Source organism: Hemibagrus wyckioides, linkage group LG08, assembly GCF_019097595.1.
Source record: "Hemibagrus wyckioides isolate EC202008001 linkage group LG08, SWU_Hwy_1.0, whole genome shotgun sequence".
NCBI classification, from domain to species: domain Eukaryota; kingdom Metazoa; phylum Chordata; class Actinopteri; order Siluriformes; family Bagridae; genus Hemibagrus; species Hemibagrus wyckioides.
The window spans coordinates 12,134,560-12,206,648 of record NC_080717.1 but is presented as its reverse complement, the minus strand read 5'-3'; the positions used below and the strand labels follow the sequence as shown (position 1 = coordinate 12,206,648).

Genomic DNA, 72,089 nt, shown 5'->3' with positions numbered 1-72,089 from the left:
ACATCCGTGGCCTAAACCAATTCCTCGAATTGCGGGTAAGTCATAACATAAAATGTGAATATTCTAAAAATGTAACCAATCCATTCAAAGATTGTAAAAGCTCACCCTTATACATTTTATTATTTGTTGATGAAGAACAAGAGGACATAGGCCGTGTTTTCGAAGGAGAAAACAACTCGGATCAAGTGCTTAATCATCTAGATCAACCAACTTACACTGATGGTAAGTCATGACATAAAATATGAATACTGAATATTCTAAAAATGTAACCAACCCATTCAAGGTTGTAAAAGCTCACCCTTATACATTTTATTAATATTATCCTTTCTAATCCAGAAGTGAGTGATACTGATGAAGAACAAGAAGAAGACATAGGCCACGTTTTCGACGGAGGAGAAAATTCGATCAAGCTGCTGCATATCCTGAGGAGTGTTTCATCACATTGAATGGATTCTTTCGACTAAGAGACGAAATATTTGGAAGCTTTGAATGTCTGTTTAATACACTTGACAACACTTCAGGTATTGAATATCTACAATCTTTATATGATACTCTTGAATGTCTGAATAGCTGTGTTACTGTGAATATAGAGTTGTTAAAAAGATTTCACAACAGACATGGTGCAGAAGCGGGTGAATCTCACACAGTCTTCAGGGGCTAAGAATATACGGGGTGAAACTAATCTACCATCTTATGATTTCGGTTTTGATGAAACTTTTCCTAGTAGTTTGTTACAGCACAACTCATGCACAACTCTGAACCCTTATTTAACAGATGCTATCAACCAGTTAAACGAGAGTTTAGGACCATCACAGCAGCTTGTTAGTCAGACCCCTATTATAGATTATAGTGACATCATTACACCTGAGACACAACATGACATAATCAGTGAACTTAACCAGAGTCTGTTAGCATTACAGAATAGTCTAAATGAACAAGGTTACTCTACCCCCAGTTGAATCCCTCATTAATAGATGCAGTTAACCAGTTGAATGTTAGTCTAAGAAATCCTGATCCGGTTAATACCCAATTTGAGCATTCCAATCATAATTCAGATCATAATGTATCAAATACACCACATACTCAACACGACATATTCAGTGAACTTAACCAGAGTCTGCTAGCATTACAGAATAGTCTAAATGAACAAGGTTACTCTACCCCCTTGAATCCAGCGTTATTAGATGCGGTTAATCAATTAAATGATAGTTTGGCTTTAGCCACAGATCAAAACATCAACGAGGTCTCGACTTCAGAAATCGAGTATAATCATACACTGTTATCTCCACATGATTTGTTTCATGATCTTAACCAAAGCCTCGTTATGTAAAATGCGGGTTTTGTAAACTTTTTCGATACCGTTGCTTCACAAAACACTCAAACTGTAAATGAACACAGGACTGAAACAGTAAATGTTCAGTCTCCTAATGTAGAAGACGTACAAACAGCTAATACTGAGAACATAAACCCCCAAAGCTGTGATGACATGCAAATATTTGATGATGTTAACATACAACCCCCTAGTGTTGAAAGCATGCAATTAGATAATGATGAGATCATACCCTCACCCAGTAATGAAAACGTGCAAGTTGGTAACGGAATTGATCCTAATATTAGAATAATTAATCGCGACCGATTCAATAATAATGAAATTAGGAGAAGAGTAAATTTTTCATCGATCGCAGCTGTAGGCAGCTTTACGGATTTTTATAATTATGTTTTAAAAATCTTAAACAGTTTGATAGAAGTGGTTAATGAAATGATTTCACCAAAGGACATAGTAACGGTTGAAATTAGAGGCGATACGATCAACGTATCTTCACGCATTCAGCTAGTTAACGGGTCCGTTGATTTACAGTCTTTTCTGACCATGCTTGAAAATTCTATTCGAAGTAAACGTGAAATTTTTACAGATAACACACTCGAAATAGTAATCCAAATAGTTCGACCACCTCGCAGTGGTTCAAATAAAAGGAAGGTTAGTACATTATTCACTTCGGAAGCTATACAGAAGAAGATGAGACATCTGTATATATTTCATAATGAAGACAACATGTGTTTTACACTATGTTACACAACTTTTGAACCCTCAAAATAATGACTTTCAAACTGAAAAAATCACTAGACAAATCCACCGTAATGTAGGATTAACTGAAAACACAGCTGTCACATTTGCTGATGTATCTAAATTTGAGAAGCATTTGAAGTGTAAAATCATAATCATACACCGTTCTGACAACAAAGCCAGCTACTCTTTCTTTCAAACCAGCAAAACCCCCCATGAAAAAACAATTTACTTGTTCTTGCATGACAATCATTATTACGGAGTTAAAAGCATTACAGGACTTTTGGGGTGTAGTTATGTCTGTCGTTTCTGTCATTCGGGGTATGAGAAAGCCAGAGGTCACAAGTGTGAGTTTAGCTGTAACATTTGTCGTGATGTAGATTGCTACAAACATAGACAGAGTATAATTAAATGTCCTGATTGTTCGAGGTTGTGTAAGTCAAAACGTTGTTTTGACATACATAAAGTAAAACATCGGTCTGAAAGAGGTGAATACTCTCTGTGTGAAACGGGGTTCTATTGTAATATCTGTAATGTCATAGAATATCGGAACCCCTTTAACCGGAAAGATCATGTGTGCTTAGAGAGACATTGTGAACTCTGTGGTGAAAAAGTGGATTCAGAAACAGTGCATAACTGTTTTATACAGCGGTTAAGGAAAGAAAAGCCAAATATGAAATACATCTTTTATGATTTCGAGACTAGACAGGAAACAGGAACTCATACTACTAATTTATTATGTTGTATGAATTGTTGTGGTATGTCGTGGGTGTTTGAAGGGGAGGAGTGTGTTGCAGCATTTTTTAGGACTTTCCCTCATAAAAAGTACAGAGGGTACACATTTACAGCGCAAAACGCTAGAGGGTTCGATTCATACCTTTTGCTAAATCATTTAGTGAAAGAAGGAATCGCACCTGAAATCATTACACAAGGTGGAAAAATTCTGTGTTTTTCTGATACAGATTTTCGACAGAAATACATTGATAGTCTGTCTTTCTTACCCATGAAGCTAAGTAATCTTCCTAAAGCCATGGGTTTCTCAGAAAATAAGAAAGGTTATTTTCCTCATTTCTGGAACACATTAGAACACCGAGACTACATAGGCCCATATCCTGAGACCGAGTTTTATGGTGTGGATAGCATGATGCCTAAGGACTTTTTTATGTGGTACGTGACCGTGACTGACAAAGTCTTTAATTTAAAGAAAGAGATGCATGAATACTGCATGAATGATGTAGACATTCTGAGACAGGGGTGTTTAGCTTTCAGAAATGAAATTCTAAAAAGTACAGAAGTTGATCCCTTTAAATGTATAACAATCGCATCTGTATGCATGAAAATCTTCCGGACATTATTTCTCGATGAAGACACACTAGCTATCCCACCACTAGATAATTACATCAATAGACAGAAATCTTTCTCAACGCCATCCATTCAGTGGCTTGAATACATTTCCACCACACAAAACCTTCCCATTCAACACGCTCTGAACGAAGGTGAAGCAATGTTCGGCCTTTATTCTGTTGATGGGTATTGTGAAGTGGGTCAGACGCGAAAGGCATTCGAGTTTCTCGGCTGTTTTTATCATGGGTGTGAAAAGTGTTATCCCTCAATGGCCCCCTTCCCCTTTAACATCAACATTAGCTTCAGGGATGTCCGTTAAAAAACGTTGGAGAAAATTAAGTATTTGCAAGAGACACACAATTTACATATCACAACAATTTGGGAACATGAGTGGAGTGAAATGAAGAAATGTGATAACAACGTGGTAAACTTTCTAAAAGAGTTTGACTTTCCAGAGTGCATAAATCCCCAAGACGCCCTTTACGGCGGTTGAACCAACGCATTGCATTTACTTTACACAGTAAAAGCAGGGGAGAGAATAGATTATTATGATTTCACTTCTCTTTATCCCTACATATATAAGACAAAAACATTCACAATTGGTCACCCAGTCATCATTTACCATGACTTTGAGCCTCTAGAGAATTATTCGGGTTAATCAGAGCTAAAGTATTACCGCCTAGAGGTCTGTGGTCTCCTGTTCTTCCTTACAGGGTAAGAAGCAAACTTCTTTTCCCTCTGTGTAAAACATGCTGTGAGCAACAACAGCAAAAGCAGTGTCGCCATTCAGACCAAGACCAAGACCAAGGCCGTTGAAAAGGGTTACAAAATTTTAAAAGTGTTTGAGATTTGGCACTTTCCCAATAGATCTAACAATCTCTTTACCAAGTATATTAAAATGTTTCTCAAAACTAAACAGGAAAGTTCAGGCTACACATCATGGGTAGTCGATGAAAACACAAAAGACACATGCATTAAAAATTACAAGCATAACGAGGGTATCGAGTTGAATCCTGATCACATCAGTGTCAACCCCGCAAAAAGATCTGTGGCTAAACTCGCGTTAAATTCGCTGTGGGGTAAAATGTGCCAAAAACCTGACAGATCAAACATATCTCTGATCAAAGACCCCGATGAGTTTTTAAACTTTATGTTCTCTGATCTCTACAATGTTAGCCATTTCTCTTTTCTGTCAGATGAGGTCGCTCTCACACAGTGGTGCTATAAGGATGACAGACTGATTAAACCAGGTAATGCTACGTATTCATCGGAATTTTTACTACAGCATATGCAAGACTAGAACTGTACAATCTGTTGGATCGTTTAAAAACAGCGTTGTTTATACACAGACAGCGTCATATTTAAAAGCAGTGAAGGTGATTGGATGCCTCCATTGAGTGATTACTTGGGGGGTCTTACCAGCGAGCTAGAGGATGGTGATCATATTATCGAGTTTGTCAGTGCTGGTCCTAAAACCTATGGGTATAAAACTAAAAATGGAAAAACATCTATGAAAGCAAAAGGTATCACTTTAAATTACTCCAATTCCCGAAGTTGTCAATTTGAAATCACTTACTGAGCTGGTGGATGATCGAGTGAAGAATCCGGATCAAATTGGTCAACTTATAACATCACTCAAACAAATCATTCGAGATAAACAGGGTTTTCATTTGAGAAATCAAACACAAATAAAAAGATTCAGAGTTGTGTATGACAAACGTGTTTTATTACCTGATTTTACAACTCTCCCTTATGGATATTAAGCTTGATCATGTTTATGAGTGTGTATATGATTGTATGTATGTATAATAAAAAGATCATTTTGTTTGATTCTGTCAACCTGACCACTAGTCATGGATAATATGAATGTGATTACTTTTGATGCGAGGTTGCAAATGCCATTTTCATGTATTGTGTGTGGACCGAGTAATAGTGGTACATCTTTTTTTATCAAACTTTACTGGAAAACAGTAAAGAAGTGTTCTCAAGAGTACCTGAAAATATTGTGTGGATTTATTCTTGTTCCCTTCCCTTGATCAGTTTGTAGGTTCTTAGGGGTTCTACCTTCCTTTAGAATGGACTCAAAAGCTTTAGTTACTTCATCAGCGGTCTTGTTTCGTAACACACGCACCCAAGCATATTTGGATAAAATATCTGTACACGTTATCAAAAATTTTGCATTGTCATTAATGTCTGACAGGTTACTCATATCTACTAAATCAGCTTGCCATTGTTCATCGATGTTTCACAAAAACAGTATTTCTTTTAAACTTTGTTGATACCGATTTATGAAGAGTATACGCATCCTGCTCGGCTAACCAATTTTTTATTTCTACGTCATTAACTCTTTTACCCGTTTTCTCAACGATAGCTCTTTGCAAACTCTCAACACCGCCATATGAACCGGGGATGGATGGTGTATAATATATGTTTTTCAATAGTCGTTTACTCATTTTGAAGTATCAGAACAATAATGATCAAACAAGGTTATAGATTAATGTTTTTATTAAAAAAGACACATCACGTGGTTAGTGTTATGTAAACATTACAAATAATCAAAGGATTAAAAACAAATTAAACTTTATTTTTATAAAACATTTTTTAAAATAATAATTTCAAATAATCAAAGGATTAAAAACAAATTAAACTTTATTTTTATAAAACATTTTTTTAAATAATAATTTCAAATGATCAATAGACTAAAAACAAATTAAACTTTATTTTTATAAAACATTTTTTAAAATATACATATCACAATTTAATTTCAAATAATCAAAGGATTAAAAACAAATTAAACTTTATTTATAAACATTTTTTAAAATAATAATTTCAAATAATCAAAAGACTAAAAACAAATTAAACATGAATGGGTTTAGTGAAAATACCCAGGGTGTTGTTCATCGATTTCAAATAGTGATGATCTCAGTCTTTAGATCTTTTTCTCGGAGTCAGAACCGACGTGGCGCGCTTTGAGGTTTCCCAGGTATGAGGGGGGTCTTGGGGTTCCAGAGACGAGTGAAAGGTCCAGTAATCCACAACATCTTCATACACCTGTTCGCTGCAGAGTTCCTTCATTTTCTCTTTAGCCTCACTCAGAACCGATTTGATGGAGGGTTCATCTTTTCAGTCGCATATAGTAGCTTCAGCGATACTCTGAATTTTTTCTAAGGATGGAGTTTGTTTGATACTGCACATTTTCAGTCCTTTAGCCACAGCGTATTTCAGCTACGGTTTAAACAGCTTTTTCATCAATCTGTGGGAGTTCATATGCAGGTAATATTGTTCAGGATCGAAAAGGCACGAGTGTTGGAGTTGACTTGGGAGATCAATCGCGCAACCATTACAGTTGTCTTTGAGATCTTGATCGATGATCCTGTCCAGCAGTTCACCCATCACAGCGCGGATGATAGCCAGAACAGTGGTAGAAATACACCCGTCAGTTTCGTTGTTCGTAGACAGATAGGTTAGATTTCTTTTTCCTAAGGAATCAGCAATGTTTTCATCGTCTTTATAACCAGAACAGGTCACATCATCACCCTCGGAAGTGACTGGGGTGTAGAAGAAGGGGTTGAATTCTTGAGTCATTTCGTTCTCAGATGATCAGAAGTTTTACAACTCAAAATTTAGTTGGGGTCATATATACAGCATTAGGGGTGGAGTCAGTAGAAGGTGTGGTTTCTGTTCAGTCTTGAAAGACTATTGACTATTGAAAAGTTCCTCTAGTTTTACTCGTAATGCTTCCATTTCTTTGATTCTTGCCACTTTTTCGAATGATTTGTCGATTTGATTAAAGTACTGATTTAGATCATGCCAGCTGGTACGTTCAAACCTCACTTCACAGATCTCTCCGTCTTCAGATGTGTAGGCTTTGGCCTTAGCGGTGGTAGAAATATGTAGTGAGACTTGATTCTTGGAGAAATTTGTTGCTCTGATGCGGTATGTCAGATGCGGAGATGCATAGTTTTTCCATTTCTGTTTGTAGGCCACCGGTGAAAAGAAATCCATCCGAATGATGTAGTCAAAGTCTTTACACCATTTACGAAACTTGATCCAGTCACCCAGGTCAAAAGTCACCATCTCAGTAGCATTGCTCCAGTGAATCTGCCCTGGTCCCGATAGCTTGAAAAGCGTTACATCTACTGATTCTACATTGAAATAAAAACCGACTGTGCAGTCTTCTGATAATGTCCAGTATTGAACATTTTCGCATTCTAAGATGTCTGAAAATCTACCCATAGTAGATTTCTGTTTTTTAGGTGCACCAGGACAAGTAGCCATAGTTGCGCTCAATGAATCTACGATATTCTGTATGTGGAAACATAAAGTATTTCAAGGGGAGAAAATGGGTGTGTCACGTACAGAGGGTTTGTGCACGTGTGTGTGTGTGTGTGTCATGTTCAGGGAGACCCAACGATGACTAAGGGGTATGTACCATATCAGTAGAAAACATATGTGTATATAGGTGTGTCACGTACCGAGGGTTTGTGCACGTGTGTGTCATGTTCAGGGAGACCCAACGATGACTAAGGGAATATGTCATATTTTGGACATTCAGTATGTACCATATCAGTAGAAAACATATGCTTATATGCGTAAGTGTGTCATGTACAAGGGTGTGTGTGTGTCACGTACAGGGGTTTTGTGTGTGTGTGTGTGTTTGTGATTAAGGGTCTGATGACGTAGGATTATGTAACCTCCCCATCAATCATCCTCATCGGTTGAAAGGGGGGCGGGATATTGTGACGGATACGTTTTTCTGATTGGTTGAAAAGGAGGCGGGATAATGTGACGGATACGTTTTTCTGATTGGTTGAAAAGGGGTGGGACATTGTGACGTGGAAGATTCTGATTGGTTGAAAAGGGGCGGGACATTGTGACGTGGACGATTGGCTGTCAGATCTGTCAAAATCGAAGTAATGAAAAGAACCACCCATATCTCTCTCTCCTAATTTCTTTTTTACTTTGTTATTTAACGGTTGATTAGTATCTATTGTCGTGGTGTCCAGGTGCGATTTTAGAATTTTCATTTAAGGGGGGATCAGACCCCAATGAGGGTGTAATAGTAATAACTAAAACAGTAAATGAATAAAATAAAGGTTTGACTAACAGGGTAGGATGGTAAACGTATTGCAGCATTCCACTGTATTGTATAGATGTATATAACATTTGAGTACTGAACAAACCAAATACAGGCCTTCCTGATCACACACACACAAACTTGTCCTCTGATCCTCGCTCTGCGATGCCGCGGTCTGTGGATTGAAGAATGTGCTGAAAGACGGGGAAGAGCAAAGTCTGCCTTGTTTTCATATGAAATTTAAAGGGGGCTGAGGCTTTCACGAATTTGTGTACAGTTTATAAAGAATCGCAGAATTTTAGGAGGGCTGAGTAGAAAATGGCCTAGCGACGCTCATGGTGGTGTCATAATGATGGTATAGAGGTGGATTAATTCAGGAAGGACACCAGTGAAGGCCTAGGTCTGAAATGCACGGTCCACCACTGTTTAAAGGTAAGAGTTAGTAAGACGTTTTGAACCTTCATCATATACAGTATTGCAGATGCATCCTTGATCACACCTCTCTCCTGACTTCACTGGCCTATACAATGTCCCAGGGGATGTTGGCAATATTTGTAGTGGTGGACCATTTCACAAAGGCCTGTAAATTTATTCCACTACCCAAACTCCCCTCAGCCAAGGAGACAATAAGTGTGAACGTGAACCTGACAGTTTTCTGTTGAGTTTTGTAAGTACACTGAAAAGGTTTGCTTGACATGACAAAAAGAGGAAAGATAATAAGGCCTAGTGCACCTCTCAAGCACTTTGGCAATGGTCCATTAAAAGTTCATCCAGAGACTCCTGACTGGCTCTGTGGATTTAATGTGTGCATAATTTGCCAAAAAGGTGATAGCTTGGGGATGGACACTGCTCTATCCTTAATGGAATGTAATCCTTCTCCTGTATTGAGGACAGAAAAATATAGCCATAACACTTCAAAACACAATTTCTCACCTGGATATGGCCAGTGAGGGTATACCCAGTTTGTTTAGAATGTTTAGAACTAAATGCAAAAGTTAAAATTTCACATTGCTTATGGCCAATGATTATATAAATACTATGCTAAAATTTAGAATAAATCAGCCTTGAATTGGAGGATTGATACTGTGTGGAGGCAGAAACAAGGACTAGGCTGCAACAAACGTCCAATATGGAGGGTGTTTTACAGAAATCAAATTTCTGGAGGTATGGTGCTATGGCTGTAAATGTTTCTGTCAGTCATTAATACACATGTCTGTGACAAGCTGCCACATGTGTCATTGCTGTTGTTGAAGTGGATAGAGATTTTCTTTGCATGGTTGTGCTTTCAAATATAAATCATGGTTTCTGGTTGGCAAGTGACATTGGTTTTTATGTGACATTATTATGCAATTGCTGATATAGCCATTCATATATATAAGTCAGAATTGCATTGGTAGTCATTTCTGTAGTGTGTTGAATACAAATAAACACCATTCCAGCAACAATGCTCTAATGAAATCTTATTATTTGCCCACAGGAGCCATAAAATGGACCCTTACTCATAGACATGGAAAAACCAGATACTTACTGCTGGTTTGCCCTTGCCTAATTTTCAGGTTTGCATGGTTGAAATAAAGAAAAAAGCCATTGGGTTGAATAGATTGAAATTCACTGTTAGTTTAATTCATGCAGTGCATCCTTACCATTACCTGCAAATAACACAAAAAAAAGAAATAACACAGCATCAATAACAATGACCATAATCTCCCTTGCCATATAGCTGAGCCTCACGAATTCCACCTGCGATAAACAGTGTTTAGAAGCTAAAACTTTTGAAGTCTTTAAAATTTTGCTAGAAATTTTGTGTCGCTGTATACACACATGCCCCCTCTACAGGTCATTTAGGATGTTGGAGCCCAGTCTGCTCAGTAGGCAGCTGAATGGCTGTTTCAGGAGTCTTTTAATGTAGGGTCTGTTGTAGAGAAATATATATTGTTGAAATTTAACCAGGTAGCAGAAATTTGACAAAATAATTGATGCTTTTGCTGGTATGTCTGGAATTAGTGTAGCAAAGACAGCAAGCCACTTGCCACATTTTTGGTTTCATCTGCATTGTGATGTCTCCTCTCCATGGTAGTTGCTGTAGGTGAGACAGCTGAGGAAAGGGGGACCAAGCAAGGTTGTTGGTCCATTGTTTTTACAGCTGTGCAGCTTAGCAAAAGAACCAGTCCTTTTCTATCTCAGAGAGTGCGTATTTATTATCAGAGTTTATGCAGATGACATTTTCAGTAACCATGTTGAGGACATCAAAATCCTAAAGCACTTTAAGTGTACTCCTCCTGCTAAATTAAAGTAAAAAAAATGAGTCTTTTCATTTTCACAATGAGACATCTCATTTGTCTTTGTCAGTCTACCTTAACTGCTGTAACTATTTCTAGATTACTTTGAATGATACATTTCACAATTTCTATCTGAGAAGGTTCATGGATGGCTGACAATAGTTCTTGGATTCCATTCAGACCAAATCTACCCCAGCCATCACCTCAGCTGCTCAGACCATCATCTCTGTTATGCTAATTCCAGCATACAGAACGCTTGCCAGATGCTTCTAACTGGTTCTAAAGCAGGTGAAAACCTGGCCAATAGGATACACCTCTACTCTTCAGGACTGTTTTGAACACATTCACTGTTCAGGGGGGCTGAAACCAACAGCAATTCCATCAACTTGGAGGGATACAAAGCATCAGTGAATAGCTTAAATGGCAAGTGCATTGATGATGTGACTGTGCCCAAGTCCATCACTCCATGCTCCAATCAGAAGCTGTGGATGACTGAAAAGGTGCATGCACTGCTAAAGACCAGAGACTCTGCCTAAGAATACCAACGGCTGAGCTGTCCATAAGAGAGGCAAAGTGTTTACAAGAGAATCTACAGCCACTTCCAGAACAGCAGAAACACCTAACCAGTGAAGCTTTTTGTCAATCTGAGGCATTTGGTATTCATAGAACATCACATTCAGTTTTCTATAGAACTGGACTGATGTGTCAGCCATGGTTACTGAAACTAGCAGGCTGGACAAGTCACTATGTGACTCCTTGAATACCCCAGTCATAAGCATAGCTGTAAGCTCTTCCTGGACCAGCTTTTTTTGTGTATGGTATGGTTGGCTATGAACCACAACCCTGGAGGTGTCTCAATGTGGTGTTCTATGATGTTAGCCTCCTAAGACCTCATATGAGGACATCACATTTTTGGTTGTGTGCACCATAATACTTAATTCTTTGTAACTGGAACCTGTTGTACACAAAAATAAGTGGCTTCATGTTCAAAGATAATATCTGGTTATTATATTTATTGGTTCTCCCTAACCCCAAATAGGTAGAAGAAATCTAAAATGTAAGCTCAGGTCTTAGGAGGTTAGTTTGACCATGCAACTTCACAACCTCTGTGAGTTGGGACAATGAGAGGTGGTCTCACAGGAGAACAGGATGAAACTGCTGATTTTAAATTTATCTACAGTCCCAGCTCCTCTTTCGCCTCAGTTCAAGATTCAAGATTTAAATCATTTATTGTCATGTGCACAGTGAAGAAACAAGTTTCCCTGTACAATGAAATTCTTTCTTTGCTGTCCACAATGAATGCCCGGCAAGTACAAAAAAATATGTAAAAAAGTAAAATAAAAAATAAAATAAAAATAAAACACACACACATAAATACACACACAAACATAAAAAACCTATGCCGCAGAATTAGATATATAGACTGTTATCTGTATGTGCAAGTGTACAAGGTGACTTATTACTGTAATATGTGCAAAAATTTAATACAACTATAGATAGTAATAACAGCAGCAGTAACACTAATGTATAAATTAAATGCAACTGTAGATAGTAATAGCAGCAGCAGTAACCTTAACAATGTGCAAACTGAAAGCAACTGTAGTTATTAATAGCAGCAGCAATAACATTAACATGTGGAAATTGAATGCAACTGTGGATATTAATAGAAGTGGCAGTAACATTAACAGTGAGATGAGATGCAACTACTTGATATAATAGCAGCAGAATATTAACAGATAATATGAGATGGAGCAATTTATTTCAGCTGATCTATGAGGTAGATAGATATGTCCTCTAGCTACCTGTTTAAAAGTCTAATGGCTGAAGGAAAGGAGTCCCTTAATCTGGAGGTTCTGCATTCCACACTCCTGTACCTCCGTCCTAAGAGTAGGAGTGTGAACAGTCCATGATGGGGATGGATGGGGTCCTTAAGGATGGAGGCAGAACTCCTGTGGTCTCTGCAGTTGTAAATGGTCTATGGCAATGCAGTCCTGATGATATTCTCATCAGTCTTCACCACTCTCTGCAAATTTTTGCAGTCCCTCATAGAAGTGCTGCCATACCACACAGTGATGCAGTTGGCACTCTCAATAACACAGCTGTAGAAGCTGTTGAGGATCTCCGCCTTCTCAGTAAGTACAGCCACTGTTGTGCCTTCTTAAACAGCTGGGTGGTTTTGAGTGTCCATGTGAGGTCCTCGCTGATGTGGACCCCAAGGTATTTAAAGCTGCTCACCCTCTCCACATCAAGCTCTTGGATAAACAGTGGCTGATGAGTTCTCCTCTCCTTCCTCATGCCCACTATCATCTCCTTTGTCTTGTCTGTGTTGAGGGTAAGGTTGTTGTCCTCACACCATGTCACAAGACTGGCCACCTCCCTCCTGTAGGCCACTTCATCTCCACCAGTGATCCGTCCTATCACTGAAGTGTTGTCAGCAAACTTCAGGATGATGTTGTCCTTGTGGGACATGACACAGTCATGTATGAAGAGTGTGTAGAGGGTGGGACTGAAAACACCCTGTGGAGTGCCAATGTCTGTTGTGATGGTGGCTGAGGTTCTATTTCCAATCCTGATAGACTGCGGTCTGCCAGTCAGGAAGTCCAGAAGCCAGTCACAGATGTGGGGTGTAGTCCTAGTGCAAATAGTTTGTGGGCGAGTTTATGTGGGATGACCGTTTTGAAGTCGGAACTGACGATAAAGAGCATCCTGATGTAGGTGTCCTTACCTTCCAGATGAGAAAGGGAAATATGGAGGGCAGCAGCAATGGCATCTGAAGTGGACCAGTTGAGCTGGTATGCGTACTGCAGGGGGTCCAATGTGTCTGGTATGCTGCGCTAAATGTCAGCAGAATCACTCTCTCAAAACACTTAATGATGATTGGAGTGAGTGCTACTGGTCTATAATCATTCAGGCAAGTCAGGGGGCTCTTCTTGGGAATTGGTTCTTGGGGAACGATAGTTGTGGTCTTGAAGCAGGTGGGTACGGTGCTTTGACTGAGGGAGAGGTTAAAGATGGAGGTGAATACATCAGCCAGCTCTGTAGCACAAGCTCTGATGGCCCACCCAGGGATGTTGTCTGGCCCTGCTGCCTTGTGGGGGTTGATCTACCACAGCTGATGATACAGTAGGAGGGGAGAAGGGGGGTTGGGTGGTCCCAGTGTGTGTGTGCCTCCTCTCTGTGTTGTCGCTGGAGGTCTTGAAGCAGGCGTAGAATGTGTTGAGGTCATTCAGCAGGCTGTCTGAGGGGCTGATAGTAGTGCTAGTTGTGGTGGTCCTGGAGTCTGTGATGTGCCGCAGTCCATCTTAGTCCATACTTTGCAGCTTTGTACTCTGTCTCATTGCCAGAAGTAAATGCAAATGTCCTCCTGAGTTGCTGCAGGTTTAAACACATCCCAGTCTGTCAGAGCAAAACAGTCCTGCAAGATGCCCTCAGACTTTGGGGTCCAGAGCTTAACTTGTTTGGGGGAATGTCCACATGTTGGTGATACTTGGGAAGTACAGTCCATGAATTGCACTGAATAAAGTTGCTAGCGATGATAAAAACATCATCAGGGTGAGCCGTCTCTAAACATCATGGAGCTTGCCGAGAGTGGCATAGATGGCTTCCCTTCTGAGCCTGGTTCCTTTTAAAGTTTCTTACTTATATCATCTCAGGGACTTTGTCCTTGCCACAATCACCTTAGGCTTGCTCATTATGGATAAATGCTAGGGATAAATAGTAACTTAAATTTAAACTTAATCTAAAAATGTTTCTATACTTCTTTAAAGCTGCTTTGAGACAATGTCCGTTGTTAAAAGCAATACTAATACAAGCAATGCCCTTGTGTAGTCTGTTCTAATGACCCAACGAGGTCCATTCCATTTCTTTCAAAGGGGACTTCAATTAAAGGTAATGGGCACAATGACAATTTTGGAGTGGCCAGCAGATTCACCAGATGCCATTCGCAACATGCTGCACACCACTTGTGAACATCGCTGTGAATGCCAGTAGAAATGGGCCATGAGATCGGATTATGATGAGCTGCCTGGAATAACATATTCTGAAGGCTTTTTGGCACTAATAACTGTGTCTTTTTTCCTTTAGTTTGAATGTCCTGCATCACTCGATATAATGTTTATAATCTTTACTTAAAAATACAGGTAGGAAAGCACAATGTTTCGGCTGTATTGACTGACCATCAATTACTTTCATTTGGTTGAAGGAGTGCAGGAGAGTTTCATAGTGTGTCTGCTTCAGGGGCAAATCTCCAGAGTGGAGTCCCCAGAGAAAGGGGGAAGCACAAGTCTGAAATTTTTAGAAGAGTGAGGGGGAGGAGAGTGGAAGACTTGAATTTTTCAAAGAATGCTTTTGTTTTCTGTCTAAAGACATCCCAAAGAAGGGTATGTGTTGCTGAATGTTATAAACACTAATCAACATTCAGTGTGTCTAGTGTATTAGCTTAGTTATTCCTTCTCCATCATCAGCATAGTGTCCATCACACTCAGAAAGGTGCTGCTCTCATTTTTGCAGCATAGCACATAGTCTCACAGGCCTACTTAATTAGTACTTAATTAAAACTTGACCTACTGATATTCTTAGAATGCTCCTGGCACTGTCAGAACATTTGTCAATTGGAGGATGGCATATATTTATAGAAAACTCACAATTACAAACATAATAGTAGGAAGAGTGAAATATAAACAAAAGATATTAGATTTAAAAGACAGAATGTCTCTATAATGTCTCATCACATTTATAATCACAACAGGACAAAAAGAGACCTGGATGAAATAGAAGATTAATTATAGCTTCTATGTTTGGAGCAACGGTGGGCTCTCCAGTACTTGAGTGAAAATAGAGATACCCTAGTTAAAATGTTACTCCAGTAAAAGTAGAAGAAGAACAGTAGCAAAGTAGAGCAGAGTAGTAACAACAGAGTAGTGCAACAGTAGCAAACAATCAAATAGTGAGGCAGAGGCCAAAACCAATAGAGTTCAAATAACCAGAAAACAGCAATACATGTGGAAGACAAATCCAATACAGACATCCAAAAATGCAAAACCGGAAAACAGAAAACTACATCATAACATGGAAAACAAACACAAACAATGAGGCAAGGCTTGCTAACACAGGTGAACTAATGATACTTCGCACCTAGCTTAGCATAAGCTAAATGGCTAAAACACAGGAAGTGAACTGAGTGACCTGGAAGTGTCAGTATTCGGGTGAGGGTTCCCTCTGATAGTGAAAAGGGGGAGGCATGACTGAAGATGTTACAGAATCCCCCCTCTATGAACACCTCCTGCTGTTCTCCTACTAGGGTATCCCCTAGGTCTGGGGGCAGGTCATTCTGGGTGGTTATCATAGAATTCCTGTATTAGTGATAGGTCAAGGATGTCTCACCTGTCCACCCATGGTCTCTCCTCTGGTCTGTAGCCCTCCCAGTCTACTAAACACTAGAGTCAGCCCCCTCTTCACCTGGAGTCGAGAATCTCCTTGACTAGGTATGCCGGGGAGACTTCAATGTACAGTGTGGGTGGAGGCATTTTGGTCAGCAATTTCATGGGCAGGTTTAAGCAGAGACAAGTGGAAAGATGGGGATATTTGATAGGATGGTTGGAGTTCGAGTCAGTATGTGACTGGGTTCACCTGCTGTAAAACCTAAAATGGACCAATGGGCTGAGTTTCTTGCATAGAAGCTGAAGTTTTTGGTCGATAACCACACTACTTGGCCCGGTTAGTAATCAGGATGTGGGAGGCATCGTTGATCAGCCTGTATCTGTTGGTGCCTAACCGCCCTCTGTAGCCGAACATGAGCATCTTCCCAGACATTTCTGCTGCATCTGAACCAGTCTTCTACTGCTGGAATGTGTGATGGTTCCCCTGACCAGGGAAATAAGGGGGGGTTGAAACTTTGATTGAAACTCTTTGAGTGAATCAAAGAGTTTTGGGCATACTCAATCCAAGGAATAAACTTGCTACACCCGTTTTGCTCTTGGTTACAGTAGGAGTGTAGGTGCCTCCCAATCTCTTGATTAAGCTGCTCTGCTTGGCCATTAGACTGTGAATGGTACCCCGATGCTGATGTTAATGCTCAATCTGGAGCAGAATGCACTACAAACACTGGATGTAAATTGGATGGGACGTCTGACACAATGTCCTCCGGGAGACCATACACCTGAAACATGTGATGGAACAAAGTGGTAGCTGTCTCCATGGCTGTGGGCATACCCTTGAGTGGTACCAGTCAGCAGGCTTTGGAAAATTGATCAATGATGATTAGAATCATTGTGTAGCCATGGGAGTTAGGTAGGTCCATAATAAAATGAATAGCTAGGTGAGACCAAGGACCTTGGGGCATTGGTAGTGGTTCTAGGAGGCCAGCTGGCAGTTGGCATGGGGTTCTTGACTGGGCACAAACTATGCATAATTTGACAAAGTTATCCACATTATCGGTAATTGCAGGCCACCAGAAAGCATTCTGAACTAAAGTAGTAGCACGTTTTATTTCTGGATGGCCGGAGGTAGGTGAGCTGTGAACTCAATGAATGGCTTTGGTACGCAGGGCTTGGGGAACATACTGTTTGGTCATGGGACACTGGTGGAGGTGGTTCAATTGTGAAATTGCTATCAGCAGCAAGCAACAGGCCACACACCCTGGTGGAGCTATTATTGTTGCTGGGGACTTCAACCACACCAACTTGAAATCTGTACTTCCCAAATTTCATCAGCATGTTTCCTGCACTACTAGAGGGGACAACACACTGGACCATGTCTACACCAACATTGTTGAGGCATACAGGGCCATTTCCCTCCCCCACTTGGGTTAGTCTGATCACCTCTCTTTGACATGCACATAAACTGCATATCGAGGAGCACTTCCACTGTAACTCCATCCCCAAATGCATGTGGAAAGGCATCCAGACCATCACTGACCACAAACCAACAATACAGTCTCTACCTACCAGCAATGCCTTCCTCCCAGACGAGCTCAACCACTTCTTTGCTTGCTTTGACCAGGACATCACACACACCAGGAATGATGATTCCTCTACGGCTGATCCTCCAATATCACTCTCCACAACTGAGGTATACTCAGCAATGAGCAGAGTAGATCCACATAAGTCAGCTGGCCCTGATGGCATACCCGGACATGTGCTCAGGATTTGTGCTGACCAACTGGTGCAAGTCTTCACTGACATTTTCAACCTGTCACTGGCCCAGGCCACTGTTCCAACATGTCTGAAGACTACAACCATCATACCAATGCCCAAGCATTCTTCTTCGAAGTGTCTGAATGATTTCCGCCCTGTTGCACTCACTCCCATTGTTATGAAGTGCTTTGAGAAGCTGGTTCTAAGTCACCTCATAGCATGTCTCCCACCTACACTGGACCCACATCAGTTTGCCTATCACCCAAATAGGTCAACAGAGGGCGCTATTTCCACTGATCTTCATCTTGCTCTCTTTTACTTGGACAATAACAGTACATACATTTGGATGTTGTTTATTGACTTCAGCTCTGCTTTTAATACAGTTGTCCCTAGTAAACTGATCACTAAGCTCAGTGACCTGGGTATCTGCACATCCATATGCAGCTGGATTATGGACTTTTTAACAAATCGACCTCAGTCTGTAAGGTTGGGTAATCACTTATCCTCAACCCTCATCCTGAACACTGGGGTCCCACAAGGCTGTATGCTGAGCCCACTGCTCTACTCCCTGTTCACCCATGACTGTGTTCCACTGTGTTCCACAACTCCAACGTCTTCATCAAGTATGCAGAAGATACCACAGTTGTTGGCTGAATCAGCAACAAAGATTAATCGGCCTACAGGGAGGAGATCCATAGACTGCCAGCATGGTGTTCCATGAACAACCTCACCTTCAATGCCACAAAGACCAAAGAGCTCATCGTGGACTTCCAGAAATCTAACAGCAGCAGACACTCCCCTATTTACATCAACGGGTCTGAAGTAGAGCGTGTCTCCAGCTTTAAGTTCCTGGGTGTCCACATCTCTGAGGATCTGTCCTGGCATCTGAACACCTCAACTCTGGTTCGGAAGGCGCAACAGCATCTTTACTTCCTAAGGAGACTGAAGAAAGTTTACCTATCCCCCAAGATCCTGACCAACTTTTACTGCTGCATCATTGAGAGCATCTTGACGAGCTCCATCACAGTGTGGCATGGCAGCTCCACGGTGTGTGGAAAGAAATCACTGCAAAGAGTTGTGAAAACCGCCCAACGCATCATCTATTATCTATTAAACCTCGTGCATAAGAGGGCCCATCTGGCTTGTCATGGGTTCAGTCTCTTTGCCCCCTTGAGGTATTCTATATTCTTGTGATCTGTAATTAATGCCCCCATTCCTCCAGAGTGGCTTTAATTGACAGCAACTTATTTCATCTATAGAAGTTTGCAAACCCCAAGAACCTTTGCAGCTCCTTGATCATTGTGGGTCTTGACCATTCCATTACTGCTTGTACTTTGCATGGATCCATCTCTACTGGCAAATAATGTATACCAAAAAGGATATAGTGGCACGCTGGAATTTAGTATATATAGAATAAAGGATATAGTGGTACGGTGGATATAGTATTCTGTAATATTCTGTAACCTGATAAAACACCATACAGAGATGACACATTTGAGTGTGTGTGTGTGTGTGTTAGTACTATAGCAGGACATTCTGACTTGGTAACTCATATAGAATAACTAATGTATGCTGGTCACTCCTCTGTCACGGGGAATCAGTTTTAAACAAATGACAAGCAAGGATCTAAGCAGATTCACTTTAATAGAAACATGCTGCAATACAGATTCAAAAGAAAAAAATATCAAATTCAGCACAGTATTTCTGTGCTTAGTTAATGCTTTAGTGTGTGATGGGCAGTTACAGCATTTGTGCAGTAATCTTATCCTGTTTACATAAAAAAGCTATGGAAAAGGAAATTTACTTAGTGACTGGTCAAATATCAACAATAACAGTTGAGCTATTAGGTTATTGAGTTGCTGTATAATATCAATAATGTAAATACAGACTGCTGCTCAAGAGTTACTGATACGTTAGCTTTCTTAGAATAACTTGCCATGCACAACATAATTAAAATAATGACAGATTTATTTACATACACAATAAAATCCTTTATTGTTGCAAGCTAACATTAGATTTCATATTAAAGAAAATCGCCAGTATGATTAACACAGGATGTGATCATCTCTACATGTTTCCTTGAATTGGACAGGGAATTCTTGTAAGACAAAATTATGTTACTCAGATGGGCAGAACAGGCATTTGAATATGAAAGACTTTTTCTTCTGTTCTACAACTTAAAACAAATCCTGCAGGTAAGGCCATGCGTGTGTGGATGGCAAGATAGGGTCAGGGATTTTTTTAATCATAGCCTACAGTATTTCAGGCTATAACACTGCAATTTTACTACTACTGTACTGTTATGTCAAAAATAATGCACACGCTGTACCTCGGTTTACTTGCTGTGCTGCAATTGGACAAATCTTTTTTTTTAATACCAGTAACGAGAGATGTGGCATAATGCATAATGATTTGTTGCAATATGACAATATAATAACTATCTTCCTTATTTAATCTAATTTAGTCTCCTATGGAATTCTTCTTGGGATTATCTCGTACAGTGTGACAAGAAATTGCTGAATTGCACAGTGTTAAACTATTAAGGGAAGCAGGATTGCACATAGCATGGTTTTCTAATAGTAACAATGCTGAAAACACAGAAGATGATATAAAGCAGCTCAGCTTGTGCACATTAACAAATATCTGTATTTAATGTACCACAGATGTTTTACCACATATACATTACATTTATTAACAAAAATACATTTGAATTTTAAAAGTAAGTCTCTGGCATAAAAAGTTATATTTATTCATTAATTCTTATCAACAGTAATTAAGGATTGTAATTATATGCAAGGATGTGGAAATTTTTTTTAAACTATTTGATTGCACACTTCATAAACATTCAGATCTACTGAAAAAATAAAATATTTTTTTGCACAGCAGACCAGTAAGCACCTAGCCATGAAAAAAAAATCAACATCCTCTAATGTGTAGATTTTTTCTAAATAAAAACCTTTATAGCAACGTCCCTTATCAAAAGAACCAAATTTTCAGTTTTTATAATTCTAATTTAGATACATGCAAACCATGGTGATGTGGTTGATTATTATATTGTTTGAAGAGATTTAAACGACTTTCTGTATCTGGTACACAAATGTACCCCAATCCTTTAGTGGCATCCTAGATAATAGAAAACTCTAAACTTAATGTGTCTGATAATTAGGGTCCTGATGGTTCTGCTGTTCCTCTTCAAATGCTGGGTTCAGATAACTGAGATCCATTTTGTTGCTTTCTTGCTCTTCGGCAGCTGAAGTAATGGGGGCAAAGCATTCCGTATCAAATATCTCAGTATGTTGTCAATGTTTCAACAGTATTAGTCTCTTAATGAAAATGCTCTCAATATTAGCCAAGACATTAACATTAAACAACATTAAAGTATTATTTTGGGATATTGACTTGATTTTTATGGATATTGAACAAAGGTTTTATTGTTTAATTAAATTTCCAAGACAGTAAGTTATACTTTTTACTCCATATGTTTCACTTAGATCTTTGACTAATTCTTCTTACAGGTCTCTTCTTCTGACATCAAGCCTGTGATGCATAAGCCACATGGCATAGGTGTTTTAAAATTAAGATATTTAAAAGTTTCATTTTAACTATTCTTGAGTAAATTTCTGGCTGGGCACTTCCTGTTTTAAATATGTAAGATCCTAAGCATATCTAAAATTTTTCATTTCTTTTTCCAACCTGATTCTAAACTGGTAATTATATCTTATGTATAATGCATATTATATTATTTTAAGAGGTAGGTCAAAGGGCAACATGAAATTACACACACACACACACACACACACACACATATATATATATATATATATATATATATATATATATATATAAATATATATATATACATATATATATATAGTGATATAAAACACATTTTTAAGACACTTACATTCAGCAGTTTGGGCGTTTAAGGTTACTTGGGCTTCTCCTTGTTGTTCTGGAGTTGTGACCACGCCGGGTGAGTTGCCCAGTAAACCTGACACGGAGCTTGGACAAAATCTGACATCTGCTGGTGGTATGGGGGATTCGTGACAAGCAGCAATCTTTTTTTTTCAAAAGATAGGAACATTAATTGTGACTCATTAAATTGGTGATTGTGCTCTTAAATTGCTATCTTAAGTTAACAGTGTATAAATGGAACTTACCTCTTTAATCAGAATGTCATATTTACACATTGGACAGGTGTGGTGTTCCAGTAACCATGGTTCAATGCATGTTTTGTGGAAAAGATGGCTTGCAGGGGAAAAGGAAAGGTAAACATGTCTCATAATGCTGACATGATCACATAATAATTTTTAAGAACACCTCTGACCTTACTGATCTCTGCTCATTGTATTTCATCCTGAGGGTGATGACATATATTATGGCCCATTAGAGAAATTAGGGCAATTCTGTTCTAATTAATCTTAGCTAATTTGCTCAAATTGTACTATATTTAAACAAAGCAGTTAATTCTACAGTCAATTTTGTTATATTAAAGATTGTTTCTGCCGCTTGAAAAAAAATTAATAAAACTGTGAAGTTGTGCTCTTCCTGTTTTCCCCAAACCATCATAAAGTTTAGATTAGAGCATTGTGCATCATGAGGATTGAACATGTGATCATCTAAAATCAGGAATGGCCTGTAGTTAAAGGTACAGTCTTATGCAAAAGTTTAGGCACCCCTTGATAAATAACAGATTTTGGTGATTTTTTAATTGAAAAGATGTTATCACAGTCTCTCTTGGAAATGGAAAAAATGCACAATATTTTCAGCAAACATTGATGCATAGTTACTTCTTATGCCATAAATTGAACAAAAATAAAAAATAAAAACATTATTATGGCACTGTGCAAAAGTTTGGGCACTCTAAGAGTTCCAGAGTCTCAGATTCTTTTTCAAGTTTTCAGACCTTAATCAGCTCGTTAGATCTGATGCATGGCAACAGCTGTCATTAATAAATGCCAATTTCAAAGCTTTACAAATACTTTGACTCTTCAAACCTTGTGCACACACTTGCAGACACTCAACAACCATGGGTTCCTCTAAGCAGCTGTGTAAGACTCTGAAAATGAAAGTTATTGATGCCCACAATGCAGGAGAAGGCTACAAGAAGATTGTAGTTTCCACAGTGAGAAATGTAATTAAGAGATGGCAGTTCAGGGGAACTGTGGAGGTTAAGATGAGATCTGGAAGACCAAGAAAACTCTCGGAGAGAACTGCTCGTATGCTGGTCAGAAAGACAAATCAAAACCCCCATTTGACTGCAAAAAACCTGCAGGAAGATTTAGCAGACTCAGGAGTGGTGGTGCACCGTTCCACTGTGCAGCAATGCTTGCACAGACAAGACCTTCATGGAAGAGTCAGCAGAAGAAAACCTTACCTGCATCCCCATCATAAAATCCAACGTCATAAGTATGCAACAGAACATCTACAGAAGCCTTATGTGTTTTGGAAACAAGTGCTGTGGACTGATGAAGTTAAAATAGAACTCTTTGGCCACAATCAGCAAAGGCATGTTTGGAGAAAAAAAGGAGCAGCATTTCATGAAAAGAACACCTTGCCAACTATTAAGCATGGGGGTGGATCTATCATGCTTTGGGGTTGTGTTGCAGCCTGTGGCACAGGAAACATTGCACGGGTGGAGGGAAGAATGGATTCCACTAAATACCAGCAAATTCTGGAAGCAAACATCACACCATCTGTAAAAAAGCTGAAGCTGAAAAGAGGATGGCTTCTACAACAGGACAATGATCCTAAACATACCTCGAAATCCACTATGGAATACCTAAAGAGACACAAGCTGAAGGTTTTGGAATGGCCATCACAGTCCCCTGATTTAAACATCATTGAAAATTTGTGGGTAGATCTTAAAAGAGCTGTGCATGCAAGACGACCAAAGAATATTACAGAACTAGAAGCCTTTTGCAAGGAAGAATGGGAGAAAATCCCAAGTACAAGAATTGAAAGACTTTTAGCTGGCTATAAAAAGCAAGTTTGCAAGCTGTGATATCTGCCAGAGGAGGTGTTACTAAGTACTGATTATGTAAGGTGCCCAAACTTTTGCACAGTGCCACAATAATGTTTTTATTTTTTATCTTTGTTCAATTTATGGCATAAGAAGTAACTATGCATCAATGTTTGCTGAAAATATTGTGCATTTTTTCCATTTCCAAGAGAGACTGTGTTAACATCTTTTCAATTAAAAAATCACCAAAATCTGTTATTTATCAAGGGGTGCCTAAACTTTTGCATAAGACTGTACATTCAGTGCAGTCATAGAGCACCATTTAACTGATTGACTGTTCAGCAGCATTTAGACATGGAGAAGGACTATTTTAAGTCACTGAGTAACAGCGTACTGTATTTTTTACTTTTTAAGATATTTTGGATGTTTTCCTTCTTTGTTTTAAATGTTAAAAAAATCCAGAACATCCTGTTTATTTCCAATTTTTAAAAAAATCCCAGATTTTCAATGTGGTCTACATAAATAAAGATCTTTTTTAAATAATGTTTTTAGAGAAAAGTAGGATTTGCTAACTTACTAACTGTTCTGTGAACATTTCAAAACAGTTTGAATCTGAGAAAGAACAGATTATTTTAAGAAAATAGGTCAAATTAAATTTATGATCTCAAGGAGTTTTAGAAAAAGGACTGAATGTTCAGAGGAGAACTGGCACATGTTAGAAAAATTAGCCCAGGTAGTCAAGGGCAAGATGTCATGAAAGGTAACCGAAATGGATGAGATAAAATTGGGATATCTGATGTGAAGAAGATAATGGTGAGGAAAATAGGAGGTGGTAAACTATTTTGACCTATTATGGCCTTCAAACCCATATGTTGACCTTCCTAGTTGCCACAAAGTTGGAAACACAAAACTATCTTGACTCTCTTTGTATGCTGTAGCTGTAAGAATTCCCTAGCCCAACCTACTCCAGCCTGACAGTGCCCCTGTATGCAAAGTGAGGCACTAAAAGAACTGGTTTACCAGGGTTGCTTGAAAAACACTAGTGGCCTAAAGAGAGCCCTGACCTCAATCCCATTAAACACCTTTGGAATGAACTGAAATGTTTAGAAGTGTAAAAACTTATAGGCCTTACTATCCAACGTCATGTGTTCCCTTCTGAATCTGGTTTCTCTCAATTTCTTTATTTCTGAGAGTTTTTCCCCACCACTATTGCCTACAAGATAGAGTCAGAGGGCATCTTGAGACATCAGAATCCTGCCAAACCACCATCAATGAACCTGAGTTATTGGCAAAGGAGTATAAGGCATTAAAACTTTCCACTTTGCAAACATTTTCTATGTATGTAAAGCCCTGATTCTTTACCCCAAATCACTAACTATACAAATAGATTTACTCAATAGTGCTGCAAAATTGTACAGCCACTACAGATAATTTATTGTCTAAGGTTAGTATACAGAAGGAAAAGCTACTGTAGATTAGAATGGATGCTCTAGCTCTATCAGTAAAATAGCAAGAAGTAGTAGAATCATTAGTCTGTCTTCAGCACTGGCCAGCTTGTGTCTGTTTCTATTGCTGGATCTTTTGGTGAGAGTTTGACTGGGAGCAAGCCAAGTTTCACTTTAAAGATCTCAATAAAATCATTGCACTATGGCATAGTGAGTTGGCTGCAATAAACATTGTGTAAAAAAAGCACAGTTCATTACGGAGTGGAATTTAAAACAAAATGAGACTCAGAGACACTGTGTTAGACACAGAGCCTAACACCCTTGGCGTTAAACAGGCTGCCTCCAAAACAAGCACAAAAGCTCTTATTGTGAGTTCCCTCTGGCCTTCCAGCATCATATAACGGAACAGAATGCATGATAGATTAATAGTGTTCATTAATAATGTTTTAGTAATAATATGCTTTTATTGTAACAGCTCATAGACAGATAGAAACTAATTAATTTCAAAATAGTTTTTATAATCTTAAATGTGGTGAAGGTTTTTAGGAGACATTTATAAAATATTTGGAAATAATACATATCCACTTAATAATATTTCCATAAATAATACATTTCCACTTCCTATACATAACCAGAGAAGCTGATACTTTTCCGCTTTGAAAGAACCACTTTGTAATTTTTGGGTAGACCTGTCTGTATAACTTAAAAATATTATGGAACACTCAGGTATTCAGGGCCTTATGTACCTATTTTTTAATCCAACAATATGAAATATTGATTCTTTACAATATGATATTACAGGATTTTATATACACTAAAACATCTACAAATCTAAAACTGCTACACTACACATTACATTGTCTTCTGTCATGTAGCATGTCAAGTAAAATGAAATTATCTGGTGATAAAATTAAAAATTGTATTTATTTTTTGATCATATATTCATTTAATACATAGAGGAAACTCACAGTCCCCTTCGTGTATTTAATTTTTAATGAACAAAAATATTTGTTTTATAGATGTATTTTTACATGTTAAATTTATTAAAATACATATATCTTTGATCCACATCATAGCCCAATTTATCGTTCATCTTAAAATGTGAAGTACTTTTTTAAAAGTGCAGATTCACAATTCTTTTTTAATTTAAGGATAATATGCCATATGGGGTCTGAGCTTTGACATTTTGCCAATATATATCACCTGCATAAATATTTGTTAGTGTTCTCATACTAGAGTACAACTGAAATTTTTTTATCTCTCTGAGTTACTGGGCCACCTTAAGTAACTCATTTTGAAGAGCTCATTTAAATGTCTGAATTTAACAGATGTCATGGAGCTTTGTAACATTCTGCAAAATAGGTCTCCAAAATTACAAATTATAACGCTTCATGGTAAAATGAGAGGAGGCCGTCCTCTGCATAGGAGGAAGAAGATTGTCACAAGCTTCTAAAATGGAAAGCTCCACATGGTGTACGTTTGAACTGACAAGGGAAAGATAGATTGCATGAGGGGCCAAGCTGCCACTATTGGGCCCTTAAGAAAGGCCTTTACCCCTCTCTACTCCAAGGGCAGTGCATAATGGCTGACCCTGCACTCTGACCCCAATCTCCAAAGGCTAGGAGATACAAAGATAAGAATTTCAATGTGCTGTACTGTATATGTGAGAAAAACACTTCTTCTATAATGTTACCTGTAGAAAATCATTCTAGGCTTAGTAGAGTATCACCAGGAATAATAACTAAGTCTGTATATTTGCAGTATTATTAAATTACATTGCCCAAATACTCCTGCCCTTTGTTAACTATATAACCATGTGTGTATATAAAAATTTCATGAGTTCAAATTCCACCACTGCTAAACTGCCACTGCCAAGCCCCTGGGCAAGTATATATAAGATATATGTATAGCATAAATGGTATAAACGACATAAATGTAAGATGCTCTGGATACGGGTGACTTGCAAATGCTGTAAATGTAAATAAATTGAAAATGATTGTCAGCTACTGTATGCAATATAATTAAACCATGTCATGTCATATGAATAAATCAAACTATAGTGAGGAAGGCTAAATTTCAAAATTGGTGGAAATTCAGCTTGACAAAATATTGCTTATATGTGCAATGTTTTAATTTTTGTTAAAGCAAAGCATTCTTTAATGTTTAACCATTGACTACCTGCAAGGTAGGGTTGTCACGACATCACATCTCATAAAGGAATCTAAGCAAACAACACAGCTGCTCTCTTCTGCTTCAACTTCCTGCAAACACATTTATTATTATTATTATTATTATTATTATTATTATTTCATAATATAATTTAATTTTATACTTATAAAATAATACTTAGTAAATTGATAATAAACTATTGCAGTTACAAAGTACCGGATCAGTCCGCCGAAGTGTCCGAACTTCTAACTTGGCAACAGCTTTCTCTGCCACTTTTTTAAGCTTTCTCTGTAAAATTATTGAGAGAAGATGAACTCATCAATTTTGTCAATAGTTTTGTCAATACTATTGATATAGATACTAAATCTAAATGTTAAAAATTATATCTATAGGGAAGTAGGCATATAGACTTTACCCATAAACAGCTAGAAGTAAAGTAGTTACTCATCCAGTGCTATTACTTTGATATAACAATTAATGAAGAAAGAAACTATCCTTATGCTGATTCCTGAAGAACCAAAATTGTTAATACAATGTATAATCAGGGAGAAAATATACAATACATTCAAACTGCTATATTGTATGGAGAAAAATATTTTTGACAGTAGGACTAGTAGGATTCAGACAGAAATAAGGTGGAATGACTATTTCACAAATTACAAGATCAGTGTGAAACTGATTTGTATCACTAAAAATTGATTGAATAATTAATTTAGATTAGATATAGTTTATCCTAAATGTTCAGGTAAACGCCTAACCTGCTGGATCCGAAGCTGTCGGTTTTGGTAGAAGCGGCTAATGACTACAAAGATGAAGTAGCCCAGAATGATGGCTGTTATACCAAAGAAGATGAAAGACATAATGTAAATCCAAAAAGGGTTCCAGGGACCATGTTGGCTAGCCACTGCTATGTTCATATAGACTTCAGACCCACTCTCAATCAGATCTGTGAAGTCTCTGCCCAGGATATTTCCAATCATGATTGCCACTATGTTGCCAGTTCCTGTGGAATAAAAATGAACTATTCAGAAAATAACTAATTAAAATTGAGACCCATGGTCTTATATCTTAACATAAGGCCCTTGCAGGTTCAGAGGGAACTAATGACATAAGAGGCAGGCTTGGAATAATGCAGCTTGGGTCTTTCATTTATTTATTTTTTTTTCTGCAAGTACTCAGCACCTACTGTCTTGCTTGACTTTTCTGCTGCTTGTTTCAAATGACAGGGAAACACCAAAAGACAATGAAATTCACAGGCAATGAAGTAAAGGTACTGTTACTAAAGTACTAATACTAATGCAAAACAAAGATGTTTCATTTGGCACTTTACAACTAGTTTGTCTGCACTTAAAAGTAATTTGTCTCATAAATAAATAAATAAGTTTTAAAAATATCTGTATATTGTACATAATATTTCCTCAATTAAATGTACAAACTCTGCAATGGCAAAGAAAAAAAATCCTCAAATTACAGGCATTGTCCAATAGCTGATGCCAAATCTCTCTATGTTTGACAGCAGATCAGTTTTGGGAGGAAACCACTAGGGTGTTGTGTCCCATGGGAAAGGCAGGCAGGATACTTGTGAAGGCATGGCTGACCCAGACCCACCAATCCACACACATGCGCGCACACACACATATTGTATACTATTGATCTTATATATCAGTCAAGAAGAACTTTCAGCCTTCATCTGTACATAACATTCAACATATATTTATGAGAAAATAACAGATAAGGAGTGATATATACTGTATATATCATTCATTATCATATCATTATTGCGCTAAGCAAAAGACTGTTGAGCTGGAACTGTAAAATATCTGTAGCATGTGTGCACTTCAACAACAAATATCTGAGACTATTTTACAAAAGAGAATAATATAGAAAATACATAACACCCAAAAAAAATCATCATAGGACACAAGGTATCAACATAAGAAGTATTCAACAAATGATTATATATATGCTGCTGTACAAACAGTTTTTGAAAACTGATGCAGTCAAGACATATTCTTCCCAGTTCCTCCAAGCACTGAATTACATACCTGCATGAGACATCATGTTTGTCCCATTTCCAGTCCCATCAAGATTGTAAATAACTACAGCCGATGCCCCCTCTCGCTGTGCAGCTTGAATTTTCGCAGCATGTGTACAGTTGCCTCTTTTGATGAGAGCTATCCATGGCTTCTCCTTAATAGTAAATGTGGTATTTGGATGACAGGCCAGTGAATCTAAATTTGGGAGCACCACAAATCCAGAGGCTGGTTTCAAAGGTGATTTCGACCCATAGACTCCGCACTCACACACACTGATCATCGTTTGATTAGTCTTTGTGCTCAAGTATTGCACCTCTACATATGCAGTCCAAAATATCATAGACGAACATAAATGGATCTGAGACTGAATAACCCACAATGCCAGCCAAGTCCAAGTCAACCCATGTGTTACTCTGTAGTCCCTTCTCATTTTCCAGAGCCAGGTAAATAATCCTGATGCTCTTTGTAATGTAGCACAGTGTTGCTCTGTACCTGTGGCTAATTGTAATCAGATATTGCTCTAGGTAATTCAAGATTGGTCTACGTCAGTTGGAACTGGTCTTATCATTCTGGACCTTGAACACTGGGTAAGATAGCATTTATTTGAATAAGATAGCATTCACAGTGCCCTACCCATTCCTTGTTGGTGAAAAAATACACCCTTTAGAGAACAAAACAAATACAAAAGACAATAAAAATGTTTAATAGAAATATAGCACAAGAATGTTTACAGCACAATGGTAACATATAAACTGTGGAATTTAAATAAATGAATTCATGATTAATTGATTGATTAATTAGATGCAATCAGTGGTTAAGTGACAATAGGTCTTCTGTCTGCCTCTAATGTCCCACACAAGTGATATAAGTTAAATCAGCTGGTGTATACAAGTTATTACAAGTCTAAAAGTACAAATGAAAAGTAAAGTTAAAGCTACTGTAGGAAAATGTTATGCTATGAAAGATTGAATATGTAGAGTAAAACAATGTTATTTTTCAATTTGTAAATTTAAGAACAGAGTGGAACAGCTGATCCTGGCTAGCATGTCTAGTGCAGTATACCACATCCTAAAAACAAATATTAATATCAAAAGGCATACATTTTTTCTTTTTTCAACTGCAGTAAAAAAAACAACTATTTTTTATGTAGCTCATGTTAACTTAGATTCTGTAATATTTCTCTTGAATAAATGTATAAAATCAGTAGGGTGTGTATGTAACTAAGGTTCCACTACTAAGTGGAAGACTGCCAGAGCAGTTTCCATCTGATATTGTGGACTTGTATTGTTTGTTCTTTTCCTAACTAAGCACTACTAGTAAAGTCCCAGAGTGACTTTACATAGATTAGTTATAGAAAATATGGTTCCTGAATTAATTATTTTAAAATTGTTTTAGTGAACTCGTTGAGCCAGTTCACTTACCCAGAATAAATTATTTGGTCCTAAATCTACTCAATCAAAACTCACTTTTGGGAGTGCTTGACAATGCCTAACAATGATGTTCTACTTTGCTAACTCTTCTTAGCAGCTCACAAGTTACAAACTTTGGAGCCTGACATTTAGGGAACAGATGAGCTGATGAAATTGAGCCTGCATGTACAAGGGTTTCATTCAAGGGAATGAAATGAATGTTTCTTTTTTATGTTTCTTTCTTTTTTTGTATTAAACTTTTTGATTAAAAATTTTGTTTAAAATGCATGTAAGACACAATATTTGCACTTTGCCATATCACCATGTTAAACAACATTTACTTTCACTACTGCAGAGAGATTTACCTATAGTATCCCAGAAATAACATCCACAGAATTTAATCAGGTGACTGATAACTTAAAGTCAGTGTTTTTCTAAACTCTAGATATTGTAGCACTCTGGTACAATGACCACACATGAACATCAAACAATCAACTAAGAAATGACAACATAAAGACCATCAAACTAAATTATCAGTATTTCGATTCAAATGGAAGGAAGCTACAAAAAATCTCTTAGTGCTGCTAGATCAGCCTTTCTCTCCGCCCTTACCAAAGATAACGAAAATAATCAAAATTTTTTATTTGATACTGTAGAAAAATTAACTCGGAGTAAAACCATTGTAGAAAAACGCACACCATCAATGACTTCATGAATTATTTCAGTGGAAATATTGAGAATATCAGGCCGAAAATTCATATATATATATATATATATATATATATATATATATATATATATATATATATATATATATATATACATATACACAAAGTTTATACACAAAGAGGACTTGTGCACATCTGCGCTTTAAGATGGACAATACCACTGCTTCTCATCATCTCATCACCTTATTTCACTAAATGACCACCCCGTACTGCTGCTGTCTGCACCTTGCACATTATTGCACACTATTCACTTTATATAGTTCTGTATAATACAGTTGTTTACATATCTTACATTTCTTATATATATTCTATATTTTATACATATTCTGTATACACATATACCCTACCTTACTTTATTTATATTATATTCTATTTTTATTTACCTACTGTGAATGGTAGTTTTTTATATTACGTATTTTATATTTTACATTTTATCCTTATCTTTTCTGTCCTTATTCCTTTTCCTTTTCAAGGGTCAAAGCAAATAGTTGTGTAAGCATTTCACTGCATATCATACTGTGTACGATTATATATGTGACAAATAAAATTTGAATTTATTTCTGATCAGCTCTTAGATTGTTTTACTCCCCTTTGAGAGAGATTTAATTTCACAAATTTTAACTTGTGTACTAGATCCCTTATCTACCTGTTTCTTTAACAGATAATATCAGAAGCTACTGAAACCCTACTAAAAATAATACATTCTTCCCTTAGCGTTGGCTATGTGTCTAAATCATTTAAACTAGAGGATATAAAAGCCTCTGTTTAAAAAACCTAACCTTGATTCCTGTCAGCTCTCCAACTAAAGGCCAATTTCAAACCTACCCCTTATCCAAGAGCCTAGAAAAGGTTGTAGTACAGCAGATATGCTCATACCTACATTGGAATAATATTCATGAAATGTATCAGTAAGGATTTAGTCCTCATCATAGCACAGAGACAGCATTGGTTAAAGTGATAAATGACCTGTTACTGGCCTCTGATCAGTACAATACAAGTACACACTTTTGTTACCTCTAGGTTGGTTTATTGTAATTCCTTACTGTCTGGATGTTCCAGTAGTAGCAGAATGTGAAACAGTTGCAGGAAAAACATTATTTACATTCACATTATGTACTGTCTGGTGTCACTCAAATGAGAATTGGTTCCCTTCTGAGCCTGGTTCCTCTCAATGTTTGTTCCTCATATCATCTCAGAATTTTTCCTTGTCAATCTTGTCTCAGGCTTTGTCACAAGGGACAAATATTAATTTAATTTTAAACGTAATAATTTTTATTCTAGGCTTCTCTATTCCTGTAAAGCTGCTTTGAACTGAATTGAATTGTAATGAATCATATGGGAGAGTGGGCATAACCTAATGAGGGGTACATTGTAACAGTTTATTTTGTAGTTTCCACATACAATGATATGACAAATCTTCCTGTCTTTACTATACCAACACTGTGTGTAAAAAAAATGACACCAAAATTCAAACAACTTTGAAGGATATTAAGGGAAGATAATTTTACCATAATATAAGTAAAATTTCACACATACATTCAACTCTGATTTTAGTGTTAGTTTAGAAATAAAAATTTCATGTCATTTTAATCAACAATCTCTCAGATATATTGCTACATAAATGCTTAAATAACATACAAAATTTAGCAATATGTGATTGTCACGTCCGGACGCCCCCACCCAAACCATACACATTATGGTTAATTGGGAACAGGTGACACAACAGGGTAGGAGAACAATGGGAAAGGCGTGGTACAAAATACACACAAAGAAGCAGGCTTCCAAGGTTCACCTGCCAGCGCCCTCTCCGGGCCTGGCAGGGAACTGTCCAGCTGTTCCTGACAGTGATATGATTTTGTTACAGTGTACCCCTCAAGTTACAAAAAACTCTGTGTGCTCTCCCCGCTTCAATCTTACTATAGTGTGTTGTGTATGCACAATATATTTTAAGTTTTTATGAGGTGGATAATGGTTCTTGTTTAAGGTAAGTTGATTAAGACTATTCACTTTGTATGCTTTAGATGTAAAATATCCACATTTGCACATTGCCTGTATTGAGTGCTTTTGTTGAAAAAAGGCCTTGCCTCGTGGTATGTGAAACAATAGGGAGTTGAAAAAGGGCATGGACTTTAAAAGACTTGTACCTGCTGGATAGCTAGTGGTAGGAATAAAAAAAAAAAAAAACAATTCCAAAGGCAAAACACAGTAAGCTTAATGGTTATACCACTACATAGTTTGGATCTTACTTGTCTTTCACATAAATGGACTGAGTGACTAAGTGACCTTGTTAGTAAGCACACAATATGGAATTCCAAATAGCTCTTTATTCACATGCACTGTTACTCTATTTTCTAACTCACCGCCAGTTGTTCAGATAACGCTACTAGGCATTACATTAACACTATGCACTGCTAAGTTAGCTGCACACGTCACATAAATATATTCATTATAAATCTTCTCCTCTAATGTGATTGAGGAATCTATGGAAAGGTGCATCATTTAATCAGCAAATCACCAATGATGGGGACAGGAGGAAGAACTTTGTTTTTCATTGCAAGCGCCTGATATTTATTGTCTGATAATCCCAAGAAAGGATTTTGACTCTGTTGTGTGTAAATATTATTTAGCTACACAAAATTTGACAGTCAGATTTCCTACCGCAGGCTGCATTTTTCCCCAAAAGCAGAATGTCATCTGAATATTTCAGTAGAGAACAGCCTTCTGGCAGGATGAGTGATGACAGTGAGAAATGCACTACAGAGGAGAATACAGCTGGTGAATCGATAAACCCTAGGTGTGTCCAGGTGTAGTGACGTTGTTTGAATGTAAAGGTAAAGATCGGCTGCATCTGCCCACTGACAGGGATACTGAAAAAGGCTCTACAGAGATCAATGGCAGTAAAATGGTCATGTTGTATGACAGATAATATAGATTAAACATCAGGCACAATTAGGTTAATAGGTATCATTAGATCATTAATATCATGTGAATCTTGCATAAAACACAAGGATATTGTTTACAATTCACAGTGGTTGATAAATGAAGTTTGACAACATACAGTGGTACCTGTACCTGACCTACATTGTAGGAGTGAACAGTCCACAATTTGGATGGGTCCTCAAAGAGCTTGATAAGTATTGCAAGATCTCCACAGGCCTCAGATGTGTCAGATGCACACATACCTGAAGGAAAACTGAGGTAAGCTGGAGTGCTGAGAGCATGATATCCCCCTTCAAAAGATTAACAACAGTTTAACTTGGACAAAACAAGAAGACATAACAGATTGAATGGTGTGAATGGAGTGACAACAAATCTATGATTATCAAGATTATCTGGACTAATAATTTTGAGTGAGAATATTTCAGGAGAGGTGACAGGAACCCTGTGTATTCTAAGAGACATGAATTTGATACCTTTTGTTCCAAATGAGGTGTACCTCTGTCAATCATAAAAAGGTAAACAACACCTTCATTTAACACAGAAAAAGATAAGTTGAATTGACTTCTTCAAAAGAAGGAAAATCTTAACTTTTTAAAGAAGAAAAAAGTAACTATTTCACTTTTACAGGAAACATGTGTCAGATTTGAGACATTTAAAACTAAAAAGGGACTGGGTCAGTCAGGTATATTTAAGGTCCTTTTCATCAATAAATGAGGTGTAGCCATTTTGATAGAGAAAAATATTCCTTTTATTTTTTTTTATTGTAGGACAATAAAACTATATATACGCCAACTATAAAAATCTGTCAGATGGCTCATACGGACCCCTGCGAACTGCTGAAAGCATCTACAGTGGGTATGTGTGTATCAAAACTAGACCATGGCTCAATAGATGATGTCATTTGTAATCCAGATGAATCTTATTACTTTTAAAGGGATTGAATTTTTTTTGCAAGGCACTATATGTGGTTTGTTTGTTGCTTTTACTGTATGTTGAGTGGTGGCCAAATTACAATGAGTTTTATTGTAACAAAACAGATAATGTTGAATTCAAATAAGGGAAAACAATTTTTTGATATTGCCATTTTAATTGATTACCAATGTTGAACCATACTGTGTTCAAATGTTCAGTGGATGTAAATAACAACAGCAACACTTGCCCACAGAAAAACACAATGTCTGTACATGGATATCCAAAGACATCAAACAGTAATTTAATCATACAAACTGTTATATAATCAATAACAGATCTTCTTACTGAATAAATTTAACATTATGCTAAGTTAAAGGTAAATTACTGTGAATATTAATCCTTGATCTGGAGAACACTTCGTTTTTCCAAGTCGTTCATTTCTTTGAGAATGTGCGCAACATTGTACCGCAATTCCTGGAACTTGGACAAAGAAACCTAAAAAAAGGATATAAAATACATTACCATCAAATGTAAACTGTGGCTGAACTAGTCAGATCAAAGCTTGATACTGTGGTTTAATAATCCTACACCTGTTAATCTATGGGTCTACATTTATTGCAATGTACTGTTAATAACTGTAATAACTGTACATAACTGTTAATAACTGTAACTGTAAATTATACTGAAGACATTTAATGTGAGTTTTACAGATGTTCCTTCATTTTTACAAGATGAAAATTAATGCATCTTATATTTAAATAAAACAAATCTGTTTGTTATAAATATGTTCTTTCATTTCACCTGTCCCAAAGAATGTAGTTTGTTTGGGTTTGTACTGCTAATTTAATGATAATACAGCAGTTGGGATAAAAACTTGGAGTAGAGTCTGGAAACATTGCTCCTTCTTCACCTACAGCTCCAAAATTGCTTGGTGCTAGGTTTGTTTTTTTGTTTATGTCAGAAGGAGAGGAGAGATGGAGAGAGATGGAGAGGAATCACCTGGATCAGAAAAACTAAATAAAGCCATCAATTATGTATCAATCTTAAATTATGTATATAAAAATCTCACTATATATAAACACACTTATCATGAAAGGTTTATATTAATGTGTTCTTTCCAACACACCATTTCTAAACTAACAACTAATTCAATTCAATTCATTTGTATAGTGGTTTCAATAATGGACATTGTCTCAACTGAGAAACTGAGAAAAGCTTGCTTTCAGTAAAATATTAAAATGAAACTGGAAATTTGTTTCCCTCACCCCAACAATAGGGTAATTCCCATTACCATTAAATCATACGTAATAATTATTGTAAACATAATTACCTCAAATTGATGAAGATTTCCATCAAAAAGTGTCAACTGCATTAGAATAGTTGGCTGTAAAGCTCGAGACAAGGAACTGAAATATACATATAAATGGTGTAATCATAAAATAAGGATTATAGCTTAATATTTTTGTGGGTATTTTAAAATATTACATGAAGTATACCTAATAATGATCTCCATTCATGCTTGCTACTGTAATCTATCTATCTATCTATCTATCTATCTATCTATCTACTTCAGGGGTTTCTATAATTCTGCTTCTTAAAATAAGGTGCACAGGGAAATTTCTTTTTTTTTTTTTTTTTTTTTTACATCACTTATAGTTGGTTTCTTGTGGTTATTGGAGCAAGCTCTACTAGTGTAGCTATCCAACATTCTCAGCTCCAATAAGAAAGAGCAGTAGCCAAAATGTAGCATACAGCACAAGATTTACTACAGTATCTATTTTATTGGTCAAAAATGTACATAAAATTAATTCTAATATTACTTGCCAGGCTTTGCATTAGCTTGGTTAGTTGTGCAAACTAACTGTACTAGATGCATACACTCACCACAGGCACTACCATATACCTATATATCTTTTGTACCTCTTACGAGTAAATTAGAAATTCAATAGTGCATTTACCAGTATGAAGTTACGTTGTTTGATTTCATACAACTGACCTTAACCAGTACTTTAAAAAAAAAAAAAAAAAAAAAAAAAAAAAAAAAAAAAAATTCACCTATTGACTCTTTCATGTTCTATGTAACTCGGTATTATCTGGCTACTGCGGGGTGAGAGGAAGAATATTTGGTGTTTGGATAACCACTTGCAGCTTTGTTTTTGAATGCTGTTATTAATACTGAAGTAGCTTGTAGATTAATACATTGGACTACTGATAGAAAGGATTTGAGTTATGACTTAACTACTCAGTTGTATTTAAAAAACTACACTATTATACACATGATAACTGTACCTTGTTGAAATTGCAACATCCACTCTCCATCTGAATGTTTCTAATTTAGGTAATCTTGGGCCATGCTTTGTAACAGAAGCATCAAGTGCTGGCCGCCTAAAAGAGAAAACAGAACAGTACATACCTGGATACTTGTCTGCTTCTTTTATTTTTAAAAACTATTTTCTGATAAAGAATTTGAAAGTAGAACAAGTTAGATAAAAAAACAGATATTTATTATTTAGCTTTACTTCATACCCATATCCAAAGACAATGCAGGAAAGGTCCGCAATGAACTCCTCAAAAATCCTGTGTTTGAAAATAAATAAATAAATAAAAAAAGTAATGTTTAGTCTCATCATAACTGAAAGAGGTAGTGTATTGAATGCCTTGCAGCCAGTTAAAACACAAGTTTGATTGTATGTCATAGAGTAAAGGCAGTTCTTACTGAGACACTGAAAGTAGATGGGTAATTAGTTTAAAACCAGTGAGGTATAGAATAACTGCTTTTACACTTAGCAAAACATTAACATTATCCAACATAAACAGAAAATACTGTGTTTATGATAGAAATGGCTAAAATAGAGAAATAAAGGAAAATGTCTTCCTTATTGAAACATTTACTCTTATTTACAGACTGTGCTACGATAAAATGTGGAAAAAAATGAGCTCCTGAGGGTTTTTAAACATAAATACACTAATGAAACTAATGACGGTGTTCACACATAAAAAGACTAATGAAACTAATGAAAACCTTGACTTGACTGACTTAAAATCATATAATGTGCACAGATTAATGCACTTTTATGTATGGATTAGACTGCCAAGTATCTGTATTATGTATCTATATCTGTATTATGCTTACAGCATTTAGACAGACCATCATATGGAAGTGCTTTGCTGTTTCTGTGAAAAACACATACTAGTCATGCTAGTTAACTATGTAGGGACTAAGAAAACGACTGAGAATTTTGTAAAACCTAGTTTTCTATTATTGCAATTAATTAAAGAATATAAACAAACAAACCCTTCATAATCACCTTGGCATAGTGTAAAACCTTTTCCTCTGTTTTAGATTATTAATAGATTTAATATACTGCAAATAGATTGGTATTTGGAGCCATACATATCCTCTATCTTGACTGATCACTAGCATGCATAATAACAAGAGATCAAACTGTCTACACACTCTGGCCACATGAGGCTGGGCACAGTTATGCACCAGGTGCATAACCAGAGATTAATTTAAGTGGGATGAGGAAATATGCAAAATAAAAATGCAAATGATTGTCTTCACAATATGTATAGTTAAACTGATAAGTGTAACCCATTTAGAATCCATGATTGTATGTCAGACAGCAGTAGAAGTGATGACACTCATTTGTTATTTAATCATTTAAGGTACAATCTACCATCAAACAATTTGCTAATAATAGAATTTATAATAGAAGGTCCATATCTGTAAAATGAAATTCATATAATTTAAGAGTTTTTAAGAAACATTCAATACTCTGTTTTTAACAAAACATGAAAAAATATAATTTAGGGGATACCACTGCAACCAACTTTATTTTTTATTTGCCATGGCCCCTCATATCCTCTGCCTTAGTATAAATCTGCCTTACAGTAAGTATTAGTTACATTATTAGGATTATTTATTAGAATTACTATTTCAGAGTATGTGATTATGAAGGCATTACACAGGAAGGTCTTGAACATTTTGTTTATTCTGGTTCAGTGAATTTGTTTCTCTTTTTGTGTAATGACAGCTGCTAGAAACAATACAATGTTCGGGGAGAAAAACATATCTAATAGAGTCTATTTACTTATTGTGTGTAAAAAAAAGTCTACACAGCCTTGTTTTTTTGTGCCAAGATATATATATATATATATATATATACACACACACACACACACACACACATTATATATATATATATATATATATATATATATATATATATATATATACATATATATATATATATACATATATACATACATACATACATACATACATACACATATAGTCAAGCCCAAAATTATTCATACCCCTGGCAAATTCTGACTTAAAGTTACTTTTATTCAACCAGCAAGTTTTTTCTTGATTAGAAATGACACAGGTGTCTCCCAGAAGATAATAAGACGATGTACAAGAGGCATCATTGTGGAAAAAATCTTTTATTTACATTTGAACAAAAAGTGGCATGTCCAAAATTATTCATACCCTTCTCAATAATCAGTAGAAAAGCCTTTATTGGCTATTACAGCAATCAAACGCTTCCTATAATTGCTGACCAGCTTTTTGTCTCCACTGGTATTTTTGCCTGTTCATCTTTAGCGATGAGCACCAACTCTTTCAGGTTGGAGGGTCTCCTTGCCATCACCCTGATCTTTAGCTCCCTCCACAGATTCTCAGTTGGATTTAAGTCAGGACTCTGGCTGGGCCACTGCAAAACGTTAATGTTTTTGTCTGCTAACCATTTCTTCACCACTTTTGCTGTGTGTTTTGGGTCGTTGTCATGCTGAAATGTCCACTGGTGCCCAAGGCCAAGTTTCTCTGCAGACTGCCTGATGTTTTTGTTGAGAATTTTGATGTATTGCTCCTTTTTCATGGTGCCATTTACTGTGATTAGGTTCCATGGTCCACCGGCTGAAAAACACCCCCAAAACATTAGGTTCCCACCACCATGTTTGACAGTGGGGATGGTGTTCTTAGGGTTGAAGGCTTCTCCTTTTTTACGACAAATGAAGGCTACATCATTGTGGCCAAACAATTCAATTTTTGTTTCATCTGACCATAAAACAGAAGACCAGAAGTCTTCTTCTTTGTCCAGATGAGCATTTGCAAAGGCCAAGCGGGCTTTTGTGTGCCTTATCTGGAGAAGTGGTGTCCTCCTTGGTCTGCGTCTGTGGAACCCAGCGGTGTGCAGTGTCCGTTGGACTGTCTGCCTTGAGATGTTGCCACCAGCAGAGCCCAGATTCATCAGGAAGGCCTTGGTGGTGATCATTCTTTTTTACCTCTCTCACTATCCTCCTGGCCAGCACAGGTGTCACTTTTGGCTCCCGACCACGTCCTCTGAGATTTTTCACAGTGCGGAACGTCTTGTATTTTTTAATAATACTTTGCACTGTAGCCACTGGAACTCAAAACATTTAGATATGGTCTTATAGCCCTTTTCTGACTTGTGAGCAGCCACAATGCGCAGCCGCAGGTCCTCAGTGAGCTCCTTTGTCTTAGCCATGACTGTCCACAAACCAACAGCAGAGATCTTCTGTTTTTCACCTGTTGAGTTGATTAAAACAGCTGTTCCCAATGAATCAGGGTAATTAGGATGCTTTAGAACAGCTTGGACTATTTGGAATGGTATAGAACTTTGGATTTTCCCATAGACTATGACAGTTTGTAAAGGGTATGAATAATTTTGGACATGCCACTTTTTGTTCAAATGTAAATAAAAGCTGGGAAATATTTTTTTCCACAATGATGCCTCTTGTACATTGTCTTATTATCTTTTGGGAGAAGCCTGTGTCATTTCCGGTCAAACAAAAAAAACTTGCTGGTTGAATAAAAGTAACTAAGTCAGAATTTGCCAGGGGTATGAATAATTTCGGGCTTGACTGTGTATATATATATATATATATATATATATATATATTATAGATAAATATTGTCAGAAACTTTTCCATCTTTATTGTGAAATTACAAGTTATATATAAAAACAATAAGAATCATTTAAGGGAAAAAGGAAAAAAAAAGTACAATAAAAAGGTTGAAGTGTGCATACCCCTAAACTAATAATTAGTTGAAGCACCTTTTAGGGGTAAAAGTTGATCAGTTTCGCACCAGGAAGAACCCAGGACCCACAGCATAAGGTCTGACATGACTGACAGGGTTTCATCCTTGTACCTAACAGTAGTAAGGGTACCATTTCTTAGCATGTGGAGATCTGTGCAACTCTCCATTGATATTCCTCCCCAGACCATCAATGACCCTCCACCAAACTGGTCATCGATGATGTTGCAGGCAGCATAACATTCCCCACGGCATCTCCAGACTCCCTGCCCAGCTTTCCTTGTGTAATGGCCCTTCCAGTATTTCTGCCATGCCTTGGAAACTGTGCTGGGAGACACACCAAACCTCCTTGAAATGGCAAGTATGAATGTACCAACTTGGAGGACCTGGACTACCTGTGCAACATGACTGGGTGGCAGGTACTGCCTCATACTGAAAGTAATGACAGGGACCATAACAAAACACACAACTACAGACGAATCAGTTAGGAAGGATACAGTCTTTAAGGGGGTGGAGTAAAAATAAAAAAACTAAAATAATGTTTTTGAATGTGTGTGCACACCCTCTTATAACTGGGGATGTGGCTGTGTTCAAAATTAAGCAATCACATTCAAACACATTTTAAATTGGAGTTAGTATGCACCTGCCATCATTTCAAGTGCCTCTGATTAACCCCTAATAATGTTCAGCTGTTCAGCAGGCTTTTCCTGACATATTCTTATTCTTACTGCACGTTTTTCAAAGTCATCGGATCACCATTGTTTTCACACTGCACAACTATCTGGAGTAGCATTTAGTTGCCTCTGTGTTCACATTTCACAATGGGTCAGCGACAGGATTACACACTGCATGACTCCACAATAGGAAGACTTGCCGACAACTCTGTCTGGTCCGCAAACTGCGTTTCACAATCAATTTCACATGAGAAGTGATGAGGAAATAAAGCAAGATCACACGTTAGATCAGAGTTCTCGTGCGAGACTGGAAATGGTACCCTGTAAGAAGTTCATGACACAAATGGTCTGTGCGCTGATTTGCAGCAAAAGGGCAAAAAGGAAAAAAGATTATGCAGGAGGAAATGGTTGGGGAGACGTGGGGAACAAGGATGGTGTGTTCTGCAAATGAATAATTTTGCAATGTGCTGCTGCTGATGCAGCTGGTCAAGCAAATGTTTTTGCTTTATTTCTTTTTGATGTAATTATAAAGCTTATTTATTCTGACATAACTATATTTAAGATTATTTAATTATTTTATATTATTTTCTGATTAAAACCTATAAACTCTATTAAACTATAATATTGTGCTCTAACCAAAGCCATGCATGCTGATAATGTGGTCTATAACTCCTCCCTGAATTTCCTGCTGCACTGTATCTTGCTCTCTCCTTGTCTAAAGGTCGTTGTAGATGTATTTTACAGTCAGAACTCATTTCATACAGCAGGATTTTGAATCGCTGACAGGTCCAGATATTTAGCATGCCAAATATTTCACAGGCATCAGCGATGCACCAGTGATTCTCTTAGATCGCGTCTTTGATAATTCACACTGCGTGAGTGTCACTCGTGTGCACAAGCACCAATTTACCTCTGATTTCGGGCATTTGTCTGCGATTTTGGAAAACCTGTCGGCAAGTGAAAATCAGGGCTAAAATCGTCCACTTTGAACTTGGCATTAGTCACACCATACAGCAAAAGCCATGGTCCGCAGAGAGCTTCCAAAGCATCAGTGGGTCTCACTGTTAAAAGGTAGACTGCTGCGTTTTTGTGTTCATGGAGACGTAGCTCAGCGACAGAGTTCCGGACGCCGAAATTCAGCCAGCTGGGCTCACCACGTTTCGTGCTGACAGGAATGCAGCTCTGTGCGGTAAGAGTCGTGGTGGCAGTGTGTGTGTTTACATCAACACGGAATGGTGCAAGGACTCTGTGCTTGTGTCTAATTACTGTTTATTGCTAGTGGAGTTTGTGACTTACATGCAGACCATTTTATTTTCCACGTGAATTCACTACCACTTTAATTTTCGGAGTGTACATTCCCCCAAGCGCTAATGCTAAGGAGGCTCTGTGTGAGCTCTATGGATCTAGTGAGCTGCAGAATGCTCACCCCGACAGACTGTTTATTATCGCCGGAGATTTCTCAAAATCAAATCTCAAAACAGTGCTCCCAAAATTCCATCAGCATGTGGACTTTGCGATAAGAGGGGCGAACACGCTGGATCTTGTTTACACAAACGTTCCCGGCGCCTATCACGTGGAGCCTCACCCCCACCTCGGCTACTCGGACCAAATCCCTGTTATGCTAATTCCAGCATACAGACCACTCGTCAGACGCTCTAAACCGGTTCTGAAACAGGCCTGCAGGAGCCACATCTGCTCTTTAGGCCTGTTTTGAGTGCACTGACTGGAACATGTTCAGGGAGGCTGCAACCAACGGCGACTATCAACTTGGAGGAGTACACGGCATCACTGACCGACTACATCGGCAAGTGCATTGATAACAAGACCATCACCACACGCTCCAACCAGAAGCCGTGGATGACTGCAAAAGTGTGTGCTTTCCTAAAGTTGAGAGACTTCACCTTCAGAGCAGGGGACAATGCGGCCTTAAAAACAGCAAGGGCCAAACTGTCCCGAGCCATCAGAGAGGCTCCCTGAGCAGCTCCATCGTCCCAGCATGCCTCAAGACAACAACCATCGTCCCTGTGCCTAAGAAATGTACGGTTTCCTGCCTAAATGACTATCGTCCCGTCGCACTCACACTGATCATGATGAAATGCTTCGAGAGGTTCGTCATGAGGCACATCAAGACACAGCTACCACCCTCACTGGACTTGCAGTTTGCGTATCGTCCTAACCGCTCCACGGACAATGCCATCACCACAACCCTCCATCTGGCCCTCACACACCTGGATTGTAAGGATTCATACGTACGAATGCTGTTCATAGACTTCAGTTCAGCATTCAATACAATCATCCCTCAGCTGCTGATTGAGAAGCTGAGCCTGCTAGGCCTGAACACCACTCTCTGCAACTGGATCCTGGATTTCCTGACTGGGAGACCTCAGTCAGTCCGGATCAGGAACAGCATCTCCAGCACCACCACACTGAGCACTGGAGATCCACAACGCTGTGTGCTCAGTCCACTGCTGTTCACTCTGCTGACTCACAACTGTGCAGCAATGCACAGCTCCAATCATATCATCAAGTTCGCCGTTGACATGACTGTGGTGGGTCTCATCAGCAAAAGAACGTTGAGTTAGCATACAGAGAGGAGGTGCAACAACTAACAGCCTGGTGTAAAGCCAACAACCTGTCCCTGAACGTCAACAAGACTAAAGAGATGGTTGTTGACTTCAGGAGAGCACAGAGTGACCATTCTCCACTGTTCATCAACAGATACTCTGTGGAGATCGTCAAGAGCACCAAATTCTGTGGTTGTCATCTGGCAGAGAACTTCACCTCGTTACTCAACACCAGCTCCATCACCAAGAAAGCCCAGCAGCGCCTCTACTTCCTGAGGAGGCTGAGGAAAGCCATCTCCCTCCCCATCCTGACTGTATTCTGTAGAGGGACCAACAAGAGCATCCTGAGCAGCTGCATCACTGCCTGATTTGGGAACTGCACCGTCTCAGATTGCAAGACTCTTCAGCGGATAGTGCGGACAGCTGAAAAGATCATTGGAAAAAGATCTCACACACACACACACTCTCTCACCTGTGTGAACAGACTTATATTGTTCATTACTTATTGTACTACCTCAACCATTGTTAATATTTCATCTGCTGCCATGTTTATGTTTATTTTTACTTGCACTACCTCAACCGGTGCTACTGCATTTTTGCACAATATGTGTTGTCAGGCCATTTTATATATATATATATATATATATATATATATATATATATATATATATATATATATATATATATATATATATATATATATATATTATATTATATATATATATATATATATATACACACACACACACTACGCCATTTCACATGTTCTCTTTCAGCGCTATGTGTCCTGTTTTTGTGTTGTTTTTGTACTTATTGTTTCTGCACTGTCCTGTCTTTGCTCTGTTTGTGCCTAGTTGCACACTTTGCACTTTATGTAGCTAGGACAAACTTCTGTCCTAGCTCTGTGTTGGTGTTTTTTTTTGTGTTTGAACTTTATGTTGTATGTTTATGTAGCACCAGGGTCCTGGAGAAACGTTGTTTCATTTCACTATGTACTGCGTCAACCATATGTGGTTGAAATGACAATAAAAGCTTCTTAAATCTTGTATCAGTCAGGAGAAGGGTACAAAAGAATTTCCAAGACATTAAATACCATGGAACAAAGTGAAGACAGTAATCAATTGAGGAAAATATGGGGCAGCAGTGACATTACCAAGAACTGGATGTCCCTGCAAAACTGCTGAAAAGACGAGACAAACTGGTCAGGGAGGCTGACACGAGGCTCACAGCAACATTAAAGGAGCTGCAGGAATTTCTGGCAAGTTCTGGCTGTGTAGTACACATGACAACAATCTCCTGGATTTTTCATATGTCTGGGCTATGGGGTAGGGTGGCAAGATGACAGCCTTTTCTTATGAAGAAAAACATCCAAGCCCAGCTAAATTTTGAAGTCTCCCAAAAGCATGTGGGGAAAGGTATGTTTGGCACAAAAACACTGCAAATCACCAAAAGAACACCATACCCACAGTAAAGCATTGTGGTGGCAGCATCATGCTTTGGGGCTGTTTTTCTTCAGCTGGAAATGAGGCCTTAGTCAAGGTGGAGGGAATTATGAACTGTTCCAGATACCATTGCTGGTACAAAACCTTCAGTCTTCTGCTAGAAAGCTGAAGATGAAGAGGAACTTTATCTTTCAGCATAACAATGACCCAAAGCATACATCCAATTCAACAAAAGAATGGATTCACCAGAAGAAGAAAAAAGTTTTGGAATGGCCAAGCCAGATCCCAGACCTGACTCTGATTGAAAATCTGTGGGGTGATCTAAAGAGGGCTGTGCACAGGAGATTTTGAGCATTTTTGCAAAGATGTGCCAAGATGTGCCATGCTGATAGACCCAAAAAGACTGAGTGCTGTAATAAAATTAAAAGGTGCTTCAACAAAGTATTAGTTTATGGGTGTGCATATTTATGCAACCACATTATTTTATTTTTTTTTCAATTGAGTTGTACAGATTATAGATCACATTAAAAGTCGAAAAAGTTCTGAAATGATTTATCTTGGTCTTATTTTTTGACATTACAGAAACCTGGCATTTTAACAGGGGTGTGTAGACTTTTGTCTACAAAACCATTCCATTTTTGGGTGTCTTGCTTTTGGCTCTCCAGTGCACCTGTTGTCACTTTCATTTGCTCCAAAGAGGTTGAAACTGATTTCCAATCATTTATGCTTCCTAATTTGACAGATTGATATCTATCAAGATCAAATGACTTAGTGTGATACTGTGGTGATTAAGTGTTCCCTTATTTTGTTTGAGCATTAGACAAGCAGACTACTTATTAAGACACTTTATGTTGACTATTCCAATAATTTGTCACATATTTGTATCCATAACTCTTACCTGAGCTCACGAAGATCTTGCTCAAAGCTCTAAAAAAAAAAAGAGCAGTATTTAATTCATATTATATTAATGTATGTGAGAAAACAAAGTTCAAACACAAAAAACACCAACACAGCGCTAGGACATAAGTTTGTCCTAGCCACATAAAGTGCAAGTAGGTGCAAACAGAGCAAAGACAGGACAGTGCAAAAACAGTAAGTACAAAAAAGGACACAGTGCCGAAAAAGAATATGTGCAATGAAATGGAAATGAAATAAAATGAAATGACGTACAACATAAAAAAACAGGTAACTAATAACATAATAATAATAATAATATATATAGGTCAAATTAAGTTAACTTAACTTAAATATATATATATACACACACATACACTACTCACATAAAGTTAAGGATATTCAGCTTTCGGGCAAAATTTCAGGATGCACCTAACATCTTTACAGGTGAACTTAATTTGACCTTCTCTACACTTTTGAATGCACATGTCCAACTGTTCAGTATTTCAGTACTTTTTGCATAACTTGCTGTTCTCTAACAAGGTACTTAACGGCAAAATTCACAACTGGTGTTTGATCCATGAATTGACCAATAAATTTTCTGGTTCAATTAGAATTGGTATTTAAACAGTTCTCTTCATCATGCTGTTCACATATTAACATCATGAGACCAAGACGACACCTCACAAATGATCAACAGTACGTTCTCAACAGGAAGTTCTCAGAGGGAAGTGGCCACTGAGCTTAGAGTGTCACAGAGTGTCATCAGCAGGTTGCGACAGAGATACAGAGAGACTGGAAGAGTCACAGAAAGGCATAGAAGTGGACGTCCTTTGGCCACATCCCACGTTGATGACCGCTTCATTGTGAACAGTGCCCTGCGTAACCGGATGATGAATGGCACTCAACTCCAGGCACATTTAAGGGAGGGGAGAGGCACCCAAGTGTCACGTCAGACCATTCAAAACCGTTTACATCAGCGTGGTCTGCATGCTAGATGACCTGAAGGGTACCTGGCCACACCACCAGACACAGGTGTCATCGTTACGCTGGTCGAAGGACTTGTGGGCCTCAATGCTGTTCTCTGATGAAAGTCGATTCACGTTGAGCAGAAATAATGGCCACCAACGATGTTGGACACATCAAGGAGAGCACTATGCATCAGCCACTGTTGTGGTGGTGTTACAATCTGGGCAGGTGTGTCTACTCAGTACAGAACTGCCCTACATCTTGTGAATGGTACAGTGACAAGCCAGTACTACCTCAAAAACATCATTAATCCAGTCATTGTGTCCCTGTATGAACAACACAGGCCTAATTTCATTTTCATTGATGACAATGCTCCAGCTCATCGAGGTCACATCATTAGGGAACGGCTGCTGGAGGCTGGGGTACCTCAAATGGAGTGGCTGGCACTTTCCCCAGACCTGAATCCCATAGAAAACCTATGGGATCAGCCGAGTCGCCATGTAGAGGCTTGTAACCCTGCCCCCCAGAACCTCAGTGACCTGAGGGCCGCCCTTCAAGAAGAGTGGAATGCCATGCCTCAGCAGACAATAAGTCGACTCATGAACAGCATGAGACGTCGTTGTCAAGCTGTAATTGATGGTCAAGGGCACATGACAAATTGAGACAATGACATTTTTTGTTGTAGTATACCCACCACTGTTGTTGGCTTTTGTTTCAATGAATTCTTTGAGATGAGGAAATCACCATTGTATGTTTCTACTTAAATGCCCTACTTTCATGATATTATATCACTGTAGCATGAACTTTTTACATTTTCCATAAATTTCACCCAAAAGCCAAATATCCTTAATTTTGTGTGAGTAGTGTTATTTATATATATATATATATATATATATATAGAGAGAGAGAGAGAGAGAGAGAGAGAGGTAGGAAGATAGATAGATAGATAGATAGATAGATAGATAGATAGATAGATAGATAGATAGATAGATAGATAGATAGATATGAAACCTTCAACACTACATTCACATTCCATAAGTACATACGTAAAAGTGTAGGTTGAATTAGCAGAGCAATAGCACAGATATGTACATAAAATATTGCAATACAAAAAAACTTAATGGGAGACATATCAAAAATTAAAATAGAACAGCAAGTCTTTGTGGTGTATCGAGAGGCACATAATGTAAGCATGCCACCACAAAGGACAATCCACATCCAACTGGAGTAACTGGTCAAACAAGGGGAAGCTGTCTGAAAGGGATGTCCGGGTACTAACCCAAATTGTATTTTAAAAAACATAATACCTGAACTGCCCAATTCACTGCAGAATTAAATGCACACACTGTCTCATTATGTGGTCATAATGTTATGGTTGATTAGTGTATATACAGCTCTGGAAAAAAATAAGAGACCACTGCCTAATCTCCAGATTTGAACCCTATTGAAAACCTCTGGAATGTCATCAAGAGGAAGATGGATGGTCACAAACCATGAAGCAAAGCTGAGCTGTTTGCTTTTTTGCAAAAAGAGTGGTATAAAGTTACCCAACAGCAATGTGAAAAACTGGTGGAGAGCATGGAGCCAAAACGCATGCAAATCAGGGTTATTCCACCAAATACTGATTTCTTGATGTTATTTAGCCAAAGCATTAACACAATTTATTAACAAATTATTTGCATTTTGTTTTATTTGAGTTATTAAAGCTCTGCAAATACTGCATGATCTTGGGTTATTTTGATGTGTTGTCATTTCCTTTAAATATACACTCTAAATAACAATAGTTATATATTGAATTTAGGAGAAATATTGTCAGCAGTTCACAAAAAATGAAACAAAACTGTTCATCTCACTAATACATGCACCTGTAAAAAAAAAAACCTAAGAAATTTATTTGATTGAAAATTGATTGTTTTGCAGTGGTCTTTTTTTTTCCAGAGCTATATTCATGTGAAACAATTAGGATGAAATGAAAGCCTGTGTTTTTTGTTTTTTAACATAGTAAAACATATGGGCATTTAATCTTCATTTTAACAATATTGAAAGATTTAAGTAACATAACTAAACAATAAAACCAAAGAAAAGTCTTTTTTTAATGATCTTAATGAAAATCCAAATTCTTGTGAGGAAAAAGTAAGGACACCCCACATTTTTTTGTACTTAAAATGGATAAAATGACTTACATGTGTATCATATCAGGTGCAAATTATTAGAACATTGTTACAGAGCATTTTGAAGGAGGCTTGCCTTATTTAAACCTCAGACATTTAGCTTGGTTTGCTCCTAATTGTTGAAGTGAGAGGCATCTTAATGACATCTCCAAAAACCCTAAAATATTATCATGGGGCCTACAGCAAGCTTTTGCTACAGTTTATGCCAAAGCGCATGAATCTACAATCAGAAACAGACTACACAACTGTAATTATTATGGGAGGCAAGAAGGAAACCTTTGCTGTCCAAGAAAACATGAGTGCAAGACTGAAGTTTCCCAAAGAACACTGAAACAAAGGCCAAAATTGTGCTTCAGACAGATGATTCTAAAATTGAATTATTTGGACACCAAAATAGGTCTTGTTTGGCGTAAACCACATACTGCATTTCAGCAAATGAACCTCATACCAACTATGAAACATGGAGGTGGAAGTGTTATGGTTTGGGGATGCTTTGCTGCAGCAGGACCTGGCCAGCTCACCATCACAGAATCCATTATGAACTGAACCTTGCAACATGACAATGACCCAAAATACAAGTAAATCCACCAAGGACTGGCTGAAAAGTTAAAAATGGAGAATTCTGGAATGGCCAAGTCAAAGCCCAGATCTAAATCCTATTGAGATCCTGTGGGGTGATTTGAAACAGACTGTGCATGCAAGAAACCCCCAAAAATCAAACAGCTGAAAGAATTCTGCATTGAGGAGTGGGGGAAACTTTCTTCCAGTCAATGTCAGAAACTGGTAGATGGCTACAAGAAACGTTTCATTATTTCAGCCAATGGGGGAAACACTAGCTGTAAGTGCATAGGGTGTCCTAACTGAAAAGTGACCTAACCAATTGGACACAATAAATTGTGAATGAACAAGTGAATAACAATGGGTGAATCAGAGTTCTCACAGTACTGGGAGAATACTTTCTAAAAATCAGTATATTTTCCTCCAACATTCTGTTTTATTACGCATATGAATAAGCATACCTCTTTATTCACTGGAGACGGTGGTACTCGTAAAGCTTCTCTTAGTAGCTCATGCATGCCTGAAACAATGTCGCTAAGCTTGTCTTCTGAAAGGGAATTATCCTCTATAATATCTGCCATGCACCCACTGCACTCTTTATCATCCAATGCATTTACAACAGCTGCAAAATATAATTGCAAATATTAAACCATTGTGCAACATCTGCCAAGACTACATTATAATCTGTTGTTACTCCTAAAGTTGTTTTGCTAGCTAACTTACCTTTAAGTATTTGTCTGAAGAGTTGTTTATCCAGATCTTTCAAGTGTTTGGCCATATTGACGACTTCTCTGGGAATTCTTCCTCCCCAAAACCCAACATTATGATCAGCCATCATGTTGTAATTCGTACAGTGTATATTTACGGTCAATACAGCTCCAAGTCAGAGCAAATCAGCACAAAATATCGTATGTCATATACTCGATTATTCTACATTTCAGACCAACATGAAACTGGGATTTTTTTTTTACTTCCCAGTAGGACAGATTAGATCGAAGATTGTAGAATGCATCTACAAATCGTAAGTCCTATTCGGAGAGCTCCGTCTCTCAGTGAAAAGTAAGAGCAAGAATGAAGAGCGTGATATCAAACTACTCTTTCATGTAATTTTAACAAAAATCAACAGTGCATAATCACACCCACATTAAAAACAAAGTATTATGCACTATCCAAACAACTCTTTATTCACCGTTTTATAGACAGCTTACATAAAACATTTGTTTTACTTCCTTTTTCAGATGACTGTGTTCGCGTGAACACATTCATATGGAAAATTCCTAGTCAGAAAATTCCGAGTTCCCACTAGTCGTGAGCGCAGCTTCTTCTTCTTCTTCTGTTTAAATGGCGGTTGGCAAACCAGCTTAAAGGTTCATATTCCGTCTCCTACTGGAATGGAGTATGGCGCGCAACTTGGTTGGTTGCAGTGCGCATTAAAAAAATTATCTGAACAAATAAATCTATATCCTATTTGTCAGTCCGGTGACATTCAAATATCTAAACATATCGTCATTCATTCTGTAATTTCTTCCTTCTAGTATCTCCTTAAGTGTATAGTCTTTAAGTGATTGAAATAGCTTGGACCTTTCTATATTTGTTGCAGTGCATTCTAATATGTGTGATACTGTTTCAGGGTGTCCACATTTAATGCAATTTCCATTTTGTGTTTCCCTATCTTGTATAAATTTTGGTTTAGTGATGTATGTCCGATTCGTAATCTTGTCATAATCACATCCTTTTCCTGCTTTTGACATGATTCCTTTCCATCCCCACATTTCTTTGTATTGCATATAGATGCCTTCCATTTGTTTCTGTGTCCCATATGTTCTGCCATCTCTTTTTCATTCAATGTCCAATTAATCCTTTTATTTCTGCTTTTCTTATGCCCACCGTGATGTTAATATCTGTTTCCTTTAGTGCCTTTTTTGCCAAGTTATCTGCTTCCTCATTTCCCGATATTCCAACATGTGCTGGTACCCATACAAATCTGACCCTTATGCCTATGTTCTCAACTTGATGCAATATTTGCAGTATTTCATCTAAAATATCTTGCCATGCTGTGGACACTTTCTAAACTTTCCAGTGCTGATTTTGAGTCTGTACATATTACAGGGCTTTCCGGATGTTTTATTTGAATCCATTCTAGAGCTAGTAGGATTGCTATCAGTTCTGTTGAGAATACACATATATGGTCTGTTGCTCTTTTTGCCATTTTTACATTGTGCTGAGGAATATAAACTGCTGGAGCTGCTCTGCCTGATCTTGGGTCTTTTAATCAATTTGTGAATAATTGTGTTGTATTATTGTATGATTGGTTTACTTACTGTTATATTATTATTATAATATAATAAATTATATTTCTTGGAAGGTTTTGTTCTTTTTTGTGTATTTCTTTATAAATACATAAGTCGATTTCTGGCTTTGGGTACAGCCATGGGGGTATAGATGGGATTACCACGGTAGGAGATATCTCTATCCCAGACAGACCCACTTCCTGTGCTTCCTTATTTGCTATCCAGCGAAAACTGTTTATTCTTACAGTACATATTCATATTCCCAACAGTTTTCTAGTACCTTTTTCTACTGGGTGTTTTACATCATGCCCTTTTATATTCATGCCATCATGCCCTTATCCAATTTGTCATCCTTAATTTTTTCCTTCTAGCTTCAAGGGGCATTTCGCCCATCTGCACTTGGATTGAAAATACTGGAGATGTTCGAAATGCTCCACAGCTTATCCTTAGAGCTAGGGTTTGCATGGTTTCTATCTTTTTTAGCCACGTTTCAGAGGCTGAGCTGTAAATTAAGCTGCCATAATCTATTGCAGATCTTATCAGTGTGCAGTAAATTCTTTTTAGAGATTGCCTGCTGGCTCCCGATTCACTCCCAGCTAAGCATCTCATAACACTTATCCCCTTTTTACAGTTATCTACTAATTTTTGAATGTGAGTGCTAAAAGTCAATCCTAGAGTCCACTGATAATCCTAGAAATCTTATTACCTTTATTGATCTAGTTCTTGACCATACATTTTTATGTTCATCCTGAGGTTTTCCTTCTTTTTGGGAAGCAGACTGTCTGTGTTTTAGATATTGAGAACCAAAATCCCCATTCATTCGCCCATTCTTATACTTTGTTTACTGCTCCCTGCATGCAATATATTACATATGTTTCATTTCTACCTCTTTTCCATAGGGCACCATCATCTGCATACAGTGATCTCTCTATTCCTGTGTCAATTCAGGAGTATATGTCGTTAATCATTATATTGAATAGAATTGGACTGCAGACATTTTCTTGTGGTGTTCCGTTCTGTATAGGGTATGTTTGAGAATATGAATTCCTTATTCTAACTTGTATGGTCCTATTTAGTATGAAATCTTTTATCCAGTTGTATATCTTTCCTGTTATTCCCAACTTGTCAAGTTTTACTAACAGTCCCTCTTTCCACAATATATCATAAGCCTTTTCAATATCAAAAAACACCCAAACTACTACCTCTTTATTAATTTGGGCCTTTTTATTCGCTGCTTCCAGACTAATTGCTGAGTCCATGGTACTTCTCCCCTTCCTGAAACCATTTTAGAACTGGGAAAATAGTCCTTTTTTCTCAAATTGATACACTAATGTAGCCATTACCATTCTCTACATAAATTTACATAAGTTGAAAGTTAGTGCTACTGGTCTATAATTGCTTGAGTGCGATTGGTCTTTTCCTGGCTTAGCAATTGGTACTATTATTCTGTGTTTCCATTCTGTTGGGAGTTTCCTGGTTTCCCATATTTTATTAAACAGTTTTATATGACCATTAACGATACTTCTGATAAATTTTTTATCGTCTCCACACAGATCCCATCATTTCCTGGAGCAGTCTTTTTTGTCCTCAATAGAACTCTCTTCATTTCATACAACATTAAATCTGTTTGGTTACCCTACCATCATGTCCTCTTTTTTCTAGGACTTTTAGATTTCTCTAATACAATGTCTCCTGTACCTTCTCATTTCTTTAGAAATATTGTTGTCGCTATGTACCTTCACGAATGTTTCTGCTAATACTTCCGTTTTTTCTGCAACTGTAATTGCTAATTTGTCTTTTTCGATTAGAACTGGTATTTTATTATATCACTGAAGGCCGCACATCTTTCTAATCATCTCCCATACCTTGTTAATTTTAATGTTCTCACCAATACTTTTGCAGAATTCTGTCCAATATTTTCTCTCTGTTCTTATCACATGCCTTGCTACTGCATTTAAGAAATTAAAAGCCTCTTATATAAGAAGGGTGCCTCTCATAATTTATTAACTTTAGTAACTTTGTACCCTATATTTTGTTTGATAAAAGTAACACCATTTCCACCTTGTCTGTCTCTACGAATTGCAATATACCCCTGTAGTGTGAAATTTAAGCATGGTTTAAGCCAGGATTTCTGAACATTTATAGAGATATCTGGACATTTATCTTGATTTATGATGAAATTCTTAAATTCCTGCCCATTCGCAATCAAACTTTTTGCATTCCATTGCAATATTGTCAGGGCCATTAATAGCCACATGATGTCTGGGAGTTTCCTACTTGTGCCTTAAGTCTTTCATTTACTATCTCCATTCTAATTTCAGATACTTTTCTGCTGCTTTCACAATAATTTTAATTCTCTCAGTCCTGCTACACTATATTGCCAAACGTATTCGCTCACCCATCCAAATAATCAGAATCAGGTGTTCCAAGCACTTCCATGGCCACAGGTGTATAAAATCAAGCACCTAGGCATGCAGACTGTTTTTACAAACATTTGTGAAAGAATGGGTCGCTCTCAGGAGCTCAGTGAATTCCAGCGTGGAACTGTGATAGGATGCCTCCTGTGCAACAAATCCAGTCGTGAAATTTCCTCGCTCCTAAATATTCCACAGTCAACTGTCAGCTGTATTATAAGAACGTGGAAGTGTTTGGGAACGACAGCAACTCAGCCACAAAGTGGTAGGCCACGTAAACTGACGGAGCGGGGTCAGCGGATGCTGAGGCGCATAGTGCGAAGAGGTCGCCAACTTTCTGCAGAGTCAATCGCTACAGACCTCCAAACTTCATGTGGCCTTCAGATTAGCTCAAGAACAGTGCGCAGAGAGCTTCATGGAATGGGTTTCCATGGCCGAGCAGCTGCATCCAAGCCATACATCACCAAGTGCAATGCAAAGCGTCGGATGCAGTGGTGTAAAGCACGCCGCCACTGGACTCTAGAGCAGTGGAGACGCGTTCTCTGGAGTGACGAATCGCGCTTCTCCATCTGGCAATCTGATGGACGAGTCTGGGTTTGGCAGTTGCCAGGAGAACGGTACTTGTCTGACTGCATTGTGCCAAGTGTAAAGTTTGGTGGAGGGGGGATTATGGTGTGGGGTTGTTTTTCAGGAGCTGGGCTTGGCCCCTTAGTTCCAGTGAAAGGAACTCTGAATGCTTCAGCATACCAAGACATTTTGGACAATTCCATGCTCCCAACTTTGTGGGAACAGTTTGGAGCTGGCCCCTTCCTCTTCCAACATGACTGTGCACCAGTGCACAAAGCAAGGTCCATAAAGACATGGATGACAGAGTCTGGTGTGGATGAACTTGACTGGCCTGCATAGAGTCCTGACCTCAACCCGATAGAACACCTTTGGGATGAATTAGAGCGGAGACTGAGAGCCAGGCCTTCTCGTCCAACATCAATGTGTGACCTCACAAATGCGCTTCTGGAAGAATGGTCAAAAATTCCCATAAACACAATCCCATAAAACCTTGTGGACAGCCTTCCCAGAAGAGTTGAAGCTGTTATAGCTGCAAAGGGTGGACCGACATCATATTGAACCCTATGGATTAGGAATGGGATGTCACTTAAGTTCATATGCGAGTCAAGGCAGGTGAGCGAATACTTTTGGCAATATAGTGTATGTGTGTGAACCTCATTTCATTTACCAGAAGTTGGGATAAAGTAAAAAGTATCATGATACAGTATAAAAAAAGTATCAGGATAAAGTAGTTAAGTATCATGCAACAAAATCTATGAGCAAGTTTTGACTTTACCTTGTGGGAAATTACTAATTAAGTGAAAAATATGGCTTTTGACCCATCCTAAACATTATTTGATTGGAGGCAATTGAGTCATCCAAGTCAATCAAGTCAACCTGTGTTAAAACACTGGATTATCTACATCAAGCCTGGTTCACACAAAAGCCCTGACTCCAGCCTTTGCACCACCATAAACTGCTGGTTCACTCATTAGGCATTCTTCTGCAACTTGCATTCAAGACATCTTCTTCTTCATTCTTCATTCACCATCCTGGTATATCTTTCAAGATGTCACTCTGAACACGACCAGTGCTTTCAGCAAAAACACATATGTGGGTGATTTAATACTGTAAACTTTGTCTGAACAAGAACACATCAGTTTACTTGCAAAATTACTCCATCTATTGGAGGAGGCAGGGTTAAGCTGAAGAAAGCTCAGCTTTTAAAATTAGAGGTTACTATCCTAGGTATTATGATAAGTAAATGAGGATGCATACCTGATCCACATAAGGTGAAGATTATCCAAAGACTTCCAGTACCTATGTCAGTAATAGCCCTCAGATCCCTTTTATGTATAGTAGCATTTTTCATGATTTTGACTTAGATACAGTAGTACCTTGGTGTTCAACCTTAATTTGTTGCAAAAGTCTGGTCAAATACCGATTTGGTTGAAAACCGAATTATTTTTCTCCATAGGAAATAATCTGAAATTAATCTGTTTTAACTCGATGGCTGATCTCACAACTTTCCTCTTGGCAACACTGATGCCTGATTTACCCTTTTTCGGAGACATGGCTACTGAAATTATACCACAAAAGATAATGTGGGGTTATAACACAAGCACTCACAGATGATGCTTTCAGAACAGATGACCTGCTTCATCTCTATTGTCTACGCCAGGGTATGCCACATGAAAAGCTCCTTACTTGAGTGAAACTACAGAACATTACTCCATTACAAGTAAAAGTTGTAAACAGATTTTTACTTAAGTAAAAGTATAGAAATACTTGTTTTTAAAAGTTCTTAAGTATCAAAAGTAAAAAGTAAATGTCAACACATTTATTTATTGTTTTATTATTGTTGCATTATTATATGCAGTACTTACAGTACCTTTTGTTTGTAGTATCTGTGGAATTAAGAGCTTTTAGAATGTTACAAAATTAAGAAATTAAACAACTGAATTGACAAAAAAGACAAGTATAATCATTTTCATTTTTTATTTAACACTCCTACCACCCCAACAAAGAAGTGCACATCTATGTGTATCCATTCATGCACATATTAATCAAGTGGAAACCTGATGAAAGACTGGGAGAAGCACCGATGAGGTGGCAAAAGGCCTTCCAAAAACGGCTAGCAAACTGGGGACCCCGATCCGATACCAAGTCTAAAGGGAAGCCGTGTGTTCGAACGACATGCTGAAGGAGGAGTTCTGCCGTCTCCTTAGCCGAAGGAAGTTTAGGCAGAGGGATAAATTTGCCTGCCTTAGAGAACCGATCCACCACCACTAGTATTACACTCATTCCCTGGGAACGTGGCAGGCCAGTGATGAAGTCTAAGGAGAGGTGTGACCAGGGGCGAGCTGGAATGGGTAGGGGGCGAAGCAGGCCCTGTGGACGAGTCCGGGGTTCCTTGCTTCGAGCACATGTCTGGCAGGCAGCCACGAAGGCCCGAACGTCTCGATCCATGGAGGGTCACCAGAATCTGTGGCGCAAAAACTCTAAGGTTCTCACAACGCCTGGGTGCCCAGCGAAAGGTGAGGCGTGGCCCCAGGCAAGAACCTGTGGTTGGACCGGGGTCGTGACGTAGAGTCTATCGGGTGGGCCGCCCCCCGGATCAGGCTCCTGTCGGAGTGCCTGGCGAACCACCTCCTCCAAACCCCAATGTAGAGGTGCCACAATCCGAGACGGTGGAATTATGGGTTGGGGTTTTGGGTTCTCTGCCGGGGCATCCCACTGGCGGGAGAGAGTGTCCGGTTTGGCGTTCTTCGAGCCGGGTTTGAATGAGAGGGTAAAATCAAACCGGGTAAAGAATAGGGACCACCTGGCCTGCCGCGGGTTCAGGCGCTTGGCCTGCTGGATGTAGGTCAGGTTCTTGTGGTCTGTCTGAATGAGGAACGGGTGCTTGGCCCCCTCCAGCCAATGCCTCCACTCCTCTACAGCCAGAGCTCGCGATCCCCTACATCATAGTTCCTCTCCAGTGCTGTCAGTCTGTGAGAGAAATATGCACAGGGGTGCAATTCTTTCTTAGGACCGGACCTTTGGGAGAGGACAGCCCCTACTCCTAAGTCTGAAGCGTCAACCTCCACTATGAATTGGACCTCTGGGTCTGGCATGCGCAGCACTGGGGCTGAGATCAATCTCTCTTTCAAGGCCTCGGAGGCCTCTTGTGCCTGGACGGACCATGTGAACCTGCCCTGAGACTTCCTGGTCAGGGCAGACAGCGGGCTGGCTAAGGAGCTAAAATTGCGCACAAAGCGCCAAAAGAAATTAGCGAAGCCCAAGAAGCGTTGTACCGCACGGACTGAGGAAGCCTGAGGCCACTCTTTGACAGCCCTGATCTTAGTTGGGTCCATGCTGAGATTGTCCCGAGAGACGACGAAGCCCAAGAAAGAGATGGTGCTCACGTGAAACTGCGATTTTTCAAGCTGTGGCATGACCTTAAATAGTCCATTCAAGCTCAAAAACCCTCCAATGTGGCTGAATTAAAACAATTCTGCAAAGAAGAGTGGGCCAAAATTCCTCCACAGCGATGTGAAAGACTCATTACAAATTATCACAAACACTTGATTGCAGTTGTTGCTGTAAAGGGTGGCACAACCAGTTATTAGATTTAGGGGGCAAATACTTTTTCATGTAGTGCCAGGCAAGTTTGGAGAGTTTTTTTTCCCCTTAATAAATGAAATAATCATTTAAAAACTGCATTTTGTATTTACTTACATTATCTTTGTGTAATATTAAAATTTGTTTGATGATCTGAATCTGATCTGAAGTGTGACAAATATGCAAAAAATTAAAAAAAAAAAAAAAAACAGGAAGGGGGCAAAATCCTTTTCACAGCACTGTACATATAAGGGAAAAATCTAAAAATACTAGTACTGTGAGAACTGCTTGTGGGAACTACACCATCACAACCATGGGTCACAAACCTTTTCTATTCATCATACATAAAAAGACATGACCACAACTTTCCATCAGTTGTCTTAAATCTGTCCTGAATTAAATCTGGTCTTCAAGAACATATTCTTGCTTTCTAACACTACAGGAAATCACCAGACACAGATTTATTAGACTTCTAATTATTCACATAAATGAGGCTGGCTACATAGTATAATGGATTACCTAATGAAAATAAAGAAAAAACTTATGAATAAAGGACTAAACTATTAATAAAAGGTATAAAATTAGACTTGGACATATGGATATCCACACATTTAATTTCACAACATACAGAACGAACATAGAGGATTAATTCCAAGCTAAAAACAAGAAAAAATTATTAAGCCAATTAAATATATTTCAAATTAGCCTGAATTTAGATGGATATCCAGCACTTCTGGATATCCATCTGAATCACACCAAAGACCTGTAGAGGGCTCTTTAACACAGTCACCGATCCACCACTATGTTGAAATGCAAAAGGCTTGTAAGACAAGTCATAGGAACCATTTTGCCTCAAAAACTGGGTCCACATGCCCAAAAATTCCCACTTTTTCCATTCAGCACACTTTTCCTCAATAGTTTTCATTGTACACTTTATCAGTGGTCATGTCCTAAGAGTAGACAATTACAGTTTAATAATTACTATACAATAAGCAAATATGGGCCAGTATAGGGTGATGATTTTGTCCAGGAGGACTCAACTGATATATTGTGTCTTCCAAGCAAATCTCTACCCAAAATGAAAATTTCACATCAGTGTGAATTTGTGTTTAAGTAGTTATGAAAAATCTGAGCGAGAATGGAGATTTGTCCATTGAACCAGCAAAAACACTGAGATATTAGGAAAACACAGCTGTTACAAGGTAAGGAAGGAGCAAGGTTTATCTAGGGCTTCTGATTTTTGATTTGTTTTTAATTTGTTCTGTTGTGCATTTTCCATTTTCTTGGCATATTGCTTTAAGTTTTCAGTACCAACACTTTGACATCTTCCTTAGTCTGCCGGTATGTTTTCCTTCATAACCTTTCCATTAAGTTTATATTTGCACAAAATTTTAGACACAGCTGAGAGCAAAATTTTTAACTATTGAACAAATCTTTTTTGTGTGTGTTATATCTGTGATTTGTTTGTTTGCTATAAAGTAGAAACTCTTCTTAGTGTGGCGATTCCATAAATTTTTGCCAGAGGTTGTATACGCTGTTCTCTCCCTGTAGCTTATTACTGAAAAATCGGAAAACATACTCTATTGTTTGAAACATTTGCTATTATTATTATTATTATTATTATTATTATTATTATTATTATTGATGTAAAGAAATTCTTGAAGTCGGGGGTGCCCCAGCACACGTACGAATTGGTATGAATTTTCAGAAAGTCAATTTTTCGTGACGTAGGTATTTCAACAGCAGCATACATAGACTGCCATGCAGCAGCAGGGAATTTATTTGCGCATGCGCTGTCGTGTCGCGTTAGCTGCCGCTTGTAACTGCGTTCTATTTATTTACATGCAGATTTTGGGATAATTAGTTAATAATTGCGCTTAGTTGTCGACGCCGAAACATACAAAAACGAGGCCATGACAGAAGAGCAAGAGATAATGTGCAAATTAGAAAATATCCTGGAAATAAGGTAAAAATGCCCTCGTCTTCATTCATTGGTAGGCGGTGGGCTAGCGAGCTAGCGCCGTACTGAACTAGCGCATATGCTTTGCTTATTTGGATTCTGAGTTGGGTTTACCAGCGTTACGTGTTCAATTAATAGCTGCTGTGTGTTTTGACGTTATTTATTTTGATGCATAACACGTGTTGCCCGCAATGAATCCATGTAGCTCGTTTAGTTTTTGTAGATGCAATGGTAGACATAGTCTTGTCAATACAGTGTGTATCTGGCGAACAAAGGAACAAGCCTTGATAAATAGCTTAGCAACAGATATTTAATGTGTTTGGAATTGTAGCAAAGACACCACTTATATAGAATGCCTTTAATTTATAGATATGGATCAATAAGTCATAATTGAATATTTTTAGCTCATTTGATAAAGGTAAAAATATGCAACTATGACTTATTGAGGCATATCTATAAATTAAAGGCATTTTATATAAGTGGTGTCTGCTACAATTCCAAAGACATTAAATATCTGTTTTAGCTTGTTCCTTTGTTCGCCAGATACACACTGTGTGTGTGTATGTGTGTATGTATGTATGTGTGTATATATATATATATATATATATATATATATATATATATATATATATATATATATATATATATATATGATACACTTTTTTTTGCATCAACATGTATTTTAGGAATAAAACTCTCCAGCTGCAGAAGATCAAATCCAGGCTGAAGAGCGAGTTTGAGGCGCTTGAAGGTGAAGAGAAACACCTGAGAGAATACAAGCAGGAAATGGACCTGCTCCTTCAGGAGAAGATGGCCCATGTTGAGGAACTACGTCTGATTCATGCTGATATCAATGTGGTGTGTATTCAAACTAGAGGACTCCATATATAGTGCTTCTCCATCGGGAAGTATGGTATAGTATATGTTTTCCATTAATTACCTAGACTGTGGTAGCCTGGTATGGTCTAATTTGTCCCGACGCAGTTTTATAATAAACTAAAAAATACTTGTAACATAAAAGGTCTCTGTTTTGCCCCATTGCTCTGGTAAAGCACCCTCCCCCTTGTCAGTCAGTCTGCTCCCCTGCTGTATACGCGCATGCTTACTTACACACTGGAACCACCTGGCTGCATCCGAGACACCAAGTCATTTTAAAGGCACAGCATCACTTGATGTAAGTAATGTTAATTACTATTTTTAAAAATAATTAAATAAACAAAACAAATAAAGCAATCATTTAATTTCTTTCATTTAATAATTTCTTTCTAATAATTTCTGCCGGGAGTATACATTAAAAAGGAAAATTAAACTATTCGTTATAGATACTTAGAATTAAATAACAAGATGCATATGTATTCAATCTTGTCTGTTTTGTATTTATTTGTGATCACCAGGCTTGATTAAACAATGTCCATTAGGGCTTTAAGTACAAGAAGTTGTACATTTGGAAAAATAGTGATCGCCACGTTTGTGATATTTCTTTGAACAGAATCATCATTTCCACACATTTTCCACTGAATTATGCAATAATGAGCATATATTGTCATACAATGCACAGCTTTTGTCTGTATACTGGGATATGTATTTGAAAGTCACAGACAGATGATTTGCTACGGGTCCATCATTCATATTGCACGTTCATATCTCCCACATTCCTAATTATGTATATCCATAAACTGTATATATATAAACTTTCATTTTCTGTCTCCGTACATAACTTAAAGATAAAATGCTTCTGCAGTGGTGCTTGAAAAGGGGCTGTGTTACTGCATATTCTTCTTAACATAAAGAAGAGTACAAACATTGTGCTCAAAATGCAAATTTTATTTTTATTCATTTTGCTAATTATAGTTACCTTTTATTTTCAGGTCAAAACAGACCTTTATACAGGCAGCATGGAGAGCACCTGGTTGCCTGCATGAGGGTCTCCATCAATGGGCCAAGCCCAGAAGAATTCAACTATAAAATTTAATGTCCAAATTCAGTGTGCAAGCTGGCCAAATGTTTATTTTATTTTATTTTAATTTATTTTAATAAACCAGTTAAACAATCATTTTTGCTTCATTTTTTTGATGGCTTAAATATATGCTGTAGTTGATTGTTTTATCCATTTGTGAACTGTGTTAAACTAGTCTTGTTTGCCATGATTTGTGTGTAACTATTTAGCTGTCATCACCATTCATATTTATAAAACTGTGTTTGAGTGAATACTAGAGCACAATTTTTTTTTTTAGTTTCTTAATTTTGTTCTCAAATTGCACCTAATTTATGCATTTAACTTTAAAATGTACAATACATTTTTACCTGGGAGAATAACCCCAGACCCCCTTCTTGAGATTCAGAGGTCTTCTGAACACAGTCTCAGAAAATCCTATGGGGAAACACAGGGTTACAATATATAAATCCAGAGTTTTCTGTACCTAGATTGAATACTTGTGATTGTTTACTATCACAGTTCTCATAAATGTTGGAAGAGTTTATATTTATGCCACTTTGACTTGGCAGACACCCTTATCCAGAGTGACTTAGAAGTGCTTTGACGTTTCTATCAGTAAATCCATATTGATACCACTTCAGTGGGTCACAGACAAGAAGTGAGAGTCTTAAAACTTTTCTTAAGTGGTAATACATTAAGAAAAGTGCACAGGCAACACTTTTTAATTTAAGTGCTTCCTCAAGAGGTAAGTCTTGATGTTATTTGAAGAATGTCTGTCACTCAGTGCTTGAACATTTGGGGGAAGTTCATTCCACCACCTATGTGCCAAGACAGAGAATAGTCTTTGATGCATGCTTTACTTGCACCTGAGAGAGGGTGGGACCAGTTGAACAGTGCTAGTGGATCATAGGGATTGTGGGGCAGGGTGGTGTTTGATAAATGCTTTGAGTTGGTTTTTGGTTCTGAAGGCAATCAGTGTTTTATATCTCAAATGTCAGGTGTGAATTGCTTTACTGTATGTCAATCTCCAAATGACAGAGGACTGAACAAGCATGTAAATGAAGTGTGAATAGAAATTAACAAATATTTCTGCTGTTGTTAAAGGAGAAATTGAGAGAAAATTTACCATGGTGGTTACTCCAAGGTTGTGTGCAATGATCAGATGTGAGATGAGAGAGTTGTTTGATTAATGGTTTTAAAAAAGTGAGGTTATGACCTCACCAAGGGTTTAAGTATAGAGGGTGAACACCAGGTCCTTGTGGGACACCAATGAATATATTCACTGCTAAAAAAAAATTAAAGGGACACTTTTTAATCAGAGTATAGCATAAAGTCAGTTAAACTCCTGGGATATTGATCTGGGCAGTTATGTAGCAGAGGGGGTTGTTAATCAGTTTTAGCTGCTTTGGTGTTAGAAATTGGCAACAATGAGAGGACCCCCAAAACAGGAATGGTTTTACAGTTGGGGGCCAATGACATTTTGTTCCCTGCTCATCTCTACTGACTGTTTTTCACTAGTTTTGCATTTGGCTAGGGTCAGTGTCACTAATGGTAGCATGAAGTTGCACAGGCAGTCCAACTCCTCCAGGATGTAGTACATGCCATTGCCAGAAGGTTTGCTGTGACTCCTAGCACAGTCTCAAGAGCATGGAGGAGATTGCAGGTGGTTACTCTAGGAGAGCTGGACAGGGCCATAGACGGTCCTTAACACATCCGCAGGACCACTATCTGCTCCTTTGTGCAAGGTGGAACAAGATAAGCACTGCCAGAGCCATACAAAATGACCTCCAGCATACCACTGGTTTGAATGGGCTTGCTTCAGTTGTTCAGGTCTAGGTTCAGCAATGTTATGTGCTCAGAAAAGTTTGTCAGTTGACTACCTGAATATACTGAATGACCAGGTCTTTCCATTAATTTACCTTCTCAAACGGCAAATTATGTTATACATTTTAATCTCAAAATCTAAAAATTTATTTACTGTTAATGGTGTTAAAAGCAATGTTGACATGATGTTGCATGTTGAACTCTGATTTTTCTTTAACCATTTTCTTAATTTCCTCCAAGAGTTGCATGCTTTGGTCAAACCAGTGTTTCGTGTACCAGTGTTTCTAGAAGTTAAAGTTTTATAACACTAAATATGCTGGCTCATACAATTTGGTTTGCTAACTATTCAAAGTCTCTTTTGTGTCTGTTTTTCTGCAGATGGAGAGCACCATTAAGCAGTCGGAAAATGATCTGAACAAACTTTTGGAGACTACAAGACGCCTTCATGATGAATACAAGCCCTTGAAGGAGCATGTTGATGCTCTGAGAATGACTCTTGGTCTGAACCGACTGCCAAACCTTAATGAGGAAGAGGAGAGACTTTCACTTGAGTGAGTAATTTATCGAAATTAATCAAGTGCCTTTTTATGGCACTTGATTAAAAAAATTTTGCATCATAAAGAAAATTCTGCATCATGTGTTCTGTAAAGAAACTAAAGTGTTAGGTTTTCCCATGTAGTTACTTTGAGAAGCAGAAGGCTGAATGGCAAAAAGAGCCACACGAGCCCATCATTCCTGAATCTCTAGCAGCAGCTGCAGCTGCTGCTCAGCAGCTTCAGGTCTCAAGAAAACAAGACCCACGGCAACCAGCCACTTTCAGGCAGCAACCTCCACCCATGAAGGTCAGGAATAAATTACAAACATGGTTGGTATAGTAATAATGGTTAGTATATTTACTATGCTTAGTGTAGTAACTGTAGTAACTTAACATCTAAGATAAGGCCAGATACTATAAACATTATGTTTAGTATATACGAAAAAAGTAAAATAAGCAAAAAGAAAATTAAGTATTATATGTTTATTGAACCAGAATAAATTGTACAAAATACAGTCCCTTCCATATCTATTGGATTGACAAGGCCAATTCATTTGTTTATGCCAAATACCATATTTGGGCTTGAGGTCAAAAGATGGCTATGAGACAAGATTTTAGCATGTCAGCTTTTATTTCTTTTATTTCATTGATTATCTTCCACTTTCTTTCTGCTCCTTTTAATTATCTCTGATTGCTGTGTAACACATTGGACAGCCAAGAAACAAGACATGAGCTTTTATTTCCTGGTATTTACATCTAGATATGTTAATCTACCTAAAACACTGAACCTTGCAAATTTAGGCAAGCAAAAGTATATGATGGCAGATAAGTATTGAAGTAAATAACACTTAATGTTTGGTTGGATATTGCTTGCTTTCAGTAACTGTATCAAGCCTGGGACTCACTGACATCACCAGAATGTTGGCTTCTTTTTGTGATGATTTCCTAGGCTTTTACTACTGCCTTTTTTAGTTGTTTCTTTTGGGTAGTTTCACCCTTCAGTCTCTTCTTCAGGAAGTGAAATACATTCTTATTTGTGTTAAGACATTCATTCATTAATACATTCTTATTTGGTCTGGTGATTGACTTGACCAGTCTAAAACCTTGCACCTTTTCCCTTGATAAACTTCTTTGTTGAGTTAGCATTGTTTCATTGTATTACTGCATGATAAAGTTCGTCCAAATTAATTTGTATTCATTTCTTTATAAATTGGCAGACAGAATGTTCCTGTAAACTTCTAAATTCATTAGTAAGCCTGTTCCAGAAGCAGCCATGCAAGCACTGACAAGACCTTGTATGATTCGGACCATGAGCAGATCCTTTTTCCTCCACACTTCTGCTTTTTCCATCACTTTGGTAGCACTTAATTGTTCCAGAACTTTTGTGGCTCTGTACTATTTTGCAAATTGCAATCTGGCCTTCTGATTCTTATTGCTCATGAGTGGATTGATTTATATGATATGGCTTCTATATTTTTGCTCTTGAAGTCGTCTTTGAATGGTGGAATGTGATACCTTCTCCCATGGGATGTGGCAGTTTTTGATGTCGTCACTGGATGTTGTGTTTGTGTTTTTCTTCAGTCTCTCATACTATTTCTGTAATGACCTATTGATTCCTTGGCCAACCTTTTCAGTGTCTGCAGTGTCTGTTGCTCAATGAGGTTCTTTATTTTACAGGGCATTCCAGGCATGATGTTGTATTGGCGATGCCCAATGCTTGTGCAATGCCTCTGGTTGAATTTTCCTCTTTTCTCAGCTTCAGAATGGCTTAATTTTCTCTAGTAGACAGACCTTTGTTAGGTCTAATGCAGTTTCCACAAGTGACACTGAAGCCTAAAGCCAAGAATAGATATTCAGAGGTCATAAGTTTACATATGCCTTGCAGAATCAGCAAAATGTTAGAATTATTTTTGAATATCATAAAAATTGCACTTTCTTTGTCTTTAGTACTTAGTACTGCATTGAATATGCTTTCACATAACAGATGTTTATACATAGTGTACAAGACAAAATAATTTAATTTTCACAAATTAAACATTTCAAAAGTTTACACACACTTGATGTTTAATACTGTATGTTGTTAGTTGCAAAGGTACTGCACATTATTTGGTTTTTCAGCATTTATGTCCACTTTCCAACAGTGTTCATATGATTTTAATAACTGGTATAGATGAAAACAGAGGATCTTCAAACAAAATAACAATTTACAGTGACCATCCTGTTAAAAAATTAAAAAATAAAATTACACCCCGTGGCTCTTAATGAATTGTATTGCCTTCTTGAGCGTCAGTGAACATTTGCCATTTGCACCTATTGTAATAGTTGTGTATGTGTCCCTCACTTGTCCATGGTGTGAAAAGATAGATCTCGCCATCATATAGTCTCTTTTGGAAAGGCATCAAATATTCAAAAGATGCTGAAAAAGCAAAGTATGTGCAGGATCTGGAGGATTGTAAATCAAATGTAAACTTTTTAAACTTTTGTGTAATTAGGAATCAAACATGTAAACTTTTAAACTGGTTCATTTGTATTCAATTCAAGTATTCAATTCAGTTGTTATTGTCTTGTGAACTGTGTAAACATATGTTATGTAAAATAGCTTATTCAGGGCAGTACTAAAGAAAAAACAAAATTTAGTTTTCATGATCCCTTTATTTTTAATTAGTAATATACTGTAGCTTCTGCAAGGTATATGAGATGTGTGACCTCAGCTGTACTTATTGTTTAAAAAATCTAACAGGTCACATTTGGGTAAAAAGAAGTATTATAAATAAATGTTGAAATTCAAAAACCATTTTTCGTATTCATCCTTTGCTCTCAAACTGATATGTCTTAATTCTACAGCAAAACAGCTGGATTGACCTTACTGTTCCAATAGTTTCAGAGGGCACTGTATGCTGAATACTGGTATTGAATAATAAATAATGAATCAAGTATTGCACTTAGAATCATTTGGTAAAACTGTGACAGTATCATTTATTTGCACACCAAAAATTTATAGTTCACATTTTATAATTCTGAAGATGAGAATAGGTGGTAACTTCAAGTGCAGATTATTTATTTTAGTGAAAGCTGATAATTGTCTTTACTCCATCTCCTGTAGTTTTTCTTCCCTTCACTTCATTTCTTTATAACAATGAGTAATCAGTGTATTTCTTGAGGTGATGTGTGCCTGGTATGTACAATCTGAATAAAAAAAGTGATAAGACTTTGGAGCAATTCTGTGCTACACTTTAGTTTCTGAAATGCAAGATCACCTGACTAGCCCTTAACTGCAACAATCTAAACTACTCCCCTGATACTGTATTATTGTGTACACTATGAAAGCTGAAGGATATGATTCTTACCATGTTACCTGATCTACCTATGTGAGAAGAGGCTCTATGATGCAGGTACCAATAGTATCCTTTGCAACAATATTGAATCTGATAGCAGTTGAGGGTAAGAGAGTCAAACAGTATTACATTGTTTAGTACAAACCTTTAAAATATTTTCACTTGTAAGGTATCAATGCTAAAAGTATGAAAGTCTTTCAACTCCTCTGAATATCTTTTTTTATTCACAGGATTCACAACAATTATTTTTTTAAATATTTTTTTACAGGAACAGTCATTTTTCCAATGTGGGGCCATCATGTGTAATAATTAAGAGAAATAGGGAAGTGGTAGCTCAGTGGTTAAGATGTTGGACTACTATGGAAGGTTGTGAGTTCAAATTCAAGGACTGCTAGGCCCTTGATCAAGGCCTTTAACCTTCAACTGTTCAGTTGTATAAAATGAGATGTAAGTTGTTCTGGATGAGGGTGTCATAAATGTAAGAGAGATTAAACAAATGGACAGAAGGTGGAGCATCTTGTCCACCTGGTATGTGCAGGATTTGAGATGTCTGCTTTTTTTTTTATAGCAATTGTTCCATATTGTTTTTGCATTTATTTTCATACCTCCACATATGTATTTGGGTTGTTCCAACATTGTTAGCGCTGTATCTCCTGTGCGCGTGTTTAGGGTATAAGATTTATATAGAATTATCATATGGAATTATCATTGTAACCAGCAGATGAACTGATTAGATATTGAAATTAACTGTGCTAAAGCCACAGCAATGTCAAATGTTTGAAATAGCTTCTTCAGTAGCATCCTTCCTGATCGAAATATATTTTTGGGTATTTCATACAAATAACATTGTTACATACAAAATAATAACAAGAAGGTCAAGTCTTTTGGTGGGAACAACCCTGTTTATGCTTTTAGTTCTACTTGTTTCCTTCTGGACTTGCTTGACCACTTCTCCTTTTCCTTCTTTTGCTCCAAATGATCATGTTCTCACACAAGTGGTCAGGGCATTAATGCTCTGTTTGCCCATGTCTCAGCCTGTGGCCTCACACCATGCCAGTGCAGAATCTGGGTGGTTGCAGCTTTTCTGGCTACCAAACGTTTGTGTAATTTTATCCCAGAGTGGGCAGGGCAGTGCTTTGCTAACATTTAGGGTAGTGCATACTCACGTATTGGTTATTTGCATGATTTAGGTCACCAGATGCAACTTTCTGTGCATTTGTTTTTTTTAGTCTGTTGTAACGTGAAAAAAGACTGATTTATAATTGCTGTTAACTATGTGTACACAAGATGGCCGGTTGTATATCCTGTGGTTCTTTGGTGTATCTCTTGTGCATACCCTTATAAATTAATGTATCATGGTGCAAAAAACAACTTAAAAGGGGGAGGTAGTTACACGCCATGCAAAACTGTATCAACATGCCACTTTTAATTCACCAGTTTTATGTAGCATACACAAGTGAGCATGTGAAAAATGTAACTTGCATAGCAGTTGTATGCAACATGGTTGCATGGGGAAAGTGAAGAAAGTTAAGTGTTAAAACATGAGCTGCATGGTGGAGCTCTGGTACACTTAACACACAGTGCTGAAGATATACAGTACTGAAATTATGCCCCTGCTATTTAATATAGAAGACTAGATTTAAATGAACACATTGCAGAGAGAATTTTATTAATAATTTTTATTAATATAATCTTGTGCACACAGGCATGCCTATCTTGTCACCAGCAAATTCACCGCAATGCACCCATCTGTCCACTGTGTAAAGCAAAGAGTCGTTCCAGGAACCCCAAGAAACCCAAGAGGAAGCCTGATGAGTAAATAAAATGGAACTTATTTTTACATGCAAGAGTCTCCTTTTAGAGCATTTTTAATGTAAACTGTGTTGTAGTCCCTTTTGTGTTGTGTACTTGATTTAAATCTATTAAACATAAGATTTTTTTGGAATCATCCATACAACAACAAATATTGTTAGCATTACATTAACACCCATGTCTAAACAGTTTCTACTGAAATGCGTTTACGTTACGTTTGCATTTTAAATTAGTACGTAATAGGTATGTAGTTTGTTATTAAAAACATATGGTATTTGTCTTTTTCTGGTAGAAAAAACTTGAAAGGGATTTGCAAGTTGTGATAAAGCAGTGGCTGTATTAGACATTAATAATGCTAAAATTTGTAGTCTTGCATGTTTGGTGTCGTTAAAATTTAATGATTAAATTGTGACTAATTTGTTCAATTGATGAACCAAACCTGATTAGATGGTATGGTTGCTGTTACTAATTGTTGTATACTGAATGTTTTTATATTTCCATTTTTTTAATATTTGTCAGATGATGTACTGTGTATTTTAATTAAGAAAATAGGTTGTTCAGTAAAATATAAGTCATGCAAATATTGAAATGTCTTGTTTTCTTTTTGACTGCTTTCCAAAAGGTTCATCAGTGGGGGTGCTGGGGCAACACTGGTATTCAGATCTAGGACCTCTTTTCCATGTTCAGCAAAAGAAGATTTATATTATTTGGTGTCTACATATGGCTTTTTCTTCTTAAGTTCAGACATGTTTTCAAATCTGGATACTAAGATGGCTGTATGTTTGCATTACGGATGTAACCAAGTAGGAATACAGATCTAAACAGTAGATAATCGTCTTTTTAAAACATTTTTTAGAAATCTTACCAGGAAGTTTCAGAATCAAAAAAGGTGTTTAGCTCATCTGCCAGAAAAGCTTCTGCATTCACCATTCTGGAAGATGGTGTTCTGTAGTCCATTATTCTTAGTCCCTGCCACAGACTCCTAGAGCCAGTTTGAT

The 72,089-nt window shown here is 37.7% G+C and overlaps 4 protein-coding genes and 1 long non-coding RNA gene across 5 annotated transcripts in view; 3 read left to right on the top strand and 2 right to left on the bottom strand.

The window, feature by feature from the left end:
• LOC131357401 (uncharacterized) overlaps nt 1-5,775 on the top strand; it is a 6,350-nt gene extending 575 nt beyond the window's left edge. The window contains exons 2-4 of the mRNA XM_058396369.1: nt 1-35; nt 136-222; nt 337-5,775. The exon at nt 1-35 is cut by the window's left edge and continues 115 nt beyond it. Of these exons, the coding sequence (XP_058252352.1) occupies nt 2,043-3,728 (1,686 nt within the window). The 5' untranslated portion in view covers nt 1-35; nt 136-222; nt 337-2,042 and the 3' untranslated portion in view covers nt 3,729-5,775. The remainder of the gene's footprint in view (nt 36-135; nt 223-336) is intronic.
• Nucleotides 5,776-19,536: 13,761 nt separating this feature from the next.
• LOC131357366 (RING finger protein 148) lies at nt 19,537-31,626 on the bottom strand. The gene is made up of 7 exons (XM_058396313.1): nt 29,520-31,626; nt 28,233-28,477; nt 27,691-27,762; nt 27,484-27,566; nt 22,059-22,146; nt 21,803-21,956; nt 19,537-21,148 (listed from the first exon to the last, which is right to left on the bottom strand). The coding sequence occupies exons 1-7, from the start codon at nt 29,938-29,940 to the stop codon at nt 21,045-21,047; spliced, it is 1,167 nt and encodes a 388-aa protein (XP_058252296.1). The 5' UTR covers nt 29,941-31,626; the 3' UTR covers nt 19,537-21,044.
• A 3,685-nt stretch (nt 31,627-35,311) lies between these two features.
• commd5 (COMM domain containing 5) lies at nt 35,312-51,840 on the bottom strand. Its single transcript, XM_058397732.1, has 7 exons — nt 51,559-51,840; nt 51,297-51,457; nt 47,142-47,170; nt 38,026-38,076; nt 37,789-37,884; nt 36,830-36,905; nt 35,312-35,994 (listed from the first exon to the last, which is right to left on the bottom strand). Exons 1-7 carry the CDS (start codon nt 51,671-51,673, stop codon nt 35,893-35,895), a joined length of 630 nt encoding a protein of 209 aa, XP_058253715.1. The 5' UTR covers nt 51,674-51,840; the 3' UTR covers nt 35,312-35,892.
• Nucleotides 51,841-61,465: 9,625 nt separating this feature from the next.
• Nucleotides 61,466-71,642, top strand: LOC131358266 (zinc finger C4H2 domain-containing protein-like). Its single transcript, XM_058397910.1, has 5 exons — nt 61,466-61,655; nt 62,336-62,507; nt 65,788-65,960; nt 66,089-66,251; nt 70,985-71,642. Exons 1-5 carry the CDS (start codon nt 61,603-61,605, stop codon nt 71,096-71,098), a joined length of 675 nt encoding a protein of 224 aa, XP_058253893.1. The 5' UTR covers nt 61,466-61,602; the 3' UTR covers nt 71,099-71,642.
• Nucleotides 62,514-63,702, top strand: LOC131358267 (uncharacterized). Its single transcript, XR_009205366.1, has 2 exons — nt 62,514-62,823; nt 63,518-63,702. It is a non-coding gene; the product is annotated as an uncharacterized LOC131358267 (long non-coding RNA).
• Nucleotides 71,643-72,089: the final 447 nt, after the last annotated feature.

Excerpts from the sequence above, each read along its gene's own strand:
- LOC131357366 (XM_058396313.1), bottom strand. The coding sequence starts at position 29,940 with ATGAGAAGGGACTACAGAGTAACACATGGGTTGACTTGGACTTGGCTG. Across the intron at positions 22,147-27,483 it reads GTGACAACCCTACCTTGCAG|CCATCTTTTCCACAAAACAT; the intron begins GTAGTCAATGGT and ends TTCCCCTGCAAG. Across the intron at positions 21,957-22,058 it reads ATGACATTCTGATTAAAGAG|ATTGCTGCTTGTCACGAATC; the intron begins GTAAGTTCCATT and ends TGAAAAAAAAAG.
- commd5 (XM_058397732.1), bottom strand. The coding sequence starts at position 51,673 with ATGATGGCTGATCATAATGTTGGGTTTTGGGGAGGAAGAATTCCCAGA. Across the intron at positions 51,458-51,558 it reads CTTCAGACAAATACTTAAAG|CTGTTGTAAATGCATTGGAT; the intron begins GTAAGTTAGCTA and ends TATATTTTGCAG. Across the intron at positions 47,171-51,296 it reads CGTCTCCAGTGAATAAAGAG|AGCTTTGAGCAAGATCTTCG; the intron begins GTATGCTTATTC and ends TTTTTTTTTTAG.
- LOC131358266 (XM_058397910.1), top strand. The coding sequence starts at position 61,603 with ATGACAGAAGAGCAAGAGATAATGTGCAAATTAGAAAATATCCTGGAA. Across the intron at positions 62,508-65,787 it reads TTCATGCTGATATCAATGTG|ATGGAGAGCACCATTAAGCA; the intron begins GTGTGTATTCAA and ends GTTTTTCTGCAG. Across the intron at positions 65,961-66,088 it reads GAGGAGAGACTTTCACTTGA|TTACTTTGAGAAGCAGAAGG; the intron begins GTGAGTAATTTA and ends TTTCCCATGTAG.